Below are 62161 nucleotides of genomic sequence, written 5' to 3' on the forward strand. Positions count from 1 at the left end.
ACCCAGATTTTGTGCATGCGCCTGTTGGCAAAACGCTGGACACATTCGCAGGTGCCGGGGAAGTTTAAAATCTCCTTACTCACTGGAGCAATGACCGGTGGACTGGTTGCAGAGTCCCCGGTCACATTATAAAAAGGTAGCGATCTACCTACGGCCGGTCTCACACGACCGGATAGGAATTACGGATTCCGCATGCGTCTGATCCGCGGTATTACGCAGATCAATCGCATTGGATTACACAATTCCGCTCACATTAGCGGGTTGGAATTACATAATCCACTCACAGAAAAGAGAAGCAGCAGGTTCTATTTTACCGTGGATTTCCGCAGCATAGAGCCCATTGTGCTCCATGGTCGCAGATATACCTGTAGCCCATTGAATATCGGCTGCAGGTACCTGCGACATTGCTAAGCAACGGTGCGGGAAATACTAACAAAAAATGGTATACTGCACATGACCGCCTGTGTGAGTACGCAGTTATGCGCAGTACATTACATAGTCGTACATAGGCCACAGCCGGGCTCGCAGCTGGGATCCACTGCGGGCCTCCGCAAGCAGATTCCACATCCGTCCGCGTGAGCCGGCGTTATTCAGACCACTACCTGTAATACGTAATTTACAAGAAGCCCCGGGAACGTTCGCCTTCCTGCAGTTCCAGGAGCAGCTTGTTGAGCGCCTTCTGTTTGAGACCGCCGCACCTCAGCAAGCGTATGAAAGTTCACAGAGCGCCACTTTCTACAGCCCATTCCTGCCGCTGAGGTCAAGAAACACCCCCCCAAAAAAGCATGGGAGGAGGAGGGATACCCAATTTAATTGCCCCATGTGCCCATCCCAACCAGGCTCCTGTAATTACCTCTCTTCGGACATACAACACAGTTTACATAATTACTTTTATCTAAGATTTCGGGAATGCCAAAAAGGGTGCGGAGGGGGGGGGGGCGATTTTTAGGGAGTCATTTTTTTTTCTGCACAAGTAAGCAATGGGCTTGGAATTTATCCAGTTGTGCCCTGAAATCCAAAGGGTGTTCCCCCCATTATAGGCCTAGCCATGTGTCTTATAAGCAGATTGGGGCTACAATGGGTATGTGTCTGAACACAGAACAAACAGGGGGATCCATTATGGAGTGAAAGTCTTCATTCATATGTGTGCTGGACAAGAAAAACTATTTTTAAATTTAAACAATTGCCAAAAAAGTGACCCCTCCAGTACTGCCCCCCTGTGGTACCCCACTAGTAATGGTGACCCCTCCAGTACTGCCCCCTGTGGTACCCCACTAGTAATGGTGACCCCTCCAGTACTGCCCCCCTGTGGTACCCCACTAGTAATGGTGACCCCTCCAGTACTGCCCCCTGTGGTACCCCACTAGTAATGGTGACCGCTCCAGTACTGCCCCCTGTGGTACCCCACTAGTAATGGTGACCCCTCCAGTACTGCCCCCTGTGGTACACCACTAGTAACTGTGACCCCTCCAGTACTGCCCCCTGTACTAGTAACTGTGAACCAATCAGAGTATGTACCATTAATAACCCCCCTCTGCCTTCCATCACTGACCAGTTCCCCACTTGCACACATTCTCGCCCGGACCAAGTATTCTCATTTTATATACCAGCCTTTTATGCGGCACAGCATCAAACACTCCGTAAGAGTCCAGATACCCAAGATCCAGTGACTCGTCACTGTCCAGTCTAGACCTCACCTCCTTATAGAAGCTGATCAGGTTGGTTTGACAGGAGCGATCTCTCATAAACCCGTGCTGATACGGAGTTATACAGCCATTTTCCTTCAGGTATTTCAAGATAGCATCTCTTATTTCATAGTCATTAGGCGGTGCATCCATTTATACTGAACGGTAATCGTTAATTGTAAAACCACCTTTAGGCCTCATGTCCACGGGCAAAATGTTATTTAAAATCCGCAGCGGATCTCCCGCGCGCGGATCCGCACCCCATAGGGATGCATTGACCACCCGCGGGTAGATAAATACCCGCGGATCGTCAATAAAAGGCATTTAAAAAAAAATGGAGCATGAAAAAATCTGGACCATGCTCCATTTTCATGCGGGTCTCCCGCGGGGACGGCTCCCGCGGGCTTCTATTGAAGCCTATGGAAGCCGTCCGGATCCGCGGGACACAAAAATCATATTTTACTCACCCGCTCCGGTTCTTCTCGTCTCCGCGGCGCCATCTTCTCTCAGCCGCGGCCGGATCATTTTGCTTCGGCCCGGCGCATGCGCGGGGCACGTCACCGACGTCATCGTGCACATCCGCCGAGCCGAAGAATGAAGATCCGGCCGCGACGAGAGAAGATGACGCCGCCGCGAAGAGAAGAAACGGAGCGGATCGGAGGTAAGTTTATTCTCATTTATTCTTATTTTCAGCGCTCATGTCCGCGGGGCAGGAGGGACCCGCTGCAGATTCTACATGTAGAATCTGCAGCGGATCTGATTTTCCCCGTGGACATGAGGCCTTAGACTGGAGACATTTAGCGGAGAGTTTACTCTATCACTCTGCATCTCATCTGACATTTCATTTTCCTCTGTGAATACACTGCAGAAAAAACAATTTAATAGATTTGCTTTCTCCTCATCAGCTTATACAGTTTCTCCTAAATTATTTGTTCAAAGGCCAACGCTTTCAATATTAATCAGTTTACTGTTTATATAGTTGAACAGTTTAGGATTAGTTTTACTATCTTTGGCAATGTCTTTTTTTACATAATTTATTTTTTCCCTTATAGGTTTTAAGTGCTTCTTCGCTGCCTTCTTGTTTTGTAGTTTAAACGCTTTATTCTTTGTTGTTTATTGCCCCCATTACATTTTATTGAGCCACATTGGTTTTCTCCTATTACTAATCCTTTTATTCCTGTAAGGTATGAGCGGCTTGCAGTGAGTAATTAGGAAATCTTTAAAAATATCCGATTTATTGTCCGTACTCTTTATTTTTGAGTACGTTATCCCAGTCAATAATGTTAAGGGCATCGATGAGCTGATCGAACTTGGCCTTCCTAAAATTCATTATTTTTGTAACTCCCCTATAAGACTCCCTTGATGTATTATATTACGGTTTCTATTTCCCAGGGGCCCCTCAACTGTTATTCTGCTAGGTCTGTTGGTTAATATGTCCAAAATGGCCGTCCCTCTAGTCGGGTCCTGTACAAGTTTAGTAAGGTAATTAACTTTAGTTATTGACAGGAAGTTGTTACCTTTATGAGATCCGCAGGTTTCGGCTTCCCAGTTTATATTCGGTTAACCCTTTCCAATCCGCTGTCTGACGTCTTCCTACATTCTGATTGAAGCTTGTACAGCTCCAATGTCAGAAGATGTTCAACAGGGTATTCTTACCGTCTATTGCCAGCCACTCCGCTGTCGGAGCCTCTCTGGCCCACACACGCTGGCTTTAGCCAGCAGATGGCACCGTTGTATAACAGCAAAAAGAGAAAGCCTTTTAGGAAACCCTGAATTCCAAATTGGATTGGACGGGGTTAAAGCCCCCCATGATAATTACCTCGCTGTGATTTGCTGCTTCATCTATCTGTTTAGTAATAGGTTCTCAGTAGCTTCTATTATATTTGGATAGAAAACCCCTGTGAAGATGTTATTGTTTTTCCCTCCATGTATTTCCACCCATGGAGACGCTTTTCCATGATGCCAATGGATATCAGTGTTGGAAGTTGCGCATTTAGATCTAAGATCCTGGCTTCCAAATGTACAACGCGCTGAGCTCTCATATAGCAGTGTGCACCCTCCGACATTCAAGGACCGCATACATGGCACCAGATGTACACCGGACCGCAATGTCCGTCATGGAGCTCATTCTAAATGGATAGATAGATTAGATAAAAGTAATATGTGCAAAAAGTAAAATAGTTATGTAGTAAATAAATGCCAAGTCCCTGAATCCAAAGTCATTAGTCCCAAATCACACTTAAAGAGCACACTTTGGAAGAAGCACACTTAACGCTGACACCCACTGGCGATATTTTCTATCTTGCGCTGCGAGAGCAAGTGAAAACACTCGCCTCGCAGCGCAAGAAAGATGCCGGAATGAGAACAGGATATCGCCATTTTTTCTCAATGGGGCCGGCGGCAGCAGCACTAGCCCATTGAAAAGATATGGAGAATACCACGGACTTCTGTGACAGCTGTGGCAGAAGTGCAGTATGCTATCCCTTTGCTTTCAATGGAATCGGCGCTGTTGCCGGTCCCATCGAAAGCAGTGGTTTTGGCAAACCCTGCAGTGTGATTTTCGGGGAACGGCTTGAAATACAAAGCCCTTCCCTGAAAATCATCAATAAGTGGTTCAAATTTTTTTTTTTTAAAGTACTTACCTATCAGCCGCTCACACGCGTCCTTTGGCTGGCTCCCCGACACTGCTATCCAGCACTTTCAGCAGTCAGGGATTTAAAAATCCCCGCCTCCTGAAAGGGCTGTGCTGATTGGCTGAGCACTCAGCCAACTACTGATAGTGCTATTTATGAATGAATAGCTAAGCACTATCTTAGCTATTCATGATTGAAAGCAATGGGTTAGCATGCTGCACTTCTGTCACAGCTGTGGCAGAAGTCTGCGGTATTCTCCATATCTTTTCAATGGAGCTAGTGCTGCTGCCGCCGCTGGCCCCATTGAAAGGACTGGCGATATCCCGGTGTCATCCCGTTTTTTTTCTCGCACTGCGAGGCGAAAGCTTTCATTTGCTCTGGCAGCGCAGTGGAGAAAATAACGCCAGTGGGGGTCCGCCCTTAGGATGCCTTTAGACAGAATGATAACGTTCAAAAAAATGATTCAAACGACCAAAAGTGGAGATTAATTGTTCGGTCTAAATGCGAGCCGACGACTGAACAACGAGCGGGACTTCTGACCTTTTCATTTTATGCAGGCATATAAACCATCGTTGGCTCGTTCGCTTATCGTTCGGTTTAAACAGCGATTGTGTAACAATTCCAACAATATCTGCCTGTCTAAACAGCCGCATGATTGCGAAGGAGTTAAGGCTCCTTTACATGCAATGATTATCGCTTACAATTCGTTCAAACGGCCAAAGTGAGCGATAATCGTTACATGTGAAAGCGCAACTATCGCTCGTCATTAGCGGTCGTTTAAGCTGACTTTTCTGTCGTTAGCACTCTCTGGCTTCTCCTGCTGTCTGAAAGCTCCCCGAACAGCGCATACAATGGGAAGCGTTGAGCGAGAAGCTGACGAGAAGCCAGCGAGCGGCGGGCAGGACTTTTTCTGTTTGAAAGCATTGTACGAGCGCCAACGACCTTCGCGGTGACATCAGCGCTCTTGCAATTGCTAAAAAGACTGCCCGCCCATGTAAAAGGGGCTTTAGTGGTGATGTCACTCACTCGTTCTAACGAGCACCGGCTCATCTAAAAGAACCCTTAGCTCACAACTTACTTATGTCTGCTTTATATAGCCCTTACTGTATCACACCCTGATTGGGTAACTCCACCCCTAATTGGGTAACTCCACCCCTAATTGGGTAACTCCACCCCTAATTGGGTAACTCCACCCCTAATTAATCATCTGTGCAAAGCAATGGAGATTGAAACTGACAAGCAGACTGTATGTGCCTTTAAGGCCTCTTTCACATAGGTGGTGCGATTTTCATCCACCCGCATCACGGCCGAAAATTGCATGAACGGGAGAAGGCTGCGACCATGTCCCGGCTAGATCTCCCATTTCTCGCCCGTTCACATGGCCAGCGTGCAGCAATTACACGCCGCAGACCAGAATTCTGTGTCCCTGGGAAAGAGACTTTAGCGCTGCTGAAGTCTCTTCCCCTCCCCTTGCCGACCGATAGTGGCCATAGAAACTCCCATAGAAGCCTATGGGAGCTGCCAGCGGAACCTTAGCAATGCTTGCCACACTAAATTCCATCCCTCTTTCCTGATGGCTCTCATAGGAGTCTATGAGAGCGGTCGGCGTATTCCCACAAAAGATAGGACAAGTCCTATCTTTTCCGGTGGCGCGCAAAAAGCCGCCGGCGAATGCACACCATATGTGCTATCTTTTCCGGCTGGCCAATTTTACTCCTTAAGGACACAGCCTATTTTGGCGCTGGAGACCAAGCGATTTTTGGTATTTTTTCATCTTCATATTTCAACAGCTATAGCTTTTTTACTTTTCCGTCGACGCGGCCGTATAAGGGCTTGTTTTTTGTGTGGCGAACTGTAGTTTTTATTGGTACCATTTTTGGGTACAAAGACTACATTGTAAAACTTTTATTATTTTTTTTTATGATCGTAGGGAGAGAAAACGCATCAATTCTGCCATAGATTTTTTTTAAGCATTAATTATGCAGCATAAATGACACTATACATTTTTTTCTGCCGGTCGCTACGGTTACAACGATACCAAAATTATATTTTTTTCTTGGTTTTTTCACAATAAAAACCCTTTTTCAAGGGTTTCATTTTTAAATCACTGCAATAAAGGCCTATAACCTTTAGATTTGCTCCATGGACGGAGCTCTATGAGGGCTTATTTTTTGCGAGACGAGCTGTAGTTTTTATTGATACCATTGTGGGGTACATAGTTTTTTTTAATCCCTTTTATTGCGTTTTTTGGGAGGCAAAATGCTAAAAATTAGCATTTTGCCTCAGTTTCTGGCCGTGCAAGATAAGAAGCGTGTTCAATGTATTGTACGCGTCGTTACAGATGCGTCAATACCAAATATGTGGGATTTTTTTTAATGCCAATATGAGAAAAAGCATAAAAAAGGGTTTTTTTTAATCTTTTTTAACATTTTTATTTTTTGTACTTTATTTTGCTCTTATTTTTACACCATATATGTCCATGCCTTATCACTTACTATAGCGATCTTAGGCAATGGCAATACAGGACGCCGGTATCTGGCGTCCTGTTGCCATAGCAACCAGCTGGGCTCTCGCGATGTTATCGCGAAAGCCGGCTAAAGTCACAGAGGGAGCGCTCTCCCTCTGTGAACCCATTCCCTGCCGCAATCTACTTAGATCGCGTCAGGGAAGGGGTTAACGGCGGGTGGGCGCCTCTCCGATGCCCCCCGCTGTTGCAGCGGGAGGCCGACTAATAGTGACAGCCGGTTCCCGCTGCGGGATAGCGCGAGATCCGCTATGATGTAAGGGTACGTCATTTTGCGGGAAGTACCCCGATCCCATGACGTACCCTTACGTCATGGGGAGGGAAGGGGTTAAGCACTGGAAAATCGGCCATCTGAACGGATGCATTGGAATCCAATGCTTCAGTTGGTCGAGATTTTCAGCCGGTGTTATCGCGATAAAAAGCTTGTGTGGAATACGCCTAAATGTAACAATATATATAACCCCCAATATAACCTATTTAACCTCTAAAACATATATAGCTACAAGGTAGAAGGTAAGATTGCAATGAGTTGATATAAAGCACATGGCTTAGTGTCCGCCCCCTAGTGGCAGCAGCTATACCCGCGGTCTAAGCTGTGGCCCCCAATGCAACGGACATGGAAGTTATTGCTTTTGAAAAGTGGAAATGAAAATCCCCGAAAAGTCGTTGTCCCCTTATGCCGTATTCACCTCTTTAAATGGACCCCCGCTCCAGCCCAGGGGCCCCGGACCCGCAGCTCTGTTCCCAGAACAAGCGGCAGCAGTCACATGCCATTCATTGTGCACAAGACTGTTCAATCACAGACTTTAGCGGTGATGTCATCATAAATGGTACGTGACCGCTCAACTCTGATTGGCTGGGCAGGCACATGATGGCTGCAGCTTCCTTCATGAACTAGGGGCCACTTAAAGGGATGTTTTACCATTGATCCCCGCTGACCAGCTGATCGTCCGACCTGTTTTAGTGCAGTGGGCCAGGGCCGGAAGTAAAATGGACTGTTTCACTCCCATTGAAATCAATGGAAGAAATGCCTCCTGAAGAGCTGGAGGTGTAATGAGGCAGCACTCCGCTGATGGCAATAGGAATGAAACTGGCTATTAGGCCGGTTTCACGCGGCTGAGAAACTTGCGCAAGAGTTGTGTGTTGCGAGACTCACAAATGTGGCGTGGCTCCATAGACTTCCTGTCAGATCACTTTGACATTACATCATACTGCAGGAGCGATCGAGACATTGCAGATTCTTGTCCCCTCTGGGGGCTAAAAGAAAAGTTAAAACAAGTTTTTAAAAGTTTTACTAATGATTAAAAAAAAAAAAAAAAAAAGTTATAAAAGTTAAAAAAAAACAAAAAAAAACAACTTTTTGCCATATTTATAAAATCTAAATAATAAAACAAAAATACATATTTGGCATCGCTGCGTCCGTAAAAGTCAGATCTCTCAAAGTAACGCATTTTTTACCCCGCACGGTGTAATAATGTAATACAAAGCGATCAAAAAATTGTATGTACAGATGGTCCCCTACTTCCAGGAACCAAGTTTGTATGGAGCAGGAACGCAGGTGGATCCCACTCCATACAACATCGGGTGCCGGCTGTTCTTACAGCGGACACCCGGCGGCAGCAGTTCCGACGAGCCGCGCCGCTCGTTGGAGCTGTTAACACTTTAAATACCGCTGTCAGAGCGGTATTTAAAGTGTTAACAGTTCTGACAAGTGGCGCGGCTCGTCGGAACTGCTGCCGCCGGGTGCCGGCAGTAAAAAACAGCCGTCACCCGACGTTCAGGGGGCCCGTACAGTGTCCTGCAATAAGATAGGCACTCTGCATCGGCAGCCCTGGGGCCCTTCAGAAGGCCCCAGGCAGCCTAGCAACCGCACAGTGTCCCGCGATCTGACCGGATCTTGATAGAAGCCTGCCCGGTCCCTGCACAGTATGATGTCATGCCATAGCGTGACATCATACTGTGCAGGACAGATTGTTCGCATCTGGTGAAGTTCGCAAGTCGGGGACTATCTGTATTCCAAGATGGAACACAAACTACAGGAGGTTCCGCACAGATGAGGCCGCGCACAACTAGGTTAACGGAAAAATAAAGAAGTAATTGCAGTCGAAGATGGCGGCAAAACAATAAAAAAAATTAAATCTTTGAAAAAAATACAAGTAGTACAGCAAAAAAAAAAACCTCTCTAAGTTTGGTATTGTAGTACCGTATCGTACGGACCCATGGAATAAGGGTAATAGGTCATTAGAAACAAGACGCACTCAGAGATGGCCGAATTTCGTTTTTTCCCCATTTTACTCCACAAAGTTTTTCAGTACATTCTATAGCCCCATTGAAGAATACAACTCGTCCCGCAAAACCAGCGAGCCGTCATACAGCGGCGGCGATAAATAATAGTGATGATTTTTTAAAAGGGGGAGAAAAACTGAAAATGGAAAAAAAAGGGCCACGTCCTTAAGGGGTTAACGCCGGGCTCACACAACCAGGTTGGATTCTGCATGCGGGAGGCCAACAGCGGGTTTCAGTTGTGAGCGCGGCCGGAAATCCTGCGTAGGCGAGTAATTGTATTGCGTATAACCGCGGAGGCGCGCAGGCGTTCGTGCGCAGCACAGCATTTTGTTTTGTATGACGCGGCTACATGCATATCGTCTGCAGGTATATCCGCGACCATAGAGAACAATGGGCTCTATGGTCGCCGAATCCGCAATTCGTACCAACAAGTGTGAAGGAAAATTCGAAACCACATGCCTTTCAACGCCTGCGTATTACCGTGGATCGTCCGTGCGGACGGCGACCGCAGAATCCGCAATTCAAATCCAGCCGTGTGAGACCGCCATAAGTGTGGCTTATTTTTTATCGTGCGTCATTCCCTGCCCGTCCGTTTTCTCTCCATCCCAGAGACCCTCTTTAAGGGATCGTTCGCACGTAATGGCGTTGGTGCGGGTTTGCGCAGCGGAAAATAAGCACCAAAATCAATGGCAATTTTTGCATCCAAATACGCAGATTTTGGCGCGGCTCTTGGTGCCGGTACGCAGCACCATTCACCCAATGAAAGGGTGAAATCTGCTATGGATCAGCACCAAAATCTGCAATGTGTGACCGTGCCCTACGAGCTCATGCCCACGGGCATATGCGTAAAGCGCTGCAGGTCTTGCTGCAACGTTTTACCCATTTTGTGACCATACGCTCTGCCGGCAGAGACTGCGCATGGCACTGCTCATGCCCGCATATCAGACGCACACGGAAATTCATAGAGTGACTATGCTTATGGAAGGGCTGACCATACGCAATGTATCGTGTACGGACAAATGTATAGGGCTCACGCGGTGCGCAGGGGAATAGACCATGCTGCGATCTATTTATCGTGCGTATCGATACGCCATGTCTATATGTCAGTGTGTGTGGATCAATGAAAGTCCATTGATTCCATTCGCCGCGTGTCATGCGTCCGTGCAACGCACCGTTATATGCGGTAAAAATAGTCATAGACGTGAGGCCAAGGCCGTATTCACACCGGCGAGTGCAACGTAGCTCCGTGAAAAACGGACAGTTTTGGGCCTCTTTCACACGGGCGACAGCGGTATCGCAGCTGTATTCCCACGTAGCGTCATGTGACTGATCTAAGTAAGAGAAGCCAAGTAATCTTGTAGACATGAGACCTTTTAATGGCTAACAGAAACACATGATGCTACAGCGAGCTTTCCAACCTACTCAGGGCTCTTCTTCAGGCATAATGAAACCGATCTGGATGGGGCATATATATATACACAAAGTACAAATTAATCACGCTATGTCTGTGCCTCTTCATATGTGCATATTTCTATATATATGCGCCATCCACATCGGTTTCATTATGGCCGCCTGCAGACGGTCGGGTCAGATCCCGCGGCGAGAATTCTCGCCTCCAGGAAGTGATGGCTCTGATCGGTTCATCCAGTGCTACACAGCCAATCAATGCAGCGCTCGATGAAGTAAGGTGAGGGCTGTGATTGGTTCATCCAGCTTTGCATTGATGGGCTGAGCAAAGTTTGAAGAACCAATCACATTGTGGAGGCGGGATTTATGAATTGGCCAATCAATGCCGTGGCTCAGCCAATTCATAAATCCCTCTATGGGGGCTTCTTGATTTGGGAACTTATAACATTTTGATTGCTTTTTTTTCCATTTTTTTCTAGAGGCGAGATGAACAAAATCTGATATTCTGGCCTGTTTGTTTTCAGCGGCTTTCTCTATGCAGTATAAATGGCAGTAATTCTGCAGGCCGCTACGATTATGTCATTACCAAGTTTATATACGGTAGGTTTGGGGGGTTTTTTGCAACTTTTTATTAATGTATTTTTTTGTTTATTGCCGCATTCAAAGACCCCTAACATTTTCTTTTTTGGTCAGCGGTGCTGTGAGGGTTATTTGCAGGATGAGTTATGCACCAGTTGTTGATCCATGTGATGGTTTGATCACTTTTTATTCTGTTTCTTGTAAGGCGAGAGACAAAATCAGCTATTTTCGCCATGTTTTTTGTAATTTTTTTCAAGGTGCGCGTTTGCGGATTAAATAATATACTAACTTTTCTCTGGGTCATTACAAACGCAGCAATACCACTTTTTTTTTTGTTACTTAGTAAGGCCCAATGCACACGGGCGTATTTGCACTGCAGGATCCGAAGCAGGCATTCGCCTCTGGATCCCGCAGCAAATACTGCCCATAGACCTGCTACGCAAAATGCTTTTCCATGCCCACGAGCGGAAATTAACTGCAGCATGTCCTATTCTAGTGCGAGCCTCGCACGGACGGCTTCCATGGCAGTCAATGGAAGCTGTCTGTCCTGCAGCTATTCGCAGCAGATCTGTATTATTGCCGACGCGTCCTTCTCCGCATTACGCATGTGCCGCGGCGCACCAGCCCGCACATCCGTAGCACAGAGGAGAAGACAACTGACAGGCACACGGGGATCACTGCCGGGACACAGGGTCCAATTCCGCTGTGAGATCTAGCAGTCGGACTCCGACCCGGCCGTGTGCATTCAGCCTAAAGGGAGAAGGACGGGGTTTTGGTGTATTTATTTGTATTATTTTTTTTTTACTTACACTTTAACTTTATTTTTGTCCCTCTGGGGGACCGGATTATCAGCACATTTTATCATTCATCTAATGCACTGTTATACTTCTAGTACAGAAGAGCATTAGGAAGCCCACGAGGGCCGCCAGACAATCCATCGGGATTCCGCGATCACATCCCTCCGTCAGCCTTGTACACGCCATGGTGGCACTGGCCGCGGCGTGTAAAGGGTTAGATAGCAGGAATCAAAGGTTTCTTCGGTTCCCACTATTAGAGCAAGTGCCCGGCAGCCGGGCCGGGCTTCTGATGTAGCGCCCCAAGGATGTGAGGCGTTTTCATGTGCTAACAGCCTCGCACCACTTCGGGCAAGAAGTGATCCTCCCGCCGCGGCTCACAGACACGGGTAGGAGCGCAGAGTTTCTCCCATTGCCTTCAGTGGAGCCGATGCTGCTGCCTCCAACCCCACTGAAATCAATTGGCGCTGCGGGATCATGCAGTCAGATAGAACACGGCGGGACTTGTTTCCTGCAGAACATCGCTCATGTAAATGCAAAGGTTCGCAGTGCGTACAACTGCGTAATATACTGCGCATGACTGCATACGCACACAGGCGGTCATACGCAGTACACTTTTTTATATATTTCCCGCACCGTCGCTTAGTGATAATGGGGGAACCCACATCCCATAATGCAATGTAATTACGTTCGGGCTGCGGGTACAGCTGCAACCAGAGAACAATGGGCTCCATGTTGTGGACAATGTGGTTAAATAGAACAGGCTGCGCTCTATTTTCTGCAAGTGCATTACACAATTCTGACGCGCCAAAGTGAGCAGAACTGAATGCATTGGTTCATACGCTCGCGGAATCCGCAACTCAGATCCAGTCATGCGAGAGCGGCCGCAACTAAACTTTTCTTGAAAGTACTTTAATAAATAAAGTTATTGAAAGTTTACCCCCCCCCCCCCCACTTATCACATTTATAATAAAATAATCAAAACAACCCCCCCCTTCAGAACATTTGGTATGGCCCATCCGTAAGAGTCCAATCTATCAGATGCATTAATTATTTATCCCCCCCCCCCCGCCTGTAATAAGAAACGACCGTAAAGTTGTTTGTACTCCAAAACAGTATGAACAGAATCAACAGGACGGCCCGCCAAAAACACGCGCCGCGCACAAATACCGCGTGTTGATGGAAAAATAAAGTTCTGGCGGTCAGAAAAGTAATACAACAAAAAACCCCATAAATTAGATATCAGCGGAAGCGGACGGATCAGACGCTACAATCTGTCCGCCGGAAAAGGAATAACCGCAAAGAAAAAGACGAATCGGAGGAAAAAACATCAAAGAGTTTGGATGGTTAAAAGTGGGGAGAAAAAACAAAAATGGAAGAAAAAAAAAAGCGCCGCGACCTTGAAGGACTTAACGGACGGATACGGCCCGCTCGGCCGGCTTCACACGCAGAGAACAGAACTGATGCCAATGGATTGCTCACATTTCCGTAATTTTCCCACACGAGAAAAAAATTATATTTTTCTGCATATTTGAGCAATAAAAGTCCCCGTAGAAGTGAAAGTGCGCAAAGATGCGGGAAACCCTGCGCAACACAGCTGGAAAACGGATCATCCGGAACGCGGCTGCATTTATGAATTACGTCTTTCTTTACCGCGCAAATTAAGAGGCCCTGCGGGCGCAAAAGTTACAGATAGGCCGATGTGCGGGCAAAAAAAATTGTTCATTCCGCCAAAACGCGGCGCTCGTGCGCACAGGAACACGCTTGTGAGAAGCCGGCCCCAATCCCAGCTCACACGGACGGATCGCGTTGTCCGCTGCTTGTAACCGCCTGGTCTGACCCATCAGCAGCGCGAAGCGTGTCCGACCGACTCCGTGAGAGCGCAGAACACGCAGCCCACCCGAGACGGACGCCCGGCCTGTATCACGGGGCGGATTCTCTGAGGAAATCTCTGTTTGGCCGCAGCGTAAAAACCTCAAAATTTCCGCTGGGAGAAGCAGCGCTGCTAAACCCGGGCGGCAGTCCCATAGAGGAGAGCGCGGCCGCAGCGGGAAGAAAAAATGGACATGCTGCGGTCGGCAAATCTGCGCCGCAGCAGCGGCTTCGCCGACCCGTGTGGGCGAGATTTCTGAGAAATCTTGTCCACATGGCTGGGTGATGAGCGGCAAATCCGCCCCGTGTGAACCCAGCCTAAGGCTCCATTCACGCGGTCCGTTTGTAATAATGGCCGCACCCATAAGGCTGGGTTTCCACGGGGCGGATTCCTGGCAGAAATCTCACGGTTTAGCCGCAGCAAAAACCGCAAGATTTCCGCCGGGAGAAGCGCCGCAGAAAAACCCGTGGCGGCTTTGAAGCGGCCCGGCCGCTCGCTCCTCCGCTGCGGTCGGCGCTCCCATAGAGGAGAGCGCGGCCGCAGCAGAAATAAAGAGCGGACACGCTGCGGTCGGCGAAGCCGCGGTTTCAGCCGAATTAACCACAGCGGATTGGCCGTCCCCTGGCTGGCTCACCCCAAGATTAGCGGCCGCATGCCGATTTCCGCGGCAAATCCGCCCTGTGTGAACTAAGCCCAAGTGCTTTTACAAAGCCGCCTGCGTCTTCCGCCACCTTCCACTACACGCAGTAACGACGCCCGGCTTCACCAGAGCACTTTTTGGTGCGGTTTTTAGTACAACCGCACCGCCCCGTGTGAATGGAGTCTGCGCGCAGAGACGCTTCACAGGAGCGACGCTTGCAGCACCGGCTCGGTCTACGGCCGCTCTGCTCCCGGTTGTCATGGAGACTACGTCGCGGACGTCGGCGGGCGCGCTCACGTGAGGGGGCGTGTCCTGTGGTCGGATAGCGCGAGTTGCAGGGCGTTCAATCAGCTCCGGAGCCCGAGGTAAGAGAAGAGGCTGCGGGCGGCGGCAGAGCAGGTGTGCGGGCGGCGGGTAACGTGTGGCGGCAAGCAGAGCCCGGTGCCGAGCGGGAAGCCGACGAGCAGCCGCCATTGTGTTTATAGGGGGAGGGGGGCAGGCGCCATGTTCTGCATCGAAATGACGGCGCTTGCAGGAGAGATGCACCCGCAGACCCCGCCGCCGTTCTCGGAGGACGTTCCCCGGTGCACGGCGTCCTTCCCGGCTGCACCACTATATATTTTTTTGTGGCCCTTTCTCGCTGCCCCCGGGTCCCGTCACCCCCCCCCCCCCCGTCGCGCAGGCGCAGAGCCCGCCCATCACTTCGGTTCGTTTAAAAGATGCTACGGCTGCTGATTGGCTGATGAAGGCCCCGCCCACCGAATGCTGCCTCTTTGTTTTGTGTTTTCTTCTCCCGCTTTTCGCTAAGCGCTGACTGGCTGAATTCTCAACGCTCGCTTTCTGATTGGCTGAGTTCCCAGCCCTCGCTCTCTGACTGGCTGGATTCTTCAGCCCTCGCACTTTGATTGGCTGCGGGTTATGTGAGGGAATGAGATCCGTCGCGTCGATGTCTCCCTTCCCCCTGCAGCAGCGTCTGCCCTCCATTACCCGACCCGTACCCTGATAGTGACCCGGTGCACCCCAGACTGAGGGGTACCTCACAATGTCACCCTAAGCCAAGTGCAGAGCTCTGAGCCCTAACATAAGATGGCCGCCAGTCATCTACCTGAGGGCCTCAGGAGGACAGATAACCCTTCTGCTCGGCTGCTCTGGTTGGAGGTTCTGTTTGAAGCCTCAGTCGCAGATTTACGTTAAATTCCAAGACATAATGGCGCTTTGTGCTCCCTGGAGGGCGCCACCCGCTGGACGGACCCCTTATGTGTAATGGAGTCCGTTCGGTTCCGTCCCGCCACGCTGGCAGCGCTGCGGTATATGGTGGCGCTATATAAATAAAGATTTATTCTATGTTCCTGCTTTTGTGGCAGAACAAGAAAACGGAATCCGCAGCGCCGCTGTGACGGAGCAACAACCGTGTAATACTGCGCGGTCGGTGGCCCTCGGGGCCCCTTCACACGACGCTGCACACTTTCCGCCCGCAGGGCGTGTTTATTTACGTGCGGCGAGCAAGTCTCATCGCCTCAAATGGTTAATTGGTTCCAGATGTTCTCGCAGCGTATCGCACACATTGCGCCCCGCATTGATTTCTATGGGAACTTCAGGTGCGCCGAAAAATAGAGCGAGCCGCGGGTTTGTCTGTGCCGTAAATATCGGCCGTTATAAGCGACCATGTTGGAATGGGCGGGGCCTCCTCGCTGCATATCGCGCACGTAAATACACCCCGTGAAGGAGCCCTTAAAGGGGTTTTTCAGGCCTTGACTATCGCTGCGCTGCCTTCAGATGTCATTGTTGTTGGATTGGCGCGATCCCTGCCGATCAGCTGAGCGCCGCGGCCTCCTCGCAGGCCGGTAGCGTCACATGGCTTGAAAGCAGCTCGCTTGAATGGGACTGAGCCGCTATACCAGATATGGCCACTATAACCTGGACGACGCTGCGCCTGGTATTGGCGGCGTTCACCTAAGCGCCACTATCAAATAAGCTGGTCGGAGGGGATCTCGGGCCGCGGACCCCCCTCAATGACCTATTGTTAGGCGAGGTCATGAATATTAGAGTCTTGGAAACCCCTTTAAGCTACCGGTGATCTACAGCCAGGATAGATGATCTTTATTTGTATAGCGCCAACATATACCGCAGCGCTGGCAAGACGGGAAATAAAAACAAGACCCCGGAGATGGGCACGGTATGGCGAGGTGGAGATGGGGACGGTATGGCGAGGTGGAGATGGGCACGGTATGGCTGGGTGGAGATGGGCACGGTATGGCTGGGTGGAGATGGGCACGGTATGGCTGGGTGGAGATGGGCACGGTATGGCTGGGTGGAGATGGGCACGGTATGGCTGGGTGGAGATGGGCACGGTATGGCGGGGAGGAGATGGGCACGGTATGGCGGGGAGGAGATGGGCACGGTATGGCGGGGAGGAGATGGGCACGGTATGGCGGGGAGGAGATGGGCACGGTATGGCGGGGAGGAGATGGGCACGGTATGGCGAGGTGGAGAGTGAGGGATGGTATACATAGACAATGGTCAGACATTTAGTCGTGTGATGGCAGGATCAGTATGACTGCAGGAGCGGTTTATGATGGCTAGCAGGGATTGCAGTCAGTAGGTCAGGGACCATGTTATCAGGCGGAGTACAGAGGGGTTTGTTTAGGGAATGCGGTATGCCTCCCTGAAGAGGTGCATTTTTAGAGCACTCCTGAAGTTCTGCGAGTCCTGGATTGCCCGGGTAGCCTTTGGTAGTGCGTTCCAGAGGACCGGTGCTGCTCTGGAGAAGTCTTGGAGGCGGGAATGAGAAGTTCGAATTAAAGGGGCGCTCAGTCTGATTTCGTTAGCAGAGCGGAGAGCCCAGGCTGGGTGATGGATTGAGATGAGAGAGGCAATATAGGGGGGCGCTGCACTGTGGAGGGCTTTATGGATGAAGGTGGTGAGTTTAAATTAAATTCTGTATTTAACGGGCAGCCAGTGCAGTGACCGGCACAGGGCAGAGGTGTCCGAGTAGCGGCTGGACAGGAAGATGAGCCTGGCTGCTGCATTCAGGATGGATTGGAGAGGGTAGAGTCTGGTGCAGGGGAGACCGATCAGCAACGAGTTGCAATAATCAAGCCGAGAGTGGATGAGGGCAACAGTGAGCGTTTTCAGCGTGTTTACAGTGAGAAAAGGGCGGATTCTTGCGATGTTCTTGAGGTGCAGCTGACATGTTTCGGCCAGAGATTGGATGTAGGGGGTGAAGGAGAGATCGGAGTAGAATATAACCCTAAGACAGCGGGCGTGCTGGGAGTTATGGTGCCACACACTGAGATGGAGATGTCAGGATGAGGTCGGTTAGTAGAGGGTGGAAGCAGGAGAAGGTCAGTTTTTGAGAGGTTCAGTTTTAGGTAGAGAGAGGACATGGTGTTAGAGACAGCGGACAGACAGTCGGAGGCGTTCTGCAGGATTGTCGCTGTGATGTCACGGCAAGAGGTGTATAGCTGGAGGTCGTCAGCATAGAGATGGTACTGAAATGGAGCTGTGTAAATGGAGAAAAGGGAGGGGCTGAGAACCAAGCCCTGGGGGACGCCAACCGTAAGGAGGGGAGGAGGCTGAGGACCGAGCCCTGGGGGACGCCAACCATAAGGAGGGGAGGAGGCTGAGGACCGAGCCCTGGGGGACGCCAACCGTAAGGAGGGGAGGAGGCTGAGGACCGAGCCCTGGGGGACGCCAACCGTAAGGAGGGGAGGAGGCTGAGGACCGAGCCCTGGGGGACGCCAACCGTAAGGAGGGGAGGAGGCTGAGGACCGAGCCCTGGGGGACGCCAACCGTAAGGAGGGGAGGAGGCTGAGGACCGAGCCCTGGGGGACGCCAACCGTAAGGAGGGGAGGAGGCTGAGGACCGAGCCCTGGGGGACCCCAGCAGCAGGGGGAAGTGGAGGGGGCCTGTTTGCATCGGTGTGTTACCTGTCTGTATTTTGGGTCCGTTACAGTAGGGGCTCATTCACACGGCCGTATGCAAACTTGAGCCGTGAAAAAACTGCCCGATTTCACGGTGTTTCGCGGCCCTGTGGCCGTTCTGGGTTATCGGTCACCACTTTTTTCATTTCACAAATGTTTCACCAATGCAAATGTGTAAAAAGACACGATTTATTTATTTGTTAAACTGTTTTTATTTCTCCATAACATAAATATTTATACTATTATCCAGGCGGTATAAACGCGGCGACCGCCTGCAAGATGGCGTCGAATGGGTCTATTAAAAAAGCCGTGACAGATAATCCACAAGTAGCTTTTTTTTCACATCCGTGTGTCGTCCTAAAAGGCCAAATCAATGACTTTTTTTTTTTTCACTGTCCGCTGGCAACGTGTGTAAAAGGAAAAAAAAATCCTCAGCGCCCATACATGTGATATCTGAGCACATAACGGAGCACGCTGCCTTTTGTTTTTTCTTCAGTTCGTCACATTTGCCTCCAGCAGTTGGACGGTCCGTGTGCCGTCTGTAAGCCGCCCCTGTGAATAGGACATGTTGTATATTCAGATGCCAGGTTTTTACGCAGACCGATGTCGTGCATTAAAAAAAAAAGTCGCAGCACCTTCTGTTTTTGTCCGCATTCTTGGACCAAAATCACCCATGAAAGTCTATGGGAGCGTAAAAAAACGCAGCAAACACGGATGTTACACGTGTGTGGTGCATGTTTTATGCCTGTTGCCAGGAGACAGTGTGGGGGAAAAAAAAGTGACATCAATTTGGCCTTTTTCCAATTTTGTTGAAAAACTGGAATCTGTCCGTTCTTCACGGACCAAAATTGCATTACATCTGTGTGAAGGAGCCCTAAGGGGTCATCGGGAATCGCCGGCAGAGACCCCTGCTGATCGATGGGGCCAAGTGCAGAGCTGCACCGTGTCTGCGGTACCGTAGCAGCGTACGACGCTGGGTGTCATCTGTGCACAACAGCTCCATGAAACACCAGCTCTGGCGGTCAGCAGGTCGATGCAGTCTTTAGCGGCAAACCCCAGCAATCTGCTATTGATGACCTATCTTGTATTTAAAGGTAGAGCGCCCCTTTAAAGGGAGTCCGTCAGCTCCTGGGGGCTCCCTAAACAAAAGTTATGGGCTGGATTTTGGGTTATGAGTTTCCTTCCTTGCCGTTTCCAATTTCTGAACGCACTCCGCAGACTACTTTTGTACACTCGGAATGAGAGGACTAGTCTGTTGTGGCCTAATAGGCAGAAGCTCACCGCAGACCGCCCCGGCTGCCACGTTAACTCATCTGTGCACCACAATCGAGTCGCAGGGCGCCAATGGATTGACAGAGAAGCCCCCTCCTTCAATGAAACACTTTAGATTCCACAGTCTCTATTGACTGTGGCATCTAAGGAGTTAAACGATCACAGAGCATCTTGATTGGTCCCTGATTAGCAGTCTGATGCCAGATCCGGATTGTACAGCACTGCAGTCATTTTCTGAAGTCCCCTGGTTAGCCGCCATAAAAACACTGTATGGCAGTGGGTAACCCCTTTGTCACCCCACTGTGGACAGAGCGCCTCCTGCAGTGTAACCAGTGAGCGACGTGGCGCTGCAGTCGTTTCATCGTTCACCCTTTTGTACCTGACGGAACTTTCTTTGATCTCTGTTCTTTTTTCATATATGAAGGTTCTAGAGATTTCACGATGCCGATTCGTCGATCTGTCAATTCATCCAGCCAGGAGGCTGCCCCGAAAAACCGCCCCGCAGAAACTGAGGAGAAGAAGGCAGGTAATGTGTTGGGGGTTAAAGGGTCAGAGAAGAACACCCAACATCAGTTACAAATGGTATTTCACATTTCCCTTGTATTGCAGAGGCTGATGCCAGTTCTGAAGAGTCCGCATCCACTGGAGAGGAGCAAGAGACCGAAACGCCCCCCGCAACATCCAGTGAGACTGAGCAGCCGAAAGAGTCCGAGGCCAATGAGGATAAAAAGGATGAGGGGGCAGTGAGCGAGGAGGCCAAAAAAGAGTAAGTGACGCTGCAGCACTGCTGCGAGGGATGGATGGTGCGGTCTCTTAGCAGCCATAGGATGGCAGTCATGCATCTCAACTTAGTGACTTACACTCCTTATTTGTGCTTTCAGTGGTGAGAAGGAGCAGTCCAAGGAAAAAGAGAAGAAGGTGAAGAAGACCATTCCATCATGGGCCACCCTATCTGCCAGCCAGCTAGCCCGGGCACAGAAACAGACCCATATGGCTTCCTCTTCTCGTCCCAAGATGGATGAAATTCTGACTGAAGCAATCAAGGTAAACGCTGCAGGCAGGACACTGATGGATTCTGAAGCTTTCCTACAGCGTTTTTTCGTCTGGGGTTTTTTATCACAGATAACTGTGACTGAAACCCCAAACGGAGACATTCACCATCATTAGTGAAACGGGCACCATTTTGGTGTTGGTTTACAAGGGTTCCGTTCGTTTCTGTTATATTTGGAGTATAGAATAACATAATTGACCACATTATTCTGTACGCCAACCATAATGGATACAAACGGAAACTGTCAAAGTGGGGTCCATCTCACTAATGACAGGGAACGGTTTTGTTCAGGGGTTCCGTTGCAGCGTTATTTTCGTCACTTGTGATGAAACCCCTGGAAGGAATCCCACAGCTTAGTGAAAAACTCTCCCTAATGACGCACACATGAGAGGCCACCTGAGCCCACATCTACGTGAAGTACCTATAGATTATATGCTTGCAGTACATAACCAAAAGTATATGCAGCCTCTCCTACCGTCAGTAGACACCACTGCCCATGTACTCTCTATGGAGGGAGTATTTGTCGTATTGGTCCGCTCCTTTACTGCATTCTTGTGATTCACATGTTTCCAGGGTGTAATGTTGGGTCTAGATCTAGCTTTGGTTTAGGACAAGTGTAAAGGGGTTGTCTGAGACTTTAAATATTGATGACCTATCCTTATGATAGCCCATCAATAGTTGATCAATGTTGGACTTCCGCTTGGGTTTCCCGCAGATCACAGCACTGGAAGTAGGTGCAGTGGCCGATTTGGCACTATTGGCACAGCTCCCATTGATTTCATCGGGAGCTGTACCTGTAGTACAAAACCAACCGGCTGCTGCGATACGGACAGCGCTGTCTTTACTAACCGCCGGCCCAGGGAGCAGCTGATTAGCAGGGATCCTGAGTGGTGGCTCCCCGCCGATCAACTGTTGATAACTTGGCATGAGAATAGGTCATCTATAGTAAAAGTCCTGGTGAACCGCTTTTAAAGGGCTATCCCAGGCACAGACTAACATTTTAGAGTCTAATGTAGTACATCATCACAATAATCCATTTTGTAATAGGTTCACTGCACCCGGGACAGCTACTTTCTTTATTTTCTATATGTCATGTGACCCTTCGTCCAAAAAATATCTCAACTTCCTTTGACATCTTGTCTGCATTTGCTACTTCCTCCCCATAACCTCCCACATCCTGTGAGCAGTGCAAGATGGGAGGACAGGTGCTGGAGTGCTGCGCTGTATTGCTCATGTGCGTCTCAGCGTACCGGAAGCTCCTGTCTGCAGTCTGAGTTGGAGGGAGGTTGGTGCTGGTAAGTTGTAGGACCTGGGGGCGGAGCTACAGCGTTGGGCTGTAAACAAGCTTTATGCATGCTGGGAGTTGTAGTCTGCTGCTGTCTGTACTGGGGAAGTGATGTATGTACACACAGCGGCAGATCAGCGGCTGCACGGAATGAAGAAAAGGGTCCAGGGGGGCAGATAAAAGGTCCAGGTTGCCACTACTTAGCTGGACCTCCTAGATTTTAGCATTTTCAGAATTTCCATTTTGTTGCCGGAAAACCCCTTTTAATAGTGTTGTCAGCGGCCGTCATGTAGCGGAAGGTTTTCATCCAGACAGCCGTCTAACGTTCTGTTTGACTTGCAGGCCTGTTTCCAAAAGACAGGGGCTTCTGTTGTGGCAATTCGAAAATACATCATCAGCAAGTACCCCTCCTTGGAGCTGGAGAAAAGGGGATACCTGCTGAAGCAATCTTTAAAGAGAGCGCTGCAGAGAGGAAATATCCGCCAGGTGAGAGTGCGCATCAGAGCTCATGCCAATAGTTGCTCTGTTGTGCTTTTCGTTTAGTCTCTGCTGACGACAGAACAATAGATGTGAAGCCTAATGTGTTATTTTCACTTAACCAGATCAAGGGGAAGGGAGCGTCCGGCAGCTTTGTAGCTGTGTCCAACTCCTCAAAATCCGCATCAAAGTCCAAGGACAAGAAGGTGCGTAGAATCTCTTTACCTTCCATTGTGGTTGAGGATTGTTCTGTTGGCCGGTTTGGAGGGTCGTTCTTACATCAGGTCCTTATTCACTGCCTCTTGTATTTTTTACAGAAGAACAGCTCTGCAGCAGGCGACCAACCCAACGTCAAACTGGAAGACATCCTGCCGCTGGCATTCACCAGACTGTGTGAGCCCAAGGAAGCTTCCTACAGCCTCATCAAGAAATATGTGTCGCAGTATTACCCCAAGCTCAAGGTGGATGTCAGGTGAGATATGCACAATAAATAAGACCAGGAAGACCTTATATAATATGGCACATGGCTGTAGTGTGAGTTGCACTCGAGAAACTCAGGCGTAACTCGCATCAGACACCCACCTGTGTGCTGTCTGACCTCCACAGATCCTGCACATTCTAGACCCATCCATGAAAACCGATGGAAATGGGACATGCCAGTTTTTTGGCCTGCATAAAAAAATTATGCATGAGCATAGCCTCATATGGCTGTAATGGGGGCCATAAGTTCTTCGTGGAACACGCAAAGAGCACATAGCCCGAAAATACAACCATGTGCCTTTTGGTCTTATAGTAAGCATACAGACATGATCACCAGACCAGTGCACTGAAGGGACTTGTTTGTTGGGTTTTGCAGGCCTCAGCTCCTGAAGAACGCTCTGCAGAGAGCAGTGGAGAAGGGCCAGTTGGAGCAGATCACAGGAAAAGGAGCTTCTGGCACATTCCAGGTCAGTCTGCCCTGCACGTATCGGATATCCGTCATGTCTTATACACCATGCCTTCCTTATGTTCCCTGATGTAATGCACTTGCATAGTGCCATGTTACTTTCACCTAGTGACAGCACATGATAGGTTCGGGGGCATGTCGTATGTTTCATGGGGCCCAACGCTTCTACCTAGATAGGTTTGTGCAGCAGACCTCGCAGTCCTCTCTTTGAAGGGAACCTGGGACCACATTTCTCAGTGATCCCCAATGGTAATGTTAGATGGGGGTGTTGCTGAACATTATAAAGCGATGCTTCCCTTCACAAACTTGGATCTTAAACTGCACTGTATGCAAAAACAAAGTGTATCGTCCGATCGGCGGTCCATCTCACGCTGTGGTTCGGGCTGTCTTCTAGCTCTGACATTTAAACACGACCCACTAAGGGCTTGCATCGCAGGGCTTTTGTGCATGCGATGGGTTGGATCCGGCGCGTTTGCAGTAAATTACTTTCCGCCAAACACGTCATGAACAACGTCACATGCATGCGCTGTCCTAATTGTGGCACATGCATGAAAGCCTTGAAACGCAAGACGTCTCCAGTGGCCAGTACGGTTCTGACTGCTCCCCCTACTTTCTTTCCTTATAACTCCACCTCCCACCAGCGCAGCCTGAACCCCTCCCTTCTTGCATTGTCAGAAGAGAGACTGACCATTCAGTCACATGATGCTGTGACATGCTGACTACTAGTGGTGTGCACAGCATAGTGACGTGGGGCACAGGTGGTTGTTGCTTACCTTGACCAATGCTCTTCCGCTAGTGCTACAGTCATGTGAACGGTGGGAGAAGGGCGCACCTTGATACAAGAGAAATTAACCCCAAACCGTGCATCACATATCACGTTACACTGCTTTTACCCAGAAAACCCCATTTACGGCTTATATTAAGAGGATGAAGTGAACTATTCTGGAGGGAAAGCTGCATACACTTGAACATGATACTCGCAATTATTTGTTTAAGCGCATATATGCGTGGGCGGAGGAGGAACAGAAAGAGGTTTTATTTAGAGACTTGCTATACCAGGGCTGTAATTGTTTTCCTTCAGAAGCAGATTGAGAAGAAGTGTCGCTTTGTTACACTTCAGGGTTCGACATCGCTGCTGCTTTACCTCACATGGGGAAACCTCTCGTTGATGAGGATGATTCTGCTGCGACAGATAAGCCTCACATGAGTGTCTGAGATGCAAAGTGATTTTCTTCTGTTTTGCAGCTGAAGCGGGCAGGAGATAAACCCCTTCTGAGCGGTGCAGGGTTTGAGGATGCCATCCTGTCTGCCATCACAGCCATGAATGAGCCCAAGACCTGTTCCACAACTGCCATCAAGAAATATGTGCTGGAGAACCACCCTGGGGGCAACTCTAGTTTTCAGGGTGAGTCAGGATACACCAAGTCTTCTGCTTTCTGTTGCTGACTGCCCTCCGTGTGTCTGATAGGGCTGAGATTTACTTACTGGACAGCCCCTTTATTAACGCCTTCACACAAAATAGTGTACGACCTCTGGCAGTGGTGGCTGTATGGAGCGAGCCCTGGAGTTGAGCCCTCTCCATATAGCTGGCACCTGCGTGCAATATCTGCGATCTGATATAATGCTGATGGTAGCTGTTAACCATTTATATGTTGCTGGCATTTAAATGGTCCAACAAATGGAGGGAGCGCTCTCTTCCAATCAAACTGCTCCCTTTCAATGAGATTGCGGAATGCTGCTTGAGTATTATAGCAGCCCGGGACCTCATGAACGCCCCATGGGCTGCCATATATTTTTGCCAATTATGCTTTGCCTCTGGCTGTATTTTCAAGAAAACTGATGGATCATTGGTGGTCCAACCACTGGAACCCCTACTGATCTATAAAATGGGGGATCCTGCTCCACCGGCTCCTCACTTCCCGGTTTCTTTTCCCACAGCAAAGAACTGAGAGCAGGTCGCTCAAATGCACCGTCACTCCATGGGACAGCCAGAGATAGCAGAGTACAGCGCTCAACTATCTCTGGCAGTCCCATTGACACTAAATGGAGCAGCCTGCCGTCCGTTCGTTGTCGTGGGAAAACAAACCGGGAAGTGATGAAGACGAGGGAACGGGACCTGCTGTAGTCCGGATCGTGAATGGATGAAAACTTGAAATTACGGCCACTAACTGGAATACCCCTTTAATAGTGTCTGTAGAAATACAACATACTGTAATACAGAAGTACTGCAGTTTATTGTGTAAACGATCACATGACAAAAAACCCTAAATATCAGGGTTTATTGTTGCAAAAAATATAAAGTTTATTTATTTATTTTTTTATTAGTTTAAAAAAAAAGCCTCTTCACATTTTGTAATATAAAAACAAAAAATAACTTGATATTACTCATCTGTAAAATAAGATATATTAAAACATTGTATTTACCTGCCAGAATGGCACTTCCATGGTCACTCTGCCTCCAAGGAAAAAAGTTACAAAAAAGCAATCAAAAAGTCGTATATTCCTCAAAATGGTACCAAAGGAAATCACAGTTCACCCTCAGAAAACAATATTTCTGATCCCCTTAGATAAAAAATGTAATGTTGTGGTCTGAAGATGGCGACAGAAAGCAAATTTTTTTTTTAAATTGTACAACAAAACTACAAATTTTGGTATTTCATTAGTTGTACTCATCTACAGAATAAAGTTGTGTTATTGTTACCTGCACGGTATACGCTGTAAAAACAAAAACATTCCCCAGCCCTTAAAGAAAAGGGTAAAATTGCTCCCCCTCCTCTTTCCACTCCAACTGGAAATATTCAAAGGCTTTTCAGTACATAGTACAGTGGGAAAATACAACTTTCCCGCTAAAAAAAAGAGCCCTTAGCTGGCTGTCGAAGGAAAAATAAAGTAACGATGTTTTAAAAGTGGGAAAGTAAAAACAAAAATGCTAAAACACAAAATGGCATGGGAGGGAAGGGGTCATTTTGTAATGGCCTGTCCTTAAAATAGTCCACCAATTGCAGATCGGTGGTGAATCACATCCGATCAGCTGTTTTTTGGGCTGCTGCACTCTGGCCATGATGAATGGGAACTTGAACTGCAATACCAGGCTGGGCCACTGCAGTGGGAACGGCGCTGTCTGCTTGCTGCAAAAATCAGCTCCTTACCCAAGTGCTGTGGCCCAGCAAACAGTGGAACCCATCTGATCTGCTATAGGCCTATCCTGAGGGCAGGCTATCAGTAGCTCATAACTGGACAACTGCCTTAAAATCATGTTCTGTCTCTTTTCTCCCTTAGTTCACCTGCTGAAGAGAACCCTGCAGAAGTGCGAGAAGAACGGCTGGATGGAGCAGATCTCTGGGAAAGGTTTCAGTGGCACATACCAGCTCAGCTTCCCATATTACCCCAGGTAGGTGTCACTCACAAATCTGTCCATGTGAAAGCTCTATATAATATTATATGCTACCTGATTGTGTCTAGTGATGATGCTTTAAGGGCAAACAACCACATGCGATGGGACTGCTGCAGATTTGCTGCTCCTTCGCTTCCTGCTTGTCTCTTGGTCAGGATGTCCTATCCTGTCCTGACCAGGAGAGGAGCAGGAAATGGCGTAGCAGCGCTGTGCGCCCATTGATTTTAATGGAAGTGAAGACTTTGCCCGCACTTCCTGCTCTGTCAGTGGATGACATCCGGCCTGCTGCACTCAACGGCTAGCTGGATGATCTGCTGATGGTCGGGGGTCCCTAGCGGCGGACACCCCTCCATAAACTACTGATCTCTCCAGAGGATAGAAAATCCCGTTAACGGTTTGTACACCAGTCAGCCATAACATTAAACCTGTCACCTCTTACCAGCGCTATAAACTAAGTTATGCTGAGGTTCGGGGGAGGTGATAGGGAGCTGTTTTTTGTTTTTATACTTTCCCAACGGTGAAGTCCGCACACAGCATGAAAATCTGACTCTCTTCTGATTGCAGTGCGTGTGTTCTCCCGTAGAAGTCTATCTCAAAAGAGGCAGATTTTTACGCTGTGTTCGAACTTCATTGGGGGACAGTATGGGATTGACAAGTGAAGTCAATAATGCTGATTATCTGGTGACAGTGGCGCCTGTCATGGGGGATATATCAGACAGCAAGCGATCATCTTGAAGATGATTTGTTGGATGTAGGAAAAAAGGGAGAAATGTGAGGATCTTGGCGACTGTGACAAGGCCAAATTACAATGTGTAGATGACTGGTTCAGAGCATCTCCAGAACAGTAGTGCGATAGGCAATGTTCTGCTGGGTACTTGGGTCTTGGCATCGTACTCCCTTCATGAAATGGGATTCCCTAATGGCAGCGCCCTCTACAAGCAGTATAATGTGCCTGGCTGTACGGCAAACATTATTCAGGAATGCATGAGCAACAGGGCAAAGAGATCAAGGTGGTAACTTCTCCAGCTACCCGGATCTCAATCCAATCATGGGAAACGAGTCTGATCTGTGGAGGCTGCACCAAGCGACTTACAGAACATAAAAGATCTGCGAATGACTTGGGCAGAAACCACGGGACACTTCACAGGTCTTGTGGAGTCCGGGCCTCAATGGATCAGAATTTTTTTGTAAGGGGAGAATGACATAATAATCAGTGGTTTTAATGTCATGGCTGATACAGTCTGCTATAGAGTCTACAGAATAACACCTAAGTGGAAGAGTAGATCACATCCTGTATCTCTCCTGCAGCCCCTATGTGCTGTTCCCTGACAAGGCATCTGAGGAAGAGGATGAAGAGTCTGACAACGAATCAGAAGATGAAGAGGAGTCGTCGTCTGAAGAAGAATCTGAGGATGAGGAGCCTCCTCCAAAGAGGAGGTAAGTGAACCCCAGAACAGAGAAGAGGGCACTTCATAGCACTATAACCTGCCTAACTCCTTAAGGATGCGGACCCTTTTTTTCCCCATTTTTAGTCCGCTCCCACCCTCCTCTCCACTTTAAAAAAAATCAGAACGTCTATTTCTCCATCGACGTCGCTGTATGAGGGATTGTTTTTAGCGTAACAAGTTGTATTCTTCAATACTGGAAAACGTTTAAAAAAAGCTAAGTGGAGTAAAATGGGGGAAAAAACTAAATTCTGTGATCTTTGAGGGGGTGTTGTTTCTACGGCGTGCACACTGTAACAGAAATGACATGCTAACTTTATTCTATGGGTCAGTACGATTACTACAATACCAAACTTATATGTATATAATTTTTATTTATTTTTTCCCCTGAAGATGTTTTATTTTTTTTATTTTCTGCCGCCATAACTTTTTTTATTTTTCCGTCGACATAGTTGTTCAAGGGCATTTTTGCAGTCCGTCCTTTGGTTTGTACTGGTACCTTTTGGAGTACTTACGACTTCTTGATCACTTTTTATTCCATTTTTTTCTTGGAGACTGGGCAACCAAAATTCTGGCGTTTTTCATATATTTATTTTTCTGATGACGTTCACCGTTCAGAATAAATGTGTTACTTTCATAGATCGGACTTTTATGGATGCAGCCATACCAAATATTTAGAATCTTTTTTAAACTGTGGCAGGAGGTGTCCCCTTCCATACAAACCCCTAACCTCCAGATCGTAAATGTATGTGCTGTAGCGTTAAGGGGTTAAAGGGCCTGTCCGGTTGTAGACTATTGATGGCATGTCCTGAGGATACGCTATCAATATTACATCAGCAGGGTCCACCACCTGGGACTCCCACTGATCAGCTGTTCACAAAGTTACTGTGCTCCTGCAGGAACTTTGCCTGTATTACCAAACCTGGCCACTGTCGTGGGAACGGAGCTGTCTACTTCCTGCACACTTCAGCTCTGTGCATGAGCACACTGACCCAGCAACCAGCTGATAGGAGAGGCTTCCAGGCAGCAGATCCCCTTCAATCTACTCTTGATGGCATTTTCTGGGGATAGTCCATCTATATGGTTTTACAACTAGACCGCCCTTTACTTACGCATCAGTCTATAAGGCTGGTCCAGACTTGTGGGGGATTTTTTCTGTTTTGTTTAATGTGCTTCTGAACTTCATAAAGGTGTTCTAAAAACACAAGTATTGTTACAAACCGCCTGTAGGCTTTTTATTTAAAAAAAGCCTTTTTTTAGGCAAACTGTGAATGCCGCCTAATTGTGCTTGTGTAGGTCTGACCCAGTCAGAATTGTATATGGAATAACGTTTCTTGTCACACACAGGATGCAGAAGAAGGCAGCTCCATCTAAATCCAGGTCCAGAGCTCCTCCTCCTAAACCCAAGAAGAGAGCTCCAGCCCCCCGAGGCAAGGCAAAGAGCGCCCCCAAAAAGGCTCCAGCACCACCCCCCCCTAAAGCTAAGAAGGGAAAAGCTGCTCCCCCACCTCCTGCCCCTGCCAAAAAACCAGCCAGCAGGGCCACAAAGAAGCCAGCACCCGCAAAGAAAGCTGTAAAGCCTGCAGCGAAAGGCAAGTCCAGCTCGAGGAAGTCGCTGAGGTCTAGGAAGTGAGCCAGAAGCGCAGAAATCGGGCACCTCGAGACAACAGCCAAGAGAATGGAACCGTTCTAGTGGTTTATTTCCAGGAGAAGCAACTTTTTCTAAAGTTGGTTGTTAATCCCCCCCCCTTACCCCCCACTTCCTGTTTGATTTCCGAATGGCGCAGCATTCACACATCTGTTTTTGGTATAGCCGTAGCCGCTGTGCAACCCCTACCCCTCCTTACTCCAGTGTTGTCCTCCGGCCTAAACCAGCAAATGGTCCATTTCAGTTTCCTTTTTTCCAGACGGTTTTCTTGGTTGTGTAAATGACAAAAAAAAAAAAAAATCACAAAAAAAATCAATGTTGATGTTTAACCAATTGTTTCATTATTTAAAATGAATACGAGTCCCTTTTGCTGCAGGAAACCCTGTTTTTTGTTTTATTGCGTAGAGAACGATGTCACTGGGGGCTCCATGAGAAATCCGTTAGTTGCTCTCCAGGCAAGAAGCAGATACATCATTCTGATGGTGCTGACATAGCGCTCCGTAGGATGCAGATCAGTCTGAGCCCTTCCAGCATCAGACAAGCCACTAGCGAGACTGTGATGGGCCGGGATGAGAGGCTCGCCTCTGACCCGTCTTCCATATGCCTCTGTCAGGCATGTTGTAACCGAGGAGCAGAGGGACCTCTTTGCAATACATTGCCTGTAACAAGGCTTCCATCAGACATGCCCGGCCCATCGTCCTCACAGCTAGTGGCGTCTGTAGGACTACACGTGAGTGATTAGACGTAGCATGTTGTACAGAAATCCAACCTTTTTTTTTTTTTTATTTTTAAACCGATTGTGTCTTTATTTTAATGTTTGCCATTTTGTAAAGACTTGGGTGAGGATAGACAAAGTGAACCAATGGGTATTCTGCTGTTTGCTACAATAAAATATTAGATTCTGCTAGTAAGTCTTGGTGTCGTTCTTCTGTTCCCCGGATGCAGCATTTCTTGTGCTGAGTCATGGATTTTCCCCCTTGGGGCGAATCGGCAGTTGAATCTCCGCAGACGACTTCTGCCGCACGTGCGCTCCGCCTCGGGGGACTTGGACCAGTATTTGCAAGCCACAATGAAGTGGGTCCAACACTGAAGAGTTGCAAATCTTTCCGTTGGGCCGGTTTCATACGAATGTATTATGGGCCAATGAGTGTTCAGCTTGACTGTAGATCATCTGACCCAAACAGGGGGCATCGTAGGGTTTTATGATGCCCTTGAGTGCGGGCCAATAGGATGGGCCGGGGCACATAAATGCATCATATGCTTGTGTGAAACCGGCCTTAAAGGGGTTTTACAGGCAGAATAATATTGATGACGTATCCGGAGTATTTTTGCCTGGAAAACCCATCAACCCCTTTATGACTAGAGATGGTCTAAAACAAAGAATCTGTGTGCGGAGTCGTTTTCTGCTGTAGTTTCTATTTGTACCATTTGGGATATAAACGCCTTCTTAATCGCTCTTCATTCATGTGTGGGAAAAACGCACAATTCTGTCATTCTGTACTTTATGATTCACCGTGCAAGATAAATAATGGGATATTATAATAGTTCAGACTTTTACGAATGCAGGAAAACCAATTTTTCTTTTCATTGTTTAGGTTTCTGCTGGAAAAGTTGGGTTTTTTCATTGTTTTTTTATTTAGTTTTTTAGCCTCCACAAGGGACTTGAACTTGCAATCACTTCATTGTTTGTGGAGTATTCTTCAGTGTTCCCCATGAATCCCTACATTCATGCATAGTAGCTCTGTGGGCCCTTCACAAGGAGACTATAGGGCTCTGCACCAGAGCTTACAATGTATGAGGGAAAAAAGGGGAACAGAAGGGCTTACAGTCTGTGGTAATGGGGGGACATGAGCTTATAGTCTATCCGTGGGGGGGACACGAGCGTATAGTCTATCTGGGGGGGGGGGGGGGGGGCACACGAGCTTAGGATTTATAAGGAAATGGCGGGGACACAAAGGCTTTTACAAGTCTGAGGTAGGAGGACAAAAAGAGCTTACAATCTACGAGAAGAGAATAGATGGACGCAAGAGCTTACAGTCTGAGGACTTGGGCTCTTGTGTCTCTCTACTTCCTCAATCTGAGGAAATAGGGGTGGGTGGGGGGACACAAAAGCTTACAGTCTGTCAGGAAATATGGGGGCCACAAGTTTACAATCTATGAGGAAATAGGGGGGACACACGAGGCAGCAGCATTTGTTCTGCACATCTTTTATATAAACGGTGTATACATAAAGATGTATGAGCCGCTACCTGTATATGTGCAGATATGGGGTGAATTAAAGTGCTTCGGACCAATGGAATATTGCTTCATCTGCAGTTGTGGACTTCCTCTCCAAATCCACATTTCTACCTGCAAATTTTGGTGCAGAATTTTAAGTGTCTTTCCGTGCATCCTGTGGAAATATTCTGCTCACCTGAAAACAGCCTTGGATGTATTGTGGAGGGGACGGGGCTTTTCTCACTGTGGACATGTTAAAAACGCTTCCTGTTGCCCCCATCCACTCCCGGCTCGATTATTGCAACTCATTGCTGATTGGCCTCCCCTGCACCAGACTCTACCCTCTCCAGTCCATCCTGAATGCGGCAGCCAGGCTCATCTTCCTGTCCAGCCGCTACTCGGACGCCTCTGCCCTGTGCCGGTCACTGCACTGGCTGCCCGTTAAATACAGAATTCAATTTAAACTCGCTACCTTTATCCACAAAGCCCTCCACAGTGCAGCGCCCCCCCTATATCGCCTCCCTCATCTCAATCCATCAACCAGCCCGGGCTCTCCGCTCTTCTAACGAAACCAGACTGAGTGCCCCTTTAATTCGAACTTCTCATTCCCGCCTCCAAGACTTCTCCAGAGCAGCACCGGTCCTCTGGAACGCACTACCAAAGGCTACCCGGGCAATCCAGGACTCGCAGAACTTCAGGCGTGCTCTAAAAACGCACCTCTTCATGGAGGCATACCGCATTCCCTAAACAAACCCCTCTGTACTCCGCCTGATAACATGCTCCCTGACCTACTGACTGCAATCCCTGCTAGCCATCATAAACCGCCCCTGCAGTCATACTGATCCTGCCGTCACACGGCTAAATGTCTGACCATTGTCTATGTGTATATCACCCCTCACTCTCCACCTCCCCATACCGTGCACATCTCCATCCCATTTACCCTCTGTATCACCCCATTACTTGTAGTATGTAAGCTCGTTGGAGCAGGACCCTCACCCCTATTGTCTTCATCAGCTGATTACTATGTAACCGTGGTTCTGTAATGTTTGTACTTTTGTCTTTCTGTATTCCCCCTGTCTATGTAAGCGCTGCGGAATATGTTGGTGCTATACAAATAAAGTTTATTATTATTATTATTACTACAGTGGGATGAGGGGATCGGGCTCTGAGGGGGGCTGTGATCGGCTCCCTATAGAGAGGTGTCTTTAGGACACATTTATAATTGTGGATATCGTGTATTCCAGAGAACTGGTGCAGCGCAGGAGAAGTCTTGGGGGCGGGGGGTTCAGAGGAAGTTGGTATAAGGTCACTAGCTGAATAGAGAGCATGGGTAGGGTGGTAGACAGTAATGAGGGAGGAGATCTAGGGCAGTGCAGCTCTGTGGAGAGCTTTATGGACATGAGCAATGAGTATAAATTGTATTCTATAATAGACAGGCAACCAGTGTAGTGACTGGGCCAGAGTGGAGGCATTAGTGCAGTGACTGGCACAGGAAGGGGGAGGGTGGGCATCAGTTTAGGACCTACAGATGAGCATGGCTGCTGACTCAAGATGGATTGGAGAGGACTGATCAGCGGGAGTTACAGTAGTCAGGGTGGGAATGGCTCAGAGCTACAATAGGAGTTTTTAATGTTTCTACAGTTAGAAAAGTGCAGATTCTGGAGACGATTGAGGTGCGGGTGACGGGAGCGAGCAAGAGACTGATTACAGGGAGTGAAGGAAATATCAGTCACATATGACCCCAAGACAGCAGGGGTGCTGCGGGGGAGTTATGGTGGTACCACACCCTGAGATGTGGCAGACTGTGAGCTCCTGGGGCCAGTATGCAGGGCTGTTTGATACATTTGTGCCTTATAGTAACCTATAAATGAACAGCACCAGCCTACTGCAGTGAGTTATAGATACAGAACATTCTAATGACCCCAAATAACGCGGAGCACATGATGCAGCGGACCCCTCCTGCCGGCCCTTCCTCGGACTAGCAGCCACCACCTAAAATACAGCAAAACCATATGGAATGCTTATTATAGTATCAATATTTCACTTGACATTAAGTGGGCATAACTTGGTGGTACTAAGGGCTCCTTTCTGGGTACCACACTGCTTCCTCTTCCTCCTCTCCTCTTCATAGACTTCTATGAAGGGAGGAGCCACACCTTTTTCATACTACAGATGTTGATGGCAGCATTGATGCAGCCCGATATCCAGCGTAAGAACAGAGAGAAGCATTGGCTGCCCTGTGACTATGAGGGACAGGGAATATTCGACCATCAGCTAATGGCTATGACGGAGGGAGCTCTGACAGAGGTGCAGTGAAGAGGAGCATGGCACATGTGTGGCACTAGAATGGGCATTAGCACGTTGTACAACACGAGCCATGGAAGCCAAAATGACAATTGGCATGTGGCTTCTGCAGTGTTAGCCTTACCTGGCTGCCACCCTGGAAGTCCTATGTCTCACCTGAGCCAGGTCCAGCGTGCAGCAAACACAAGGAGGATAGTGAGTGTAGAAATCTAAGTAGGTGGGGCACTAACCTGTGTGCTGCATTTATTTGTGAGGGCGCTGTTCACAACTCTGTACACCAATGGTACAGTATGGCCAGGGTGAGGGAGGCACTAGATACAGGGCATTGGACCTTGCATATGGGAGAACAAGCTCTATAGTAGCCCCCGAACCAGTATACATTTAGCCCGGGCAGCCATGAAGGTCACTTGGCCGGACAGATGACCGTTGGCGTTGGCGGTCCCTATCTGGTGGTGGCAGCTTAGGTGGACCAGCGCAGCAGCCAGCAGAGGTGTGACGCCGCCTCACGGTGAGGATGACTCTGGCTCACCTTTGCAGTATTTGATATTGGGGTGGTGCACACCACAGATTTTTGCAGAAGATTTAAGAAGTATGTTTGTTTTGTTTGGGAGTGCAGGATTAGCCCCTGCATTTAGTGAGTGGGAAACCCCGGGGTTTAGTGAGTGCACCTCTTATGGCTTTCTGAGTAGAACTCATAGGAATTTCCTCGCAGGGCGGTGGAGTACAATCCAAAGATCCGTGCCGACAGCAGCTGCATAAGTCACCGACCTCACGGCATTATATTTCCTAAGTCCTGCCCTCATTCCTGCAGCTACACCTGGGAGCGGTGTATAAAACCCATCCGAGGAGGGGCTGCGCACCTGAGGCGAGGTAGAGTGTACCCGTGTACTCAGGTAATAGGTCGACCCAGGATCCTCCAGTGCTACATGTGCTCCACGCAGACAGTATCTACAGGTAACTCCTAGGCATGCCATGTATACGGTGTTATCAGTGTCCAATATAGACATGCAGTGTATACAGTGTCCAGTGTAGCCGTGCAGTGTATACAGTGTCCAGTATAGACATGCAGTGTATACAGTGTTATCAGTACAGGGATGCAGTAGATACTGTATACACTGCACTGCTACAACTGTATCATCAGTGCCCAGTCTAGGTGTGCAGTATATACAGTGTTGGCAGGGTCTCATGTAGGGGTGCAGTATATACAGTGTTGGCAGCGTCTCATGTAGGGGTGCAGTATATACAGTGTTGGCAGCGTCTCATGTAGGGGTGCAGTATATACAGTGTTGGCAGCGTCTCATGTAGGGGTGCAGTATATACAGTGTTGGCAGGGTCTCATGTAGGGGTGCAGTATATACAGTGTTGTCAGTGTTAGGCCGGTCTCACACAGATGGGTCGGACCACGGATGGCGCCCCCGTGTACCTGTTGTTTCTTTACCGCGGATGCTCGCCGTCGGTCATCCGCAGTAGATATTTGTAATATATATTTCCTGTGGCCTATCCACAATATCGATTGCGGACGGGCCACGGGTCGGACGGATTCCATTGACTTCAATGGAAACCATCCGTGCGGAGTCCACACGAAAATAGAATACGCTCCGATTTTATTTCCGCTGGTGGAAATTGCTATCCGCTCATCTTAGCAGATATGCAAATGCTCTATTTTTTAAAATGTGTCACATGTAGGGGTGCAGTATATACAGTGTTGGCAGCATCTCATGTAGGGGTGCAGTATATACAGTGTTGGCAGCGTCTCATATAGGGGTGCAGTATATACAGTGTTGGCAGCGTCTCATGTAGGGGTGCAGTATATACAGTGTTGGCAGGGTCTCATGTAGGGGTGCAGTATATACAGTGTTGGCAGGGTCTCATGTAGGGGTGCAGTATATACAGTGTTGGCAGCGTCTCATGTAGAGGTGCAGTATATACAGTGTTGGCAGCGTCTCATACAGGGGTGCAGTATATACAGTGTTGGCAGGGTCTCATGTAGGGGTGCAGTATATACAGTGTTGGCAGCGTCTCATGTAGGGGTGCAGTATATACAGTGTTGGCAGCGTCTCATACAGGGGTGCAGTATATACAGTGTTGGCAGGGTCTCATGTAGGGGTGCAGTATATACAGTGTTGGCAGGGTCTCATGTAGGGGTGCAGTATATACAGTGTTGGCAGCGTCTCATGTAGGGGTGCAGTATATACAGTGTTGGCAGCGTCTCATACAGGGGTGCAGTATATACAGTGTTGGCAGGGTCTCATGTAGGGGTGCAGTATATACAGTGTTGGCAGCGTCTCATGTAGGGGTGCAGTATATACAGTCTTGGCAGCGTCTCATGTAGGGGTGCAGTGTATACAGTGTGGGCAGCATCTCATGTAGGGGTGCAGTATATACAGTCTTGGCAGCGTCTCATGTCGGGGTGCAGTATATACAGTGTTGGCAGCATCTCATGTAGGGGTGCAGTATATACAGTGTTGGCAGCGTCTCATGTAGGGGTGCAGTATATACAGTGTTGGCAGCGTCTCATGTAGGGGTGCAGTATATACAGTGTTGGCAGCGCCTCATGTAGGGGTGCAGTATATACAGTGTTGGCAGCGTCTCATGTAGGAGTGCAGTATATACAGTGTTGTCAGCGTCTCATGTAGGGGTGCAGTATATACAGTGTTGGCAGCGTCTTATATAGGGGTGCGGTATATACAGTGTTGGCAGGGTCTCATGTAGGAGTGCAGTATATACAGTGTTGGCAGCATCTCATGTAGGGGTGCAGTATATACAGTGTTGTCAGCGTCTCATGTAGGGGTGCAGTATATACAGTGTTGGCAGCGTCTCATGTAGGGGTGCAGTATATACAGTGTTGGCAGCGTCTTATATAGGGGTGCGGTATATACAGTGTTGTCAGCGACTCATGTAGGGGTGCAGTATATACAGTGTTGGCTGCGTCTCATGTAGGGGTGCAGTATATACAGTGTTGGCAGCGTCTTATATAGGGGTGCGGTATATACAGTGTTGGCAGCGTCTCATGTAGGGGTGCGGTATATACAGTGTTGGCAGCGTCTCATGTAGGGGTGCAGTATATACAATGCTGGCAGCGTCTCATGTAGGGGTGCCGTATAGAAAGTGATGGCAGCGTCTCATGTAGGGGTGCAGTATATACAGTGTGGGCAGCATCTCATGTAGGGGTGCAGTATATACAGTGTTGGCAGCGTCTCATGTAGGGGTGCAGTATATACAGTGTTGGCAGCGTCTCATGTAGGGGTGCGGTATATACAGTGTTGGCAGCGTCTCATATAGGGGTGCGGTATATACAGTGTTAACAGCGACTCATGTAGGGGTGCAGTATATACAGTGTTGGCAGCGTCTCATGTAGGGGTGCGGTATATACAGTGTTGGCAGCGTCTCATATAGGGGTGCGGTATATACAGTGTTAACAGCGACTCATGTAGGGGTGCAGTATATACAGTGTTGGCAGCGTCTCATGTAGGGGTGCAGTATATACAGTGTGGGCAGCATCTCATGTAGGGGTGCAGTATATACAGTCTTGGCAGCGTCTCATGTAGGGGTGCAGTATATACAGTGTTGGCAGCGTCTCATCTAGAGGTGTAGTATATACAGTGTTAGCAGCGTCTCATGTAGGGGTGCAGTATATACAGTGTTGGCAGCATCTCATGTAGGGGTGCAGTATATACAGTATTGGCAGCATCTCATGTAGGGGTGCAGTATATACAGTATTGGCAGCATCTCATGTAGGGGTGCAGTATATACAGTGTTGGCAGCATCTCATGTAGGGCTGCAGTATATACAGTGTTGTCAGCGTCTCATGTAGGGGTGCAGTATATACAGTGTTGGCAGCATCTCATGTAGGGGTGCAGTATATACAGTGTTGGCAGCATCTCATGTAGGGGTGCAGTATATACAGTGTTGGTAGCGTCTCATGTAGGGGTGCAGTATATACAGTGTTGGCAGCGTCTCATATAGGGGTGCGGTATATACAGTGTTAACAGCGACTCATGTAGGGGTGCAGTATATACAGTGTGGGCAGCGTCTCATGTAGGGGTGCAGTATATACAGTCTTGGCAGCGTCTCATGTAGGGGTGCAGTATATACAGTGTTAGCAGCGTCTCATGTAGGGGTGCAGTATATACAGTGTTGGCAGCGTCTCATGTAGGGGTGCAGTATATACAGTGTTGGCAGCATCTCATGTAGGGGTGCAGTATATACAGTGTTGGTAGCGTCTCATGTAGGGGTGCAGTATATACAGTGTTGGCAGCATCTCATGTAGGGGTGCAGTATATACAGTGTTGGCAGCATCTCATGTAGGGGTGCAGTATATACAGTGTTGGCAGCGTCTCATGTAGGGGTGCAGTATATACAGTGTTGGCAGCGTCTCATGTAGGGGTGCAGTATATACAATGCTGGCAGCGTCTCATGTAGGGGTGCAGTATATACAGTGTTGGCAGCGTCTCATGTAGGGGTGCAGTATATACAGTGTTGGCAGCGTCTCATGTAGGGGTGCAGTATATACAGTGTTGGCAGCGTCTCATGTACAGGTTCAGTATATACAGTGTTGGCAGCGTCTCATGTAGGGGTGCAGTATATACAGTGTTGGCAGCGTCTCATGTAGGGGTGCAGTATATACAGTGTTGGCAGTGTCTCATGTAGGGGTGCAGTATATACAGTGTTGGCAGCGTCTCATGTAGGGGTGCAGTATATACAGTGTTGGCAGCGTCTCATGTAGGGGTGCAGTATATACAGTGTTGGCAGCATCTCATGTAGGGGTGCAGTATATACAGTGTTGGTAGCGTCTCATGTACAGGTTCAGTATATACAGTGTTGGCAGCGTCTCATGTAGGGGTGCAGTATATACAGTGTTGGCAGCGTCTCATGTAGGGGTGCAGTATATACAGTGTTGGCAGTGTCTCATGTAGGGGTGCAGTATGTACAGTGTTGGCAGCGTCTCATGTAGGGGTGCAGTATATACAGTGTTGGCAGCGTCTCATGTAGGGGTGCAGTATATACAGTGTTGGCAGCGTCTCATGTAGGGGTGCAGTATATACAGTGTTGGCAGGGTCTCATGTAGGGGTGCAGTATATACAGTGTTGGCAGCGTCTCATGTAGGGGTGCAGTATATACAATGCTGGCAGCGTCTCATGTAGGGGTGCAGTATATACAGTCTTGGCAGCGTCTCATGTAGGGGTGCAGTATATACAGTGTTGTCAGCGTCTCATGTAGGGGTGCAGTATATACAGTGTTGGCAGCGTCTCATGTAGGGGTGCAGTATATACAATGCTGGCAGCGTCTCATGTAGGGGTGCAGTATATACAGTGTTGGCAGCATCTCATGTAGGGGTGCAGTATATACAGTGTTGGCAGCGTCTCATGTAGGGATGCAGTATATACAGTGTTGGCAGCGTCTCATGTAGGGGTGCAGTATATACAGTGTTGGCAGCGTCTCATGTACGGGTGCAGTATATACAGTGTTGGCAGCGTCTCATGTAGGGGTGCAGTATATACAGTGTTGGCAGCATCTCATGTAGGGGTGCAGTATATACAGTGTTGGCAGCATCTCATGTAGGGGTGCAGTATATACAGTGTGGGCAGCATCTCATGTAGGGGTGCAGTATATACAGTGTTGGCAGCGTCTCATGTAGAGGTGCAGTATATACAGTGTTGGCAGCGTCTCATGTAGGGGTGCAGTATATACAGTGTTGGCAGCGTCTCATGTAGGGGTGCAGTATATACAGTGTTGGCAGCGTCTCATATCGGGGTGCAGTATATACAGTGTTGGCAGCGTCTCATGTAGGGGTGCAGTATATACAGTGTTGGCAGCGTCTCATGTAGGGGTGCAGTATATACAGTGTCGGCAGCGTCTCATGTTGGGGTGCAGTATATACAGTGTCGGCAGCGTCTCATGTAGGGGTGCAGTATATACAGTGTTGGCACCGTCTCATGTAGGGGTGCAGTATATACAGTGTTGGCAGCGTCTCATGTAGGGGTGCAGTATATACAGTGTTGGCAGCGTCTCATGTAGGGGTGCAGTATATACAGTGTCGGCAGCGTCTCATGTCGGGGTGCAGTATATACAGTGTCGGCAGCGTCTCATGTAGGGGTGCAGTATATACAGTGTTGGCAGCGTCTCATGTAGGGGTGCAGTATATACAGTGTTGGCAGCGTCTCATGTAGGGGTGCAGTATATACAGTGTTGGCAGCGTCTCATGTAGGGGTGCAGTGTATACAGTGTTGGCAGCGTCTCATGTAGGGGTGCAGTGTATACAGTGTTGGCAGCATCTCATGTAGGGGTGCAGTATATACAGTGTTGGCAGCATCTCATGTAGGGGTGCAGTATATACAGTGTGGGCAGCATCTCATGTAGGGGTGCAGTATATACAGTGTTGGCAGCGTCTCATGTAGAGGTGCAGTATATACAGTGTTGGCAGCGTCTCATGTAGGGGTGCAGTATATACAGTGTTGGCAGCGTCTCATGTAGGGGTGCAGTATATACAGTGTTGGCAGCGTCTCATATCGGGGTGCAGTATATACAGTGTTGGCAGCGTCTCATGTAGGGGTGCAGTATATACAGTGTTGGCAGCGTCTCATGTCGGGGTGCAGTATATACAGTGTTGGCAGCGTCTCATGTAGGGGTGCAGTATATACAGTGTCGGCAGCGTCTCATGTTGGGGTGCAGTATATACAGTGTCGGCAGCGTCTCATGTAGGGGTGCAGTATATACAGTGTTGGCACCGTCTCATGTAGGGGTGCAGTATATACAGTGTTGGCAGCGTCTCATGTAGGGGTGCAGTATATACAGTGTTGGCAGCGTCTCATGTAGGGGTGCAGTATATACAGTGTCGGCAGCGTCTCATGTCGGGGTGCAGTATATACAGTGTCGGCAGCGTCTCATGTAGGGGTGCAGTATATACAGTGTTGGCAGCGTCTCATGTAGGGGTGCAGTATATACAGTGTTGGCAGCGTCTCATGTAGGGGTGCAGTATATACAGTGTTGGCAGCGTCTCATGTAGGGGTGCAGTGTATACAGTGTTGGCAGCGTCTCATGTAGGGGTGCAGTGTATACAGTGTTGGCAGCGTCTCATGTAGGGGTGCAGTATATACAGTGTTGGCAGCGTCCCATGTAGGGGTGCAGTATATACAGTGTTGGCAGCGTCTCATGTAGGGGTGCAGTATTTACAGTGTTGGCAGCGTCTCATGTAGGGGTGCAGTATATACAGTGTTGGCAGCATCTCATGTAGGGGTGCAGTATATACAGTGTTGGCAGCGTCTCATGTAGGGGTGCAGTATATACAGTGTTGGCAGCGTCTCATGTAGGGGTGCAGTATATACAGTGTTGGCAGCGTCTCATGTAGGGGTGCAGTATATACAATGCTGGCACCGTCTCATGTAGGGGTGCAGTATATACAGTGTTGGCAGCGTCTCATGTAGGGGTGCAGTATATACAGTGTTGGCAGCGTCTCATGTAGGGGTGCAGTATATACAGTGTTGGCAGGGTCTCATGTAGGGGTGCAGTATATACAGTGTTGGCAGCGTCTCATGTAGGGGTGCAGTATATACAGTGTTGGCAGCGTCTCATGTAGGGGTGCAGTATATATTTCTTTACATTTGATCATTACTCGCAGCACGATTCCGGTTCTTGACTGACAACCCTCTTTCCCCGCCGTGTATTTTCATATAGATCTACCAACTAAATCTCTTGGATCTTGGACGGACGGCGGCTGCGGAGCTGACAGTTTCCTCTTCATTATAAACCAACTAGTAAAGCGTCGCGGTATATCAGTCTATAAATGGCGCGTCCTGATGTGACTGACAGACGTGATGGCCTCCATGGGCGTACGTCACTGCAGGCACCGCTAACCTGGATGTAATCATGGCTAATCCCCACAACTAATCTGACTGACAGCTCAGTATAGCTGCACCTAAAGCCCGGCGTCAGAGCCTCCAGGTATGGGCACCGCAGCGTAGTGCCGGGACCGCTGGAGTAGTATGGAAGGGGATTAGGAAAGTTACCCAGTGTAGTCGGGTGAACTCTAGAACCGCTAAGGTTCAGTTAGTGAGATGTCGTCGGACGCTGCTGATTATCAAGGGAAACGTTACAGATGCAGAAACACCATGATGAGTAGTCGTGAATGCCGCGGCTTATAGAGACATGCTGAATGATGTTTATGGCTGAGGGTTACTGTGTATTCTGCAAGTGATTTGTGTAACAGTCTCTGCTGTGGCCTCCGTGGACGTTGTATGAGTTGTCTTGTTGGCAGACCCTAAGGGAAGGGCAGATCTCGGGCCGCGGGTTGATGCCCGTTTTGGTTGTTGGTTGTTGTGTTGCTGTGGTGACAGGGCCATCCATAGTTAAAGTTCTTGCTGCCCTTAGGCACTTATAGTGCTTATGCCTCTTATTACTAAACTCAGGTAAAGCTGCCGCCCGCACACTTCAGATACTGTTGGCCAAACACTTGTTAATTTAACAGTCATCACTCCCAACTCTTCATACACTTGGCTAAGAGCGCGTTGGGCTTTTGTTGTTGAGAAGGAAGTATGCTATTGCTAGAACCCTCTGGCCGAGGCTTATCTACCATGTTAACATGCGTATGGCAACAGAAGCAAGATTTCCGTATAAATATTGGAAGTAAACAAGCTTACTCAATAGATACAGTACTAGAACCAAGCTTACTAAATAAATACAGTACCAGAACCAAACTTTCTACATAGATATGGTACCAGAACCAAGCTTACTACATATATTACCAAAGCCAAGCTGGAGTCCACTGCACAACTGGACAGAAGTTACTGAAGTCCCAGGCATGCCCCATCTTTATCATAATCTTCCTGCAGCCATCGGCCTGAATTTCCCCTTGCCCTAGCTACCATCCTAGTGACAGTTAGCAGAGCCTTGTGCCACAACCCGCTTCCCCTGGTCTGGCGGGAGGAAGGAGTCTGGGTTGCTGAGGTTAAAAAATTTTTTTAAAAATTCTGGCTGCTCCTGTAGCTGTCACCCAACAGCTAAACCCTCTAGGAACTGGCTCTCTAGTGCCTAGTGGCCCATACAGCCCTGCTTGGTGGTCAAGTGCACAAGCAAGCATGCGGTTGGTACAAGGTTGGGTGTGGTTGAGTCCTGAGCCACAAGAGAAAGCCCTGGAAGCCCGCGGTTAAAGTGGTTGGGTGTATCCTGAGAGCTGTGAGAGAAGCCTTGGAGCCTTAAAGGGGTTTTCCAGGAAGAATACTATTGGTGACTGATCCTTAGGATAGGTCATCAATAGTTGATTGGCTGGGGTTCCGTTGCTGAGGACCGCAGCTGATCAGCTGACCGGGCGCCTGCTGTCACGCCACAAATAACCAGAAATCAAAGCTGCGCCTGCAGTTACTAGCGCCGGCCACTACTAGTATTTGCGACGCTGACAGCATGCGCCCGCTCAGCTGATTGGTTCGGGTCCCCAGCAGGACCTAAGGATAGGTCATCAATAGTTGATTGGCTGGGGTTCCGTTGCTGGGGACCACAACTGATTAGTTGACTGGGGGCCTGCTGTCAGCGCCACAAATAACCAGAAATCAAAGCTGTGCCTGCAGTTACAAGCGCTACTAGTATTTGCGACGCTGACAGCATGCTCAGCTGATTGGTTCTGGTCCCCAGCAATGGAAGCCCAGCCAATCAACTATTGATGACTTATCGTAAGTATAGGTCACCAATAGTATTCTCCCTGGAAAACCCCTTTAATAAAGCTGCAGTAGCTCCAGTTGTTGGCCTGCTGAATTGCTGAGTCAGACAGAGTGCCTTACACCAAAGAGACTGTGAGTGCACACCACTGAAGACGGGTTTAGTGTCCACGGAGTTATACCAAGTGTACTCAATAGCAGAGAGACTGTCAATATATAGAGACTGAGACTTGATTCCACAAACTGAGGCAGTGTTGCCAAGTAGTAGAGCATGCAAACCGCTAAAGTTTTAAAACTGTGTTAAACGTTCCAAGCTGTGTGCCAACGTGAAATGACTGCAGCGCTTCTACAGGTTAAAGAGACTGTAACGCTAATTCAGCTGCCGAGTAAAGACTGTTATTGTGTTATAATGTTTGGTCCGCCCCCCCAATGATCACCTGCCAGGAGTCCATTCCAGAGCAAGCATGTGTCGGCCGTTCCTGTCAGCTGACACCCAACTGCAACAGCCGGCCGTTACCGGTGTAGGTGCCGCTGTCAAAATTGACAAGTGGTCTAAGCAGCCAGTCGAAGCTGGGGCCCCCTCCTCACACAACACAACTGCAGGGTACTGATGTGTTCAGATGGCAGCCCAGAGCCTTCTGAAGGCAGTCTATTAAGTCGTGCCTGAGGCATAGCTTAATAAACGAACATTGAAATGCACAATATACTGCTGTACGGAGGTATCACAGCACATTGTAGAAGTAATCAAGTGATTGCTAGTTCAAGTCCCCTAAGGGAACTGAAATAATGTTAAAATATGTTTAATAACATAAAAAAAAAAAAAAAAGTTAAAAAAGACCTTTTCCCATGTCTCACATAAAAAACATACGAAATAAACATAATTGGCATCAGCACATCCCTAATAGTTTGACCGATTCAAACAGCTAACTATTTATCCTACAAGTGACCATCGTTACGGCAGTCAGAAGATCGTGAGTAGAGATGAGCGAGAATAAAGGCAAACTACCCAAGTGATTAGTGCCTTATTCGAGTACCTGCCCAATCGTCTCTAAAGATTCGGGGGGCGGGGAGCGGCGGGGGAGAGCGGGGAGGAACGGAGGGGAGATCTCTCTCTCCCTTTCTCCCCCCCCCGCTCCCCGCCGCAACTCACCTGTCACCCGCGCTGGAGGCCGAATCTTTAGAGACGAGCGGGCAGGTACTCGGCTAAGGCACTACTCGCTCATCTCTAATCGTGACAAAAGCTATATATTTTTTTTTAATAAAAGTTTAGATTTTTTAAAAAGCAAAAACACTGTTAAAAACTGTATAAGCGTGGCATCGCCAACGTCTGCTGTCTCGTAGGATAAAGTTAACGTCATTTTTGCTGCACTGTGAGCGCTGTAAAAACAAAAAACAATGGCGCAATAGTTTTTTTTTGTATTTCACTGCACTTAAACTTTTTTTTAAAACTGTTTCAATACCTCGTATGGTACATTAAATAATGCTATTCACATACAGCTCGTCCCACTAAAAGGAAGCCGCATAGGGCCGTTAGAGCTCATGTGCGAATTAAAAAACGAAAAGTAAAGCTTGAGAAATTGCTGGTCGTTAAAGGGTTAATCCAGTTGGCTGAGTGAAGGTCACGCTGGAATTTGTCTACACCGGCTAGTGAAATCTGCATGACGATGAGTAACGCTGCAGCAATACGGAGATTGTGGAGGGATTACGCTAGATTTGCAGTGGAGGAGTCTGATAGTGGAGGAGAGCGCCCCCTATGGAAGTTGTAATGGTGATCGTACTATACCGGCTAAAATACAATTACTCGGTGACGGTGTGGGTTTAGCTTTTGGGGGACACGTTCTACAGACCCCCTAAATCGACTCTGCTTGCACTTTACAGAGTAATTTACAGGAATTAAGACATGAAGAAGTCGCATCCAGAGGCGCCGTCGGGCGCAGCGGCTCGCAGGACGCGGGTCATCACCAAGTTTTCCGAGGTTGGTAATCATGTTTTATGTGAGCGGACATGGGGGCGCCGTGATCTAATATATAGTCGTGTATTACTACTTGTACACAGGGTGATGGCAGGAGGTTGCTAGGAGGGAGTCTCTGTAGAGCAGGCGTACGTGTCCTCCTCTCCTTCCCAGGGGCACAAGCCTCCCTTCCCAAGGCCTTTGTATCCTGGAGACGCTCACAGGAATCTCCCCCGAAATATATAGAACCAGAGAAGGAAGCAAATATACAATCAGAAATGTTACTGCGTTCAATCGCAACATAGTATCTGCGCTCCGGCCTATGCTTGCTGCATGCAGTATACAGGCTGAATGGTCCCCTTATTAGAGCCATCAGCCCTCCAACAAAGGCAAATGATATAATGACAAAGTGACAACAGAATGTTAGAAATCGTTTTACATTTTTTTAGAATGAAAGACTATCATTTTGCACTGACATAAGTATTCACACCCTCCGGTAGGACACTTGATATTTCGCTCTATGGCCTCCGTTTCTCTTGATCATCTCTGAGATGTTTCTACACCTTGATTGGAGTTACCTGTGGGTAATTTAGCTTATTGGACATAAAAGACCCTCCTGTCTATATAAGGTCTCACCGCTCACAATGCATATCAGAGCCAAAACCAAGCCGTGAGGAGGAAGGAACGGCCTGTAGAGCTCGGAGACAGGATTGTGTGGAGGTGCAGATTTGGGGAAGCTGCATAAACATTTCTGTTGCCCTGAAAGTTCCCAAAAGCCCAGCGGCCTCCATAATACTTACATGGAACAACAACATCCAGGACTCTTCCTAGAGCCGCCGACCCCCAAACTAAGTCATTGGGGGAGAAGGACCTTGGTAAGAGAGGAGACAAAGAACCCAACGGTCACTCTGGTTGAGCTCCAAAGATCCTGTGCAGATGGGAGAAACTTTCAGAAGGTCGACCATCACTGCAGCCTCCACCAATCTGGGCTTTATGGTGGAGCGGCCAGAAAGAAGCCTCCTCAGTAAGAGACATGGAAGCCGCGCAGTTACCAAAAAGCATCTAAAGGACCTCAGACTGCAAGAAACAAGATTCTCTGGTCTGATGACACCAATATGAAACTTTCTGGCCTCATTTCTAAGCATTCTGTCTGGAGGAAACTAGGCGCTGCTCATCACCTGCCCAATCCCTACAGTAAAGCCTGGTGGTGGAGCATGATGCTGGGGGAGGGGAGGCCGGTCAGGGTGGATGGAAAGCTGAATGAAGCAAAGTACAGAGATAATGAAAACCTGATCCAGAACACAAGGACCTCAGAGTGGGCAGAAGACAATGACAACAATATAATGACCCTAAGAGCCCAGCCAAGACAACACAGGAGGGGCTTAGGGACAACTCTGTGAATGTCCTTGAGTGACCAGCCAAAGGCCTAAACCCAATGGGACATCTCTGGAGAGACCTGACAATGGCTGTCCACAGCCGGCCCCCATCCAACCTGACAGAGGGCAGAAAACACCCAAATCCAGTTGTACAAACCTTGTGGCATCACAGCAAAGAAGACTGGAGGCTGGAATCACTGCCAGAGGGGCTTCAACTAAGTGCCGAGTACGGGGTGTGAATACTTACACCACTGCAGAATGGGAGGTTTTCATTTTTAAAAACTTTACAAAGATGTCTAATATTGTGTTGTCACTTACTGAGTGCAGAATGATGGGGGACACAAGGCCACAACATAGCAACATGTAAAAAAAGGAAAGGGTCTGAAGACTTTCCGTACCCCCTGTAGATGGGAAGGGCATTTAATATAGAACCACCACATCAGAACACAATGTGCATTTCAAGCACTCTTTTAGTGAGCTTGATGATTAAACCTACATCGGGTTCGTTTCTTCACTACCATCCTGTATTATACTCCAGAGCTGCACTCACTGTTCTGCTGGTGGAGTCACTGTGTACATACATTACTTATCCTGTACTGCTCCTGAGTTACATCCTGTATTATACTCCAGAGCTGCACTCACTATTCTGCTGGTGGAGTCACTGTATACATACATTACTTATCCTGTACTGATCCTGAGTTACATCCTGTATTATACTCCAGAGCTGCACTCACTATTCTGCTGGTGGAGTCACTGTGTACATACATTACTTATCCTGTACTGATCCTGAGTTACATCTGTATTATACTCCAGAGCTGCACTCACTATTCTGCTGTTGGAGTCACTGTGTACATACATTACTTATCATGTACTGATCCTGAGTTACATCCCGTATTACACTCCAGAGCTGCACTCACTATTCTGCTGGTGGAGTCACTGTGTACATACATTACTTATCCTGTACTGATCCTGAGTTACATCCTGTATTATACTCCAGAGCTGCACTCACTATTCTGCTGGTGGAGTCACTGTGTACATACAGTACTTATCCTGTACTGATCCTGAGTTACATCTGTATTATACTCCAGAGCTGCACTCACTATTCTGCTGTTGGAGTCACTGTGTACATACATTACTTATCATGTACTGATCCTGAGTTACATCCCGTATTACACTCCAGAGCTGCACTCACTATTCTGCTGGTGGAGTCACTGTGTACATACATTACTTATCCTGTACTGATCCTGAGTTACATCCTGTATTATACTCCAGAGCTGCACTCACTATTCTGCTGGTGGAGTCACTGTGTACATACATTACTTATCCTGTACTGATCCTGAGTTACATCTGTATTATACTCCAGAGCTGCACTCACTATTCTGCTGTTGGAGTCACTGTGTACATACATTACTTATCATGTACTGATCCTGAGTTACATCCCGTATTACACTCCAGAGCTGCACTCACTATTCTGCTGGTGGAGTCACTGTGTACATACATTACTTATCCTGTACTGATCCTGAGTTACATCCTGTATTATTGTATTATACTCCAGAGCTGCACTCATTATTCTGCTGGTGAAGTCCCTGTATATGTATGTATGTGTGTGTATATATATATATATATATATATATATATATATATATATATATATATATATATTACTGATCCCATGTTGCCCTCCTGACCTTTCCTCTTTCTTCCTCTCTCCTAGTATGTCGGCTCATTTGCAGTAAAGGAAATGGACTCCAGGAGGAGAGTTTGGATCATAGAGGAGCAGATGCGGGTCCTTAAGGTCAGTAAGAAACATGATAAATAAACCCTGTGGCCATCATGGCTGATATTACTGCTCCTCACAGAGATGTCCAAAGACCTTCCATGGAGAGTCTACTATGAACTCTCTGTAGTCCTGGCAATCCATCTATGTACCAGGAGGTCCAGGATGAACAGAGCTATAGGCTCCTCCCAGATAGGACAGGGGAGGAGGCAGTGACTAGAGATGCTATACAATGAACGGCCCCTTTATTAGACCCCCATCTAGTAGCCTGTTGACCTCCTTTGGTCTTCAGAAGCGCAGCAAATCATCGTGGTGTAGATTCTACTCGGTGATGAAATCGTTCTGCAGGAATATCGCCCCCTGTGGACCGAAAGCCTCTTGTAGTTTCCGCAGATTAGATGGCAGTGCTGACATGTTCTGACCAGCCGACAGGAAGGGGTCATCGATCCATGCTGCTTGCGCCAAATTCTGACCTCCCATCAGCAACAGATATCTGGATCCATCTGACCAGGAGATGTTTACAGCTGCTCAGCGATACACTTATTGCGCTCTTTTGCCCGCTGGAGTCTCTCCCTTCTGTGACAATGGCGCTGAAACGTGAATTGTGCAGCGCCTGTTGGTCGGTAGGATTCCTGACATCCTCCTCTGACCCTTTTTGGTGACGAGTTGTTTCCATCCACAGGATCCCGCTTTGCTGGATGTTTTTCCTTGATCGCGCCATTCTCGATTTACTCTCCATACTGCTGTTCATAGCAGGACTTGAAAGGCAACATTAGAAATCCATATACTGTAATTCTGAAGTACTGCAGTATATAATACAAGCGATCAGAGGATCCCCAATGGGAACCAGATGAAGGTGTCAAAAAATTATAATACAAATAAATACATTTAAAAATAAAAAAACCAACAACCTTTTGCCGGTTTCCCTATAAAAAATGTAAATGATTTTTAAAAATCCACATATTTAGAATCGCCGTGTACGCAGACGTCCAATCTATTAAGCGCTGCGGAATAAGTTGGCGCTATACAAATAAAGATTATTATTATTATTATTATTATTATTAACCCTTTCCAATCCACTGTCTGACGTATAAAGACATTCTGATTAAAGGCTGTACAGCTCCGATGTCAGAAGACATCCGGCAGGGTATTCTTACGGTAGATTACTGGAGGTAGATTACTCTGTTTTGGGGGGTCTCTCCAGCATGTCCCATACCGCAGTACTGGCTCAAGCCAGCAGATGGCGCCATTATATAATGGCAGAAAGAGAAAGCCCCATAGGAAACCCTGAATCCAAAATTGGATTGCAAAGGGTTAAATATCGCAGTATTTATCCCACAAGGTGAAGGCTGTAGAAAAAATGGATGGAATGCCAGTGGTTTTTTTTTTTTTGTTATCCTAGCTTCCAATTTGAATAAAAAGCAATCGAAAAGACGGATGCTTCACAGAATTGTACTAATAACAGTACAGCTCCCCCCGCAGGCGGGCCTCACACAGCCCAATCAATGGCAGCTCTCAGACGATGATGATGGGAAGCAATTTTTGCTAAAGTAGAAATTTTGTTTACTTTTTAAAAATAGAAAACATTCAAAAACGAAATAAACTTGGTATCACCGTAATTATACTGACCCACAGAACAAATGTCACATGTCACTTTAACTACACGGTGACCGCTCTAACAACTAACCCCCCCCCCCCCCCCCATCAAAATGGTGCAATTGCATTCTTTTTTTCTAACTTCTCTCCATGTCAATGGAAAGATTAAAAAGTTATTGTTCTAGGAAGTTGAGAATGGAAAAAGCAAAAATTGAAAAAATTAAAAATCTCCTCTGCTGAAGAGGTTGAATCAGTAAGGCCCAATGTCCGCAGGCGGATTTTAATTATATCCACACGTCTTGCTGCCCATAGGGATTCATTAGCATCCGCATGGCAAGTAAAAGCATGCGGATGTGATTTGCCGGCAAGAAATCGCAGCATGCTCCGTTTTCCTGCGGGTCCCGTAGTGACAGCTGCCATTGAAATCACTGGAAGCCGCCCCCGCCGCGGTACACCCCAGATGTCACTGTTAAGGTGCCGCGGATCTGCAGGAAAGCAGGGGATTCAAAAACAAAAAAGTGAGCACTATGCATGTGCCGGACGCATCCGCCGCGCTGAAGGAAGAAGAGGAGAGCCGCACTGGACCCGGAGAGGTAAGGAAAATTCTTTTCCTCTTCATGGCCGCAGGCACGTATGGATACCACTGCCGGATTCAGCCGTGGTATCTGTGCGTACAAGTGGACATGAGGCCGAAGAAGTTCTGCTGAAGACACCAAAACAATAAGCGCTGAATGTTTTTGTAACCAAGTTGTATGGAGTATGCAAGAAGAATAAGGGAAAGGTAACATAAAGGTTACAAGTCTTCTTTACATGGCCACTAATGGACGTCTGTTCCTCCAGGACTGCCCCAGGCGAAGAGCGGTGATCTTGAAGTTCTGTCTTCAAGGAGTGAAGATGTACGATGCAGACGGAGAGGTAAAGTTGTCATGTCTGTACTTGTCTCAGCAGTCGAGATCGCGTGATGACGTCACATTGATGTCCGTTTTATTTCTTGTCTCCCCACTCGCAGACGCTGCTGATGGCGCACGCTCTCCGGAGGATCCAGTACACCACGTGCCGGCTGGAGGACAACCAGTTTGCATTCGTGTCACGTAACCCACAGGGCCAACCAGATCAGCTCTTCTGCCACCTGTTTGTAAGCAGCCAGCCCAGCGAGGTAACGCAGAACGCCTCTTATCCAGGTGATGGATGGTCAATGGTGTTTGGCGCGATGTGCGGTACATTGTAAACCAACGTCTTCACTCCGCACAGGCTCAGGGGCTGAACCTGCTGCTGTGCCGCTCCTTCCAGCTCCAGTACCTGCTGATGCACCCCGAGGTCGGAGACCAGAAGGCGTCGGTGTGCAGTTCTGTCAAGAGAAAGGCGTTCAGCGGTGTTGTTGTGAGGGAGCCGCTGGACCCTGACGAGGTGTCCCAGAATGTGAAGGCCTTGGTGTCCTTTAGAAGGCTTCTAGTGACTGGAGAGGTGATGAATGGCAGCAACCAAGTAAGACCGTAGAAGCCTGTAAAACATCGTCGGAACTCACTGTGACTATACACAACGGTCTCCGCACGGACTGTGCCAGGGCCGGGCTGCACATTGGCCCAAGTCGGCCCTGCAGGAAAGCGGAGCTGCTCCCCAGGTTCTGAGACGGGTTATAGTACTGCCATCTATATCACAGAGTCCATTCCCATCACAAACCATCCATCTAGGGGTGCCACAAGTGTGAAGGGGTCTTCCCCCTCATTTTACAGACATTGAAAGCGCCAATATACAAGATACGCAACACATGTTTGAAGAATTGAGACTTGTCTGCAGTGACAGATTAATAGTGCCCCCAGTAGTGGCCCAAATAGTAATAGTGTCCCCAGTAGTGGCCCAAATAGTAATAGTGTCCCCAGTAGTGGCCCTAATAGTAATAGTGCCCCCAGTCGTGGCCCTAATAGTAATAGTGCCCCCAGTCGTGGCCCTAATAGTAATAGTGCCCCCAGTAGTGGCCCTAATAGTAATAGTGCCCCCAGTAGTGGCACCAATAAAAATAGTTGTAACCCCCTTAATGGCCCCAGTACTAATAGTGACTCTTGTGGCTCCAGTAGCAATAGTGTCCCCTATACTGCTCCCAATAGTGACCCCGAAAGTAATAGTATCTCCCATAGTGGCCCTAGTTTTAATAGTGACCCCCATGCTGGTCTCAGTAGTAATAGTGAATGCCGCAGTGGACTTCTAGCAACCCGACAAGTATTGCGCTCGTAGCTCTGGTTCGTCGGCCAGCAGCTGCTGTTATCATTCTGTGACCCCTGAACTCTACCCCAACCCACTTTCCAAGACAGAGTCTGCATGCAGGAAGGCAGATGCCGGGAGGGGGGGTCAAGGGTCACAGGCTGAATACAGTGCTGCAGCAGCCTGACTGGAGCTCCCGACCAAGTGAGTAAAATACTTGTAGGGTTGCTGCCCGGTCGGCTTACAACTAGCGCAGCTCCTCCGGGGTCCTACAGACTGCCACCTGAGGCAGCAGGCTCAGTTTGCCTCATGGTAGGGGCGCCCCTGTATATAACAAAATCCGGCCCCATGCTTCACCATCCGTCTATACAACGGAATGACTCCTCACCCTCTGCTATACCAGCGCACCCCCAGTGGCGGGGAGGCCGTTGTGACAGAAGTGACCGTATGCCATCCAGTCCTTTCTCTGCTTGCAGCAGTCTCTGGTTTAGCATCATATGTGACGCTTTTCTGCTTCGTTACTTCCTCTGGGTACAGGAATGGAATTTTTAGATAAAGTGGGGTAATTCCTATATTTTATGTTATTTCAGACGGTTTTATATATTTTCTCTCTATGATAAATAGAGAATTTTCTTCCTTCAGGATGAAGCTCCGATCAACGTGACGAGAAGTTCATCCCTGGAGTCTCCTTATTGCTCCCCCACTCTGGTCCGAAAGAAGGCAATTCGCAGCAAAGTCCTTCGCTCTGGGGCGTACCGCTGTCCGAAGAACGAAGTCCATGTCCAGAAGAGAGGAGCAAAAGGTAGGCGCTGCCTCTACCAGGAGTGTGATGTCAGGTCCTTAAATAATAGATAGAACCTCTAAACACAACCCTACAGTTACCAATCTCAGGGAAGTCACCCAAAGGACAACATTATTGGTCGCACCGGTTTCTAAATGTCCTGCAGGAAGCACCATAAAATGTAACTGCACCCAAAATACAGAACACTGTGGCCTGTGAAATCCTCCTGACTCGTCCCCAGCTGTACTGAGTACCTTACCAACTCAGCTAAGAGGAGCCATAGAGGCCATCAGTGATGGTGACATTGATCCCACACACCCTCAGCGCAGCTGGACCATGACGGTGATGTAAGGCAATGCTTCTCAACTCCAGTCCTCAGGGACCCCCAACAGGCCAGGTTTTCAGGATTTCCTCAGTGTTGCACAGTTGATGTAATTATTGTCAGTCCTCAGACATTGCCGCAGGTGTTCTTACTACAGGATATCCTGAAAACATGACCTGTTGAGGGTCCCTGAGGACTGGGGTTCAGGAGACACAAATTAGATATTAGAAAAAACTCTCTGATAGTGAGGGTGATCAATAAGTGGAACAGGTCACCACGGGAGGTGCTGAGTTCTCCTTTAATGGAAGTGTTCAGAGGTGGACAGCCTACTGTCTGGGATGATTTAGTGATCCTGCACTGAGCAGGGGGTTGGACTCGATGACCCTGGAGGTCTCTTCCAATTACCATTCTATGATTCTATGAGTTGAGAACCACTGATGTAAGGGTCCCCTCCAGGGGTGTAACTGTACTGGGTGCAGTCGCCTGGGAAGCTTAGGAGGCCCATAAGGCCTCTGTTCCCTATATGAGGAGAGCAGTACTAGAAATGAAGCATTATAGTTGGGTGTACTGTTACAAATTTTGCATTTGGGCCCAGCAGCTTTAGGTTACTCCTCTGACCACCCCCCATTGGCCACTCATCACTAGGGTTGCTACCTTTGCCAAAAATACCAACCAATGTATAAGGGGGTGTGGATGGCTTATCACAACGTAAAAGTTTTATCTCACAATGGCCCCTGTAGTAAAAGTACCCCCTCTTAGTGACTCCAAGAGTAAAAGGGCACCCCCTTAATGGCCCTGATAGTAATAGTGCCCCTGTTAGTGTCCCAAATAATAATAGTGTGGCCCCAATAGTAATAGTGTGCCCCCTTAGTGGCCCCAATCGTAATAGTACCCCATGATAGTACTGTGCACCCCCTTAGTGCCCCAAAAGTAATAGTGCCCCAATAGTGGCCCCCCAAAACTGTGCATTCATGATAGTGTCCCCAGTAGTAGTGCACCCCTTTAGTGCCCTTGAGCAACAATCACGGCTGCAAGTAGTTTTCCTTACTGAAGCAGCTCCTCTCCAGCCAGCAGAGATCCCGCTTCCTTCCCCAGCGTCTGCGTTCATGAGCGTGCAGCACGCAGCGCAGATGCCGGGGGGGGGGGGGGGGAAGCAGGGTCTCTGCAAAATGAACCAAGGCAGACGGAGCAAAGCTGCTTCAGTGAAAAAAAACCTACTTGCGTCCACGGTTGGCGCTCGGCCGTTCTCACAGGCACCAGTTATTTCTACTGGTCATTAATATGGCCTTGTGACTTAATTACCGGGCCGGCTGGTGATTCATCGGCTTGGCGACACCCTACTCATCACTGATGCCATCACATTTACTAGGCTTTATCTCTCTTTGACTTCCTAGACAGACCAGGTTGTGACGTCAGAGAGCTCTCAGGGAAGATGGAGGCTTTGCGGGACGCGGTGTGGTTCTGCGCTGGAGTCAACAGGTGCGGCCGGCGATTACCGAGCGGTGATAGTAGGGCTGTCATCATCCGAATGGTGCAAAACTAAAGCTGATTTCTTTATGCATGAACTGACCTACAACAGCCAGAATGACGAGAAAGAAGAACTCTTCCAGTACTTAAGGCACCTTACAGATGTTCCATGTTGGCGCCGTTGGTGACCTGGCAGATGACATGTTGGTAGTCCAGTTCTGCCCAGGCGTCCTCCAACATATAATGCGTTATTAAATCTACCGCAGCGGAGATGGGCTGTTATAGGTCATCTAGGTCCTGTAGCATAGAGGCCAGAGGCGTCCTTGATGAAACCCCAAAAAAGAAGCCACGGGGTGCTAAATCTGGTGACCATGGAGGCCGCAGCACCATTGGCACAGAACAGCCAGTCTAATGATCCGGTAGGGTGTTATTGTGATGGAAATGTGGAGGAGTCCATCCTGCTGGAAGCCTATGTCGGGAACATCTTCCTCCAGCTGAGGCCTAATAAGCCTTCCTGTTATCATGTCCAGCCAGTGATGGCGCACTCACCCAAAATAGAAGGAGCCGTAGACTTTGGGGCTTATTTACTATTCAAAATACGTCATTTTTCTGGTGCAAATTACACCACATTTAATGGCCTTTGCTTTACGCCACATTTAGCCTGGGTTCACACAGGGCGAATTTGGCCGTGGCAAATCCGCCCGCGGCCGCTAATCTCGGGATTAGCCAGCCATGTGGACGAGATTTCTGAGAAATCTCGTCCACACGGGACGGCCAATCCGCTGCGGTAAATCCGGATGAAACCGCGGCTGCGGCCGCCGCGGTTTCAGAAGATGCAGCATGTCTATTTACTTATTTTTGTTGTTTATTTTCGTCGTGGCCGCACTCTTCTCTATGAAACGCCGGCCGCAACGGAAAAGCAAGTGGCCGGGCCGCTTCAAAGCCGCCGCGGCTTAAACCGCGGCGGTTCTCCCGGCGGAAACCTCGCGATTTTTGCTGCGGCCAAACCGCGAGATTTCCGACGGGAATCCGCCCTGTGTGAACCCTGCCTAACTATGTGTGCTTAGACTCTTTTGGGCAGTTTTTTCGACTTGTCTGAAAAAGCAGCGTGGCCTAAAGTACGCCAAAAACGGTACCAAATTACTGTGAATTGCGTCAAAATTTTGGCGTAAACTAAGGCCACTAATAGGTGCTCTAAACTTAGACTGAACAATCTTACAATTCGACAGATTTATCATTCAGCAGATCCTGTGATAAATCTGGTGCAATTTAACTTTGCACTGTCTCACTTTTAGACAGTATTAGTAAATAGCCCCATTCCCTGTTGTTGAGTCTCTTGTGCACTGAGGTGCTCCCGATCCCGACGTTACGACCATTAACTTTCCCACTGAGCCGGACGGCCGCCTTGTCGCTGAACACTAGCCCATCAGTGAACGTATCCTCTTCTAACCTGTCCTGTATTTCAGTGCAAAAGTTACAACATTTCGGTTATTCGTCTGGTTTTAGAGCTGCAATCCGTATGGCTTATAGCGCAGGCGGTTGGCAAGATACGCCATACCGGGGGGTGTGCCGCCTGCATTTCCACACTAGCCCACCTTGCTGATTTCCTGGAGCAGATCTTTTCCATCATCTCTCCAAAAGTCTTTGATCGGACCTTTCCCACACCGTGATCCAGCCTGCTTCACCCAACATGCAGAGCATTTCCTATGCGGTGAACACTTGCCGAATTTGGTCCTGAAGCGTCGCTGCCCTGTAACAGTAAAACGGTCAATGTCGGCACCATTGATGTGGATTTACACTGAAACTGATCTACAGAAAACGTGTCACGTGATTTTATGCTCCAGGGTCAGAGAGTTTCCATCGAGGGAAGCGACACATTAGTTTGAGCACCGGTGTTGGAGCTCCTGACTGTGCAGCCTGTTGGTCAGGATTATTCCTGACATCCTCCTCTGACCCCTTTCAGCGATGAGTTGTTCTTTTATCCACAAGATCCCCTTCCGCTTGATGTATTTTCTTGACCATGCCATTCTCAGTATACTCCTTGTGGTCAGTAATCCTATACAGGGAAGCGAAAATTTTGAGAGGGCCGAGGGCTCTAAACAAGGTATCATTGAGTGTATTTATGTACCAGGTAAAATCTGCTATTACAGACCACCAAAACAAGATTTAGGAAAAAAGAACCAGATTTACTTTTCCTGCAAACTGTTCCTGATCCAACATGGAGGACAGGACGCCATTCTTCTTCCTCCTGTACCGTAGATACAGGATTACAACTATTCTTATGTATTTTTCTAGGGACCAATTCATCCACCTCCTGAAGAATGATCGCATGGGGGCTTTCCTGCTGCAGACAGACCTGGAGTGTGCAGGTCAGTTGACGCTACATATGAGCACACATTGTGGGGTCATTCCATACAAGATCTACACCACGCCGCAGGCCAACTACTACTTTGAGGTACGTAGTACAACAGACTTCTGCCTTCCGTAGACCAGATTATTATTGTCATTCATCGAGTTGGTTTTTCTCTCTCCTCAGCATCTCCCACAGGAGTTCCCCTGCCTCCCCGATTTGGTGGCCCATCACTCCGGCACTGACAGCAGTCTCTTCTTCCAGTTGGCTCATGGTCGGGTGAATCCATGCTATGAAGCACAAGATGTGAAGAGCAGCCAGCTGGGCCCCCTTCCACAGCGCAAAACCACACCAGAGCTCGAAATAAACGAGTCTACCAAGACGGAGGGGCCACCGACACATCAAGACGTAGCCGCTGAGCCGACAGAGACCATATATCACATCTAACGTCTCATCTGGTCCTCTCTACAAGGAGCTCCATAGACGGATAGCATTGTTTTAGTGAAGAAAAAAAGTCCGGAAAAGACCAACACAGACGAGGAGCGCTATAGAAAGATGGAGGTTTGCAGCATGGCATGATGGGAATTAGTGGTGGCCATCAGTAGATTAAACACGGCTGAGACATAGGACAAGGGGACCTGTGGAGATGTCACAGAGGTGATCAACGGATCATCAAATGTCACTTATTTACGTAAGAGGATGTCCAGATGGAAAGAAGCAGATTGTTCATATACTAAAAATATGCCGGAGGCCGTGAACCACGATTCACCGCTCTCGGGGCAACTCCGGGCAATTAGATGGAGGTTCCGCTCACATTTTATTCGCCTTTTTCTTCACTCTCTGTCTTGGGCTTCCATCTCAGAATGCCAAAAACAGCATTGTAATAGAGCTTCGTCCAGAACCATAGACTTTACTTGTGAAGTGCAGAATACTTTGGTCTCCGCTTCACAAGGATTCCGTCTGACAGTTTCTTTAGGAGGCGTCTCTCTAATGCATCTGGTTCCGTCATCAGCATCTGAGATTACACCCCCAACTACAGACGAGGGGCACTATTGACTACTGAAATATGAACCACGCCTCAAACTGCTTCAGAAATCGCATGCAATTTTGTGACTTTTTCCAAAGTTCATTGAAAACTGCTGTGAGAACCAGATGCGGCTTTCCAGATGACTTTTTAGCTCCATCGTCTGGATACTCCCCCATGGTGGCTGCGGCTGAAGAGGGGACGAAGGCTGGCTAGACAAGTAAATACCCATAAGCCTAAAGCCCGCTCCCCAGACTCTCCCATAAGCATGTATGGAGGATGGAAGTACCTAACATCAGTAACAAAATACTTGGTGGTCAGCAGTACTATAGTGTGGAACAGGCGAGGAGGTACGACTAGTTTGGGACAGTACTCTGTAACATGGTGTGTTAGGCCAGAAAAGCCCCATGTTCATCCAGTTCAGCCTATTACCCCCAATGTTGATCCAGAGGAAGGCAAAAAACCCCAATGAGGTAGAAGCCAATCTTCCTCATTTAAGGAAAAAAAATGCCTTCGCGGCTCGAATCTGGCAATCATATTATTCCCCGTATTACCGACCCTTCTGAATAATCAGTGACATAAAATGTAATATTATTACACTCCAGGCCCCTCTTGTGCTCTTCTAGTGATTCTCCATCACCACGTCCTCAGGCAGAGAGTTCCACAGTCTCACTGCTCTTACAGTAAAGAACCCCCTTCTATGTCAGTGTAGAAAACTTCTTTCCTCTAGATGTAGAGAGCGCCCCCTTGTTACAGTCCTGAGTATAAATAGATGATGGAAGAGATCTCTGTATTGACCCTGATATATCTATACATAGTTATTAGAGCGCCCCCTTGTTACAGTCCTGAGTATAAATAGATGATGGGAGAGATCTCTGTATTGACCCCTGATATATTTATACCTGTTGATTAGAGCGCCCCCTTGTTACAGTCCTGGGTATAAACAGATGAAGGGAGAGATCTCTGTACTGACCCCTGATATATCTATACATAGTTATTAGAGCGCGCCTTTGTTGCAGTTCTGAGTATAAATAGATGATGGGAGAGATCTCTGTACTGACCCCTGATATATTATACATAGTTATTAGAGCGCCCTCTTGTTACAGTCCTGGGTAAAATAGATCATGGGAGAGATCTCTGTACTGACCCCTGATATATCTATCTATACATAGTTATTAGAGCGCCCCCGTGTTACAGTCCTGGGTATAATAGATGATGAAAGAGATCTCTGTACTGACCCCTGATATATCTATACATAGTTATTAGAGCGCCCCCTTGTTACAGTCCTGGGTATAAATATATGATGGGAGATCTCTGTACTGACCCCTGATATATCTATACATAGTTATTAGAGCGCCCCCTCGTTACAGTCCTGAGTATAAATAGATGATGGGAGAGATCTCTGTACTGTCTCCTGATATATTTATACCTGTTGATTAGAGCGTCCCCTTGTTACAGTCCTGGGTATAAACAGATGATGGGAGAGATCTCTGTACTGACCCCTGATATATCTATACATAGTTATTACAGCGCCCCCTTATTATCGTCCTGGGTATAAACAGATGAAGGGAGAGATCACTGTAAGGCTGCCTGTCCACAGGCGTAGCGATATCCCGCGCCGGAGATCCGCCATGGGAGCCGCCACTGGGGAGCCGGGGACAGCTGATGGTTCTCCTCACTGAGCCTATCTGACAGATAAGCTGACCGTGGAGAATCGTGGCAAATCGCAGTATGCTGCGATATGCCGCCCGTGAGCGGAGAATCGCTATGATTCTCCGCTCGTGGACAGGGGGGCTGCGCTTTCCATAGCAACGCCGCGGGGAACGCAATGAAAATTCGCCCATGGACAGGCAGCCTTACTCTATTTTATTATAAAAGTATAAACATTAACAGGGAAGGAAAAACCATGACAAAAACACAATACATCTCTGCACCGCAGTAATAACGATTTCCGATTCAGTAACTTGCTGAAATCTCGCTGGCCTCTTGCTAGTTGGCACTTCTGCTGGCACCTCTGCTGGCATCTTTCCCGCCACTCATTTTGCTGGCATCCTGGCGGTCTCTTAGCTGATATCCTGCTGTCATCATGCTGATAACTTGCTGGCATAAGCTGGATACTGGTTATAAGTACTTGGTTTGTGCTAATCCGAGGAGAGAAAAGAAACTACTTAAAGCGAACCCTTGGCAGGATGCAAATCGCAAGAAAGTGGTAAATTCTATGCCAGGTCCATCTATACGTATATTAGCATTTTGCACAACTTTGCATATTTATGTACTTAAAGAAAAATTATTAATTCCCCCTCCAACCAAAATTACAAAATGAGAATTCACTAAAACCAAAGATACTAAAACACTTAAACAAAACCGCATACCATCCTTTACAATACTCGTATACCATGTATTTACACTCTCACTACCTGGATCCAGGGTCGGCATTTGCAAGCTCCTTCACTATCACTTCACCTCAAAACAAAACGCTATTAATGTGACATAAAAGTTTATAGCCCAAATACCAGGATTGGAGGTTCCACGCTAGGGCACCCCAAAAGGGAGACGGTACTGGTGTACCTTGATGCCACCGGAAGCTAGGGGTTTGACAGGGGTTGCATGGTGGAATGCCTCTGCCATGCCCCTAATTCCAGATTGGCTGAAATCTTTATGAATTTTCGCCTGGGCAGGAGGGTTACAGTTATTTCTCCTGTTAGGCTTACATTATAAGCCTAACCTTAACCCTCCAGCCCAGGCAAAAATCCATACCGACGCTGCTGCTACGACCTGGGGATCTCCTGCTGCCGCCGGGTCTCCTGGTCCGCTGCTGCTGGGTCTTCTGCAGCCACCGGGTCTCCTCCTGCTGCCGCCGCCGCTGCTGTCTGGTCTCCTGCTGCCGCCACTGCCTTTCTCCTGGCGCTGCCTCTTCTCCTGCCTCTGCCTATTCTTCAGGCGCTGCCTCTGCCGCCGCTTCTCCTCCTGCCCTTGCCTCTTCTCCTGCCGTGGGCTGTCGGCACTTGGGGGATGAAACACGACCCTAGCCAATCACAAGCTGGGGGTGTTTCTCAATGTCAAAACTGCTGTATTATGTTACCACCCCTAACTTCCGGTGGCAACATAATACACCAGCACCAGAGAGACTCCTCCACAGCGGAGAGGCGCTGACTGGTCCCATCCTGTTACATGCCTAAGAGCGCCCCTTCACCAGGTCACCAAGAATGTCCCTACTTACCACATCCACTAGGAGGATTTTCTGGTGCGTCAATACTAAACACCTGGCATGCCACGTGTAATACCTGA

The 62161-nt window shown here is 48.3% G+C and overlaps 2 protein-coding genes across 5 annotated transcripts; both read left to right on the forward strand.

Annotated features, from left to right (window-relative positions):
* The first annotated feature begins 14695 nt into the window (after positions 1-14695).
* Positions 14696-30773, forward strand: HP1BP3 (heterochromatin protein 1 binding protein 3). Its single transcript, XM_066606282.1, has 12 exons — positions 14696-14786; positions 20041-20142; positions 20226-20382; positions 20498-20660; positions 22295-22438; positions 22555-22635; positions 22747-22901; positions 23286-23376; positions 24621-24780; positions 26655-26766; positions 28078-28206; positions 29562-30773. Exons 2-12 carry the CDS (start codon positions 20058-20060, stop codon positions 29845-29847), a joined length of 1563 nt encoding a protein of 520 aa, XP_066462379.1. The 5' UTR covers positions 14696-14786; positions 20041-20057; the 3' UTR covers positions 29848-30773.
* Positions 30774-35235: 4462 nt separating this feature from the next.
* SH2D5 (SH2 domain containing 5) lies at positions 35236-59893 on the forward strand. 4 transcript variants are annotated; one of them, XM_066606283.1, is made up of 10 exons: positions 35236-35337; positions 45909-46005; positions 49072-49152; positions 51571-51645; positions 51740-51886; positions 51982-52215; positions 53572-53731; positions 55427-55511; positions 57795-57954; positions 58036-59893. In XM_066606283.1, the coding sequence occupies exons 2-10, from the start codon at positions 45931-45933 to the stop codon at positions 58294-58296; spliced, it is 1278 nt and encodes a 425-aa protein (XP_066462380.1). In that variant the 5' UTR covers positions 35236-35337; positions 45909-45930; the 3' UTR covers positions 58297-59893. The 4 variants fall into 4 exon arrangements, with proteins under 4 accessions (XP_066462380.1, XP_066462383.1, XP_066462384.1 ...); XM_066606286.1 differs by having other exon boundaries at positions 51982-52194; positions 53554-53731; XM_066606287.1 differs by having other exon boundaries at positions 51982-52194.
* Positions 59894-62161: the final 2268 nt, after the last annotated feature.

The sequence above is a fragment of the Eleutherodactylus coqui genome, chromosome 6 (genome assembly GCF_035609145.1).
Source record: "Eleutherodactylus coqui strain aEleCoq1 chromosome 6, aEleCoq1.hap1, whole genome shotgun sequence".
Classification (NCBI taxonomy): Eukaryota; Metazoa; Chordata; class Amphibia; order Anura; family Eleutherodactylidae; genus Eleutherodactylus; species Eleutherodactylus coqui.

Bases quoted from the DNA above. Each gene is read 5' to 3' on its own strand.
- HP1BP3 (XM_066606282.1), top strand. From the start codon at position 20,058: ATGCCGATTCGTCGATCTGTCAATTCATCCAGCCAGGAGGCTGCCCCG. The intron at 23,377-24,620 runs GTCAGTCTGCCC...TCTGTTTTGCAG, and splicing joins GAGCTTCTGGCACATTCCAG to CTGAAGCGGGCAGGAGATAA. The intron at 26,767-28,077 runs GTAGGTGTCACT...TCTCTCCTGCAG, and splicing joins AGCTTCCCATATTACCCCAG to CCCCTATGTGCTGTTCCCTG.
- SH2D5 (XM_066606283.1), top strand. From the start codon at position 45,931: ATGAAGAAGTCGCATCCAGAGGCGCCGTCGGGCGCAGCGGCTCGCAGG. The intron at 51,646-51,739 runs GTAAAGTTGTCA...CCCCACTCGCAG, and splicing joins TGTACGATGCAGACGGAGAG to ACGCTGCTGATGGCGCACGC. The intron at 53,732-55,426 runs GTAGGCGCTGCC...TTGACTTCCTAG, and splicing joins CCAGAAGAGAGGAGCAAAAG to ACAGACCAGGTTGTGACGTC.